The 72,089-nt window shown below is 41.5% G+C and overlaps 2 protein-coding genes and 1 long non-coding RNA gene across 3 annotated transcripts; 1 reads left to right on the top strand and 2 right to left on the bottom strand.

Annotated features, from left to right (window-relative positions):
- Positions 1 to 18,807: 18,807 nt before the first annotated feature.
- On the bottom strand, positions 18,808 to 19,515 carry LOC119733896. The gene has a single exon (XM_038207260.1). The coding sequence runs from the start codon at positions 19,513 to 19,515 to the stop codon at positions 18,808 to 18,810; it is 708 nt and encodes a 235-aa protein (XP_038063188.1).
- An 11,968-nt stretch (positions 19,516 to 31,483) lies between these two features.
- LOC119733897 lies at positions 31,484 to 34,381 on the top strand. Its single transcript, XM_038207261.1, has 4 exons — positions 31,484 to 31,934; positions 33,059 to 33,178; positions 33,443 to 33,569; positions 34,108 to 34,381. The coding sequence occupies exons 1-4, from the start codon at positions 31,601 to 31,603 to the stop codon at positions 34,379 to 34,381; spliced, it is 855 nt and encodes a 284-aa protein (XP_038063189.1). The 5' UTR covers positions 31,484 to 31,600.
- Positions 34,382 to 38,789: 4,408 nt separating this feature from the next.
- On the bottom strand, positions 38,790 to 40,085 carry LOC119734058. The gene is made up of 2 exons (XR_005272021.1): positions 39,857 to 40,085; positions 38,790 to 38,898 (listed from the first exon to the last, which is right to left on the bottom strand). It is a non-coding gene; the product is annotated as an uncharacterized LOC119734058 (long non-coding RNA).
- Between the last annotated feature and the right edge of the window lie 32,004 nt (positions 40,086 to 72,089).

Here is a 72,089-nt window from a genome sequence, read left to right on the forward strand (position 1 = left end):
TCCGATGAAAGCCGCATCGCATCAAGCAGTTACCCAACTCGATGGCAATACAACAACCGTTCATGTACATGGCGTAGCCTCATCCAGCAGCGACAGAATGAACAGTGCCGTGCAGGCGTTGTTCTCCAACTGTAACTTCAGTGGAAAAGTAGTGGTCAAAATTCCACTATCATCATGACTGACTCGCCTGCAGTCTCCACTAAAACTGTACACATGAGTGCTTAACTAAATGAACAAACAGGCATTTGCAAGAGCATTTCACTCAGGCCCCTACTTTGACAGAAATCAACGTAAACACTGTACTATACAACGCATCGTCGTTTATGTGACGCACGTGTGTTCCGCTATTTATTTTCCAGAGGAAATTTATTTATTAATAGGTATATTTTGCTGCTTGAGAAATGCAATAAAAGGAACACCATAATGAAAATGTTATGTACATTCTATGTTCCAGAAAAGTAAATTAATATTTTCAAGTATGTACATGTAACTATTTTCAGATTGCATTGGAAAATTTCGAACGAAATGTCATTACACTGAAATTGTTCATAAACTTAAAAATAACGATTCAAAGTAAACATTATTAGGAAAGAATTCCATATACGTTCCCCACTTGACACCCTGTGTACAAAGCCTATGAGACTGGTCTGAAAAATTCTAAGAGTTTCCAACTAAATGCTTCGATATTTTTCCTGCTGAATTTCACTTTTTAGGACATGTTATGAATCTCTGATGGTTGATAAGTCATTGCATGGAAAACTAGTGGCGTACGTATATGGAATTCTTTCCGTTGAGACAACTCGACTTTAAACAACTCGACCATTGAGGCAACTTTACTTTGATACAAAGTACACGTGGCGCGGGTAAAAAGTCACATAATTCGTGGGCGCACATGCCGGTGTAGCGTGAATATCCGACTCCATGAAATGTGGACTCATTGGTAGTACTGCGCACGCCTGAGTACGATACTACGCTATTTTTAGGATCGTTTCCGGAGAGTGACCTGTCACGTGGGAGGGATCAACCAATAATAGGGAAATAGGGGTCCGATTTTCATGTGACACCGGGACAAAAATGTTGTTACCGTGCACGGTACAGCGCGGTCACGTCAACCTGCCAAAAAAGTGGGCGCACAGGCCCGGCAAAAGCGACGTCACCGTGCGCGGTTTCTGCAGCAAAAGGCGATATGAAAGTTGAGCCCCAGTTTTCAATCATTCTTTTTCTATCCCAGGCCCTATGCATCGCCCGACAAAAAAAAAATGCCAGTGGACTTGTCACAACGAGCGACTTGTCTTCAACGGTCGAGTCTCAACAGTCGAGCTGTCCCGAGTCGAGTTGTCTCAACGGTGGAGTTGTCTGACCCCCGCAACGTTAATACTAGGGACTCAAATATCATCATCACGTATACAATTTACAAAGCAACATAGTGTAACGGGCGCGAAATTACTAAATGACTAGAGACTAGACAAGAATTCTGACTGGAGAAATTGTGTTGTTCTTCAAATAATAATAACGGTTTTATTGTCTTCCAATACTGTTGGCACACACCGTGCCCGATGGCGAATTTTTTTATTTACACAATAGTACAGGGTGACCATTTTACAGGCGACTTGAATCAAGGTTATAGTAACCTTTTACCTACGCGCACGCGCGTATACTCTCTCCGAGTGTGTGAAAGTATTTAATTTATGAATTGCAAAGGTTGGTCGAGCACCAACAGTCCGAAATCCGCACCAAGTTTGAAAAATTGTAGCCTCCACACAAGCCTGGTTATAAAAACCATGCTCCATAGGAAAGCGCACAGAGTACCCCAGATAGTTGTGTAATAAAAAATATCGCTGTCCGATGCGTATAATCTAATGGCTATGTGGATAACGATGAGACGAAGCGCAAATGTCAACCTCGTGCACCGTGGGTACGATCTTGCAGCGCCATGTTGTTTCCCATCATGCCTTGCTTGGGCGATCGTAACCCCTGGAATTGTGTAATTTAAATATACCAAAATACGGTACATTATAATTAGGGCTGCAGTTTATCCGTTTTACGTGCCGACGCCATCTTTAAAATGTTAAAAGTTGTGATTTTGAAGAATCAATCCTTTCAAACATAACGTTTGGACGTTGTGTTAATTAGCAAAGATTTGTATTACATGTACGTACCCCTTTCGTGCCTTTACAACCTGCGATACAGGGGGTTTTTTTAGCGAAAAACGCGGCTGCCATAATCCATATCGTACAGGCATCGCGACTTTTGAATCATAATTATTTTTTCGTACGTGACGTTACTGCAAAGCTAAGCACGCTCGCGCGTTATGGGCGCGCCCGGCGTGCAATCTTCGAAATGCCGGCGCAGTACGCTGTGAATAGCCATTCAGCGTCATTTACGTCATCATCACAGCCAGGGATTAGTGTAAGGAACGAGCACGCGCCCCTGGAGACGAGGCTGCGCCAATGTGCATTGCAATCGAACGTTGAGTACGACGCGCTCCTTCTTCTGGGTGAACTTTTCACCGGGCCAGAACCAGTCACGATCTGAACACCGAGCCCCGACTTGGCTCGTCTTTTATAGCGTTTGGGCGCGTACATAGCGCAAGGAGCTAGCGCATCATAACAAAATGTCTCCTGCAACTCTCTGATTGGTCATAAACCACTGCGCCAAATATTATTCTTATTCATAATAATCATAGCGTCTTGACCTAGAAAGCTTCGATGAATTAAACTTGTACAAGTCATTTCATTTAACAGTTATTCTACCATTAGTTTATCATAGTCCCTATTATCAATACACAGTCAACTGTATTGGCATCAATTCTTCTCATTAAAATACGAGTTGTTAACTTTAAACTTATCTTTTTATCTTCCGTAAGTCCTATCAATTAAGTTTATGAAAGGAACCTGTATTTTATCAGAGTGAAGAATAAAGTGTGCTTACTGGAAATTAATCATGACTTGCATTTTCGTCACATTCTCCCTAACTTAAGACACAAATGCGCCCTGGCATTTAACTACGAATGAACCAATTTAAAGTTAACGAAAATGCACGTGTATTCAAACAACCTATGACTTGACTGCACCAGGCAGTCTTACAATGTTCTCAATAAAAGAATCATATTTGGTATCTTATGTCAAACTCACGGCTTAAAAAGTCCTGTCACTTTAAATTAGAATTGCCCGCCACACTGAACGTAATTTATGCACCAACAGTCGTCCTCAGCAATGTCCAAAATTATTTCAATACAATAAGTAGGCCGCAACAACATATCCGCAATAATACACATGTAAAGAAAACTAGAAATGGTCCGCAACTCTGAATATCCTCAACATTAATAAATAAAACCAGAAATAGTCCGCAACAAATATCCTCAACAATAATCAATAAAACTAGAAATGGTCAGCAACAAATATCCTCAACAATAGCAAATATAACTAGAAATCGAGTCCGCAACAAATATCCTCAACAAAACGCTAACATAATCTAAATAACTTAATCTGTACATTTGGAAAAAAAACATTCTGATGTTTAAATCGGAAGCACAGTTTTCAAACATCATCTAGTTTCCGTAGTCTGTACATACAACGAGCATGACGGTCATTATTGAATCCATTTACATTTATACACACCGTTCAGAACGATTAACTAATTTCGCACAAATATTTATCTTTGTCCGTCATGCATCAAAGATACATGTCTTCTACAAAACGAACTGTTCTTGTGTCTACCATACTGAACAGACACAGTTTCCGTCTGATGTTACTTTTTCAACTTCAAACAAAACGGCAACATTTCTTACCGCAGTTCTTCACCAGAGCTCGAGCCGTATACACTACACTGGTACACAGACCAAGCTATAGGGCGCCGCCATTATGTTATTTGCGCCTCGACTTTTGAGGGCGCTACACACATTATTAAAGAAACATGCGCTTCAGACGCATCGCGTCCAAAAGCAGCAGGCTATTAAAATTTAAACTCCCCGAATTTGTATTTCAAGACCCATTCTTCACTGTGTTCATTTTTGCACCAACTCGTATCTTACCAAATTTTCTCTAATGATCACTCGGGAACCTCTAAGATTGGCTGATGAACTCTATGTTGTCTAACCCTGGTGCGCTGGATAGCCAGGCTAGATAGCCTCATCGATGAACACTTGATGATCTTGTGCGGAATAACTCGATTGACTGAAATATTTGAGGCTAGCTTCATGATGATGGTGACGACATGTCGATCCGCGCAGCTGCATTATTAGACTGGTAGACCCGGCATTGTATTTTCACCCCAAGCGACAATGTGTGGTGGCTAACTTCAGATTGATCCTCAGTCTATAAAACCCAAAGGGTTCGGCAATGCAGGTATACCCCCTGCTACACCTGGCTTGGGCAGTAGAGGGAGCTTAACCCCTCACTGGTGTTAAACTAAGGCTGCATCCGAATCAACTGTCTAGAGCTAGGTCTAGGTCCGCGCCCATTGAAAATACGCGAGGACGCGCTGACAATAGACGTAGCCGTAGCTCTGGAAGCCCGTTTCGGACACGGCCTAATAACACCCCCTCACCTAAGAAGTATAACTCTCCTGAGTTATAGGGAGCTTTACAGACTACCGGATGACGTTGTCCACGCGTGTGGGCCTCTATTGGTATGTGAAGACAGGTTATATTCAGTGTACTTTACCTCGTATCTCCGGCCATCCGGAAAAATGGCTGTCTCTGTCACTTGTCTCACTGTGACTCCGAAGTCGATTTCGTGCAGCTTGTCATGCCGAGACTTTGTTGTTCTAGTGGTCAACGCCTGCTGCATAATCCATGCCACTTCACCTCCAGCCGTGGTCTTGGGTTCTTCCCGTCTCGCTGCGCGAAAATACCGAGGATCTGAGTTTGAAGGATTGGAATCAGTCATCACGGGAGATGTCGGCGCTTCAGTTGACGGTGCCCCTGCTGGTACTGGTGTGACCTTTGACGTCCTGTCTTCTTCCTTTATTCCATTCAATTTTCGGCAGTCGCCTGTTCAAAATCATCCACCAGCCATTTCCTTATAGAGGGGGTGAGGCTGAGGGGCTCGTAGGTTGACGACAGTGCACTCTTAAAAATACGTGGTTAAAAGTAACCACATCGTGGTCATTTTTAACCACGTTCCCGTCGTCAAATATGCACCGACGACATCCGTGGTCAAAACGACCACACGTGACGTAGTCAACGAAAACAACCACGTATAGTTGTCATAATTTGACCACAATCGTGGTTAATACATAACCCCAATCCCGTGGTCATTTTTACCCCTTTCCGTTGTAAATTCCGAATAACACCATAGCCGTGGTCAAAACTTTTGACCTCGTTACGTGGTCATTGTCACTCAAAATTCACCCCATTCCTGTGGTCAAAATAAGGAGAAAAAAAATCGGAATACGCCACACAAACACACTCAAACCTCACTGGAAGCCTGTTCTGGAGCATTAAATTTAAATTTTATTTTCCTGTCATAAACATGTACACAACTCTTGAAATATTAATTAAAACGATGTTTTACATTACCCTGAAAGTCAATTAATGCATGTAAAGCTATTGATGATAAAAAAAATATAAAGTAATATTGACACAAAGGTAATAGGTACGGTCAGAATGATCTCATTATAGAAACACCTCGCCCCTGCAAAAAGGGGGATAAATAAAATAAACTTAACACCAACAAACGACCCTGCAACCCCCTAAAAAAACAAACAAACACCCCAACAAACACCCCAACAAGCACCCCAACAAAACAAACAAACAAACCAACAAACACCCCAACACCCCAACAAACAACCAACCAATCAGCCCTGCAACCCAACATCTCAAAAAACAAACAAACATAAGTCTAGTTTTGTCATTGTTTTTGTTTCTTAGAATAAGAAGTAAGGTACAATTAAGGTGACTCAGTAAGAAACAAAGCATGTAATTAATACTCTCATAGCAGTTGTAGCATAAATAAAAAAAAATTGATTTCAGTTTAAAAATTCATGAAGTCTCATCATTGCAGAAACAAGTATCAACTTGTTAAAGGGAATGTACAACATTTGATCTTGCTCCAATTTTGAGTAGTAAGTGGATTTGGGGGATTAGAATGTTACAGCAAATATTGTCAAACTGACTTGTTTCACGTTTTGGGCTTAAAGATGCTGTAAAAAAAAAAACAAGAAAAACATCACATTCTTCTAGTCTGGTTCTCTGACCCCACTTAAGATAAAACGGAGCAGTTTGTCAACTTTGGGGAATTGTAAGGTCAGAGAATCAGTCCGGCAGATTAAGCTTGAAAAGAAAATGCAGAAAAACTAATTATGAAAATGAAGAGCACTTTTTGAAAAAAAAAAAAAGTTTCTCCAACGCTAGTCGGCCGACCATGAAGCGTTGGAAAAATACCAGATTTCTTGAAAATGTCAGCACACCAGAAGCCAAGATTTTATAGGGTGCTTTAGAATGTCATTCCCTAACAATCCAGCAAGATATTTCGTGATCATTTGATCATTTTGTCATGATGTTTGGAAATGTTTGTATCTTCCCTTTAAGACTTCGTATGAATTAATAATTTTAACACATAACATTCTAAGAGATCATACATGCATAATTATGTATACCTATACAGTTAAAAAAAAATCAACAGCTATTTTCGTTTTGAACGAGGGCTTCAAAGCCCAAAGTTTTCAAGAAATAAACATGTATTATTAAAGCCACACGTTGAAAATTTGTCACACATGAATACATGTTTTGGAGAAACCGCAACACTTGTAGCCTTCAACGTTCATGTAAATAACATTGCATATTCAATCACAAATTGGATTCCATTAGATAACAACACTATTTTAGACAAATACAAATACAATAATAAAGAGAATAAATATGTTGGGAGGTGTAAGACACTACATGTATGTTTAAGACCAGTCTGTATGATGATAAATACTCTAATCTTCGCCTCGGGTAATTATCAGCATTCCAGACTCCAACTGGTCTTTAACATAGTCAGTTGTTCAATACCGACCAAGCACATATTTATTCCTATTCATAAATAATTTTTAGGTCCAAAAGTCAAAACAAGTCAAAAATTAATTATTTTGGAAACACCTTAAACCTTCTTGTAAGGAGATTGGCGTGCACACAGCATTTACTTCACGATGTGGCGCAGATAGAACACAGTGGTGCAGGAATAAGGCCCCCCCCCCCCCCAAAAGTTCTGCTTCCGGTTTCCCTACTTACCCTATTCGACAGCCCCTACCCTAATTTTGTTATTGGAAAAATTAGAGAGAAAAAAACACCCAAAACCATCAATTTCTACCTTTAACCCTTGACTACACACAAACGCCTCCATATGATCGTACACACACACAAAAATGCAAAAAAAATAAATTCCCTACCTACCTACCCTATTTTCAAATGCCATGTAATCAGAAGCAGAATTTTTGTTTTGGCCTTATGTGTTTTAAACCAATCCGTAATTTTAGCAACTATTTAAAACCACCAACATGATGGCCTCTTGACCAATAGGAATGGGAATACATGCATGTGCATATTTATGAATCATAGAAACTATCTGTTCACTACTAGTATTAACCCTTATGCAAATGTGAAGAGTTATTTGTCTCAAAACTACCACATGAACAGAGGGAATACATCGAACTAGAAAATGTTAAGTTATCTTGACATTCACTTTTTCAAAAATTAAACCAAAAACTTTCAACGCAGGTAATTTATGTTTTAAAATCAAATCTGAGCTTATTTTAAGGGTTAAAAAGTCAATAAACACCCTTGTTTAACCTTACGTACAATACTTCTTACAAATTACCAGATTCACAAGAATTCAGATTAATCACACAAAATGAATGTTATATTTGAAAGTTCAATAAGGCCAAAAATAAAAGTCTCCGGTTTAATGGTCTGCGCGTGCGCATATGGCCATATGTGCATCAGCAAAATTAAAATAAATTGTTTTTCAATGTAAGATGATGTCTCAAAACCCCCAAACTCACTGGCTAGACTGGCATCCTGCTGCTGCACAACTTTAACATGTTTTAGATAGGGTTACGATTGAGTATAAGCTTTATGTGGCCTCTTTGGGATCCAATATATTTTGCACTACATATTAAGTTGGCTCAATTTGCAGACGGTGTTGTAATTTTGTATTTGTGCGTCTTGAAGCCTGACTGAGGGAGCGATGGTCGTGTATCTGGAACCTATAAAAACGCTTTATAATTAGCGCAATATGTATGGGAGCAGACTAATAACCAGCCTGGCAGCACATAAACGAGGTAGATTTCACGGTATGGTCTGAAATTGCCATTTTCTCTGAGTTTTGTCTTGACTATCCAAATTTCCACAAAAAAATGTTTGTGTCCATTGAGATTGTAAGTTGGTGCAGAATTCTTACTCAAGTTCCACCCGCGAAGGATTTTTTTTTTTTTTAGAGTTTTAAGGGGATCGAAGCGACATCAGCCGACTTTTGAAGAATTTTTTTTTTAGAGAGCATGGTGCAAGGTACGTCACGAAGTATCCTTAATCGAACTTACTTCATGTAACCTAACAACCAGAACCATGATTTTTGCCACTTAAATTATATGGGAATAATCTACTTTTCAACTTAAAATTACCCCCCCCCTCCAATAAAAAACACCAACATCCAACCTAACTGACCAGAGTGACCTAGCTGACGGACCTGACTAAACATTGAGTGTGTAGATGTGTTTGTGTTTTTAAGGGGTAAGATTAATTTAACGTTTTTACTTTTCCTCTCGTTTAATTTCTTTAAAGTGGCTCGATCACCGACAAACACTTCACATGTCACACCCGTACAACAGCAGTGTAGCATATGAAGGACAGAAACATAATAGAAATCGAAACGGTAAATAATTATTGAATGCTTTCATGCTCTCAGTTGAATTCAGCTTCCCGAGGTGATCCCCAAACAATTCCATTTTGAGAGACGACAGCTAGAGATGTAACAACTCAAGTCAATGACTCGACTCGAGTATCGAGTACTGCCGAGTACTTAGGTTGTCGAGCACGAGTACGAGTGTAACTCCGAGTACAAGAACGGGTCTCCGAGTACGAGTATTTGTACATACAAATTAAGTACGAGTACGAATATGAGTACGAGTACACATGCAATGAACTCACATTTCCGAATACGACCATACAGCAAATGGTTCATTGTGCGTAATTGGCCCAGGACCAGACAGACCCACTCACGCCTAGCTGTTAAATGTGTTTGTCCGGACTTGCACGGAGAAAAATCAGGAAATCTCGGTTACTCCACAACCCAATCAACCATTTCAAACTGAAAGTATCGATAAAATAAGGCCATGGTAAGTGAAGCTGTAATTTTTTTTCCCGGCTTCATACCGGAAACCGGAGGCTTTTGTCCGTCTAATTATTATTACAATAACTACAAAACCATGAGGTCAATTTTGAAAAATGCAGATACAGGGCGAGTCAAAAAAAGCGGAACCCAAACCCCCAAAATTATATTTCATATTTTAAAAATATACAAAGTGTATGTAGCACCAAAAATAATAATGACTGGAAAGCCAATTTCATTAGCTACTTTTGGAAGAAAAAATTACTGAAATTGGTCATTCAGTTCAAAAAATATCACAATTTTAACACAATGACCCTAAAACCTGTCTCGTCCAAAAAATGCGATTTCACTATTGTCTTCAAATATCACCAGCAATGAAATCTTACTTTATACGTTCACAATTTGCGACAAAGTCCTCTAGAAGGCCCATCTTTTAAAAAAGTAGATTGTATAAATCATTTTGTTAATCAAAAAACTGTGTGCTACAGTTGGTGACATTTGTTGAAACAAGTATTGTGTGTCATTTTCTTTGTTGTTCCAAACAGTCAAAACACACAATAAATTTTTTTTTTGGACGAGACAGGTTTTACGGTCATTGCGTTTAAATGGTGATATTCTTTGAACGAATTGAGCAATTTCTGTAATTTTTTTCATATAAAAGTAGCTTTTGAAATAGGCTTTCCAGTCATTGTGTTTTTTGGTGTAACATATTTTTTTAAATATGAAATACATTTTTGGGGGTTTGGGTTCCGGTTTTTTTTACTCACCCTGTACTTAGGAGCCTGGGCCTCAACCCCTTTGAGTTTCATTCAATTTCAGTCCCGCATAACTACACAATAATTGTCAAATTGATCACAACAATATTTTTGGAAAATGTGAACATTTCTTTATTTTTCTTCCACACCAGTACTGTGTTTAGTAAGCTGTGTAAAATTCTTCATGTTAAGAAAAGGGCTGCAGTTGGGATTGGAATCATTTGCCTGGCTATCGTCATCATGCCAAGACATCAGTTAAATGCTCAAGGGCAAATGATTTCAACCCAAACCTTATCTGCCTTTGTTTTCACATCATACAGGATTTCACACAGCTTACTTAAACACAATACTGAAATTGATTAAGTCATGGAACTTGGTCACAGTGTCCACAAATGTTGTTGTGCTCAATTGACAATTGTGCAGTGATGAGTGACTGAAATTAAATGAAACTCATAGAGGTTGAGGCAAAAGCGTAGGAGTATCTGCACAACCAAAATATTTATAATTGACCTCATGGTTTTGTAGCTATTTTAAAAACAGTCAGACAGTTACTTTTTGGTGGACACAATGTAGTGTTCAACTGTTCATGACTCAAATTGACTAAAGCTAAACATATTAGACTCGACTCGACACACTGTTACACGACTCAACTCGACCTTTTTGGTTCAGGACTTGACTTGAGTTATATGACACCTCTTTCAAATGACTATGCTCGACTCGAGTCACAAAAATCAGTGACTTAATGGTTACAACTCTGAGATACGAAGTCCAGGGAAAATAGAATGGTCACGCAGGGATCACAGAGGGTAGCATTCTTTTACAAAGCCACAATAAAAAGCAGTTAATACTTAAAACACCTCGAATAGATTCCGCACATATAGGTGCTATGCAGATGATTAATTGCTATGAGGTAAGTTCATTGGTTGCCAATGAAATAGTAATTAACAAGGTTAACCAGGAAAGTTGCCAATGCGTGATTTGTTGAATGCCAACTTACACAAAGGGTATTGTAATGCTTTTTATGGAAAGGGGACCGAGAGTAACACGACAATGGGGACTTATAAAAGGCGACTTAGAAATAAAAAATTGAATGGAAATGCATTACGGATAATCGGGACTTTAGTCAGACGGTCGACTTGAGAGATTTGACGAGTTGTACGAAGTTGGTAATTTAGCCGGAGTTTACTGTTGATTCTCTGCTGGCTGTTATGTTATGCAAAAAGGCTCTGAGACTCCTTACTGCAGGTGATGTTGCATCCCTTCCCTTCCTTCATCCAATATACTACCTTTTGAAGAAATTCCCAAGTGGTACTACACTGCTTGGGGTATTCCATATCGAATACATACATCATTTTGAAGCATGAGTCGACCGCTTTGAGTAGAGATTTCGTTGAAATGGCCCTCCCTCAAATATGACAAAGGTCTGTGTTGGTTGAGCACGGTCGCCAAGAAGAAGAACAAATGGCTGAGGTCTATCTCCGGACTTGACCAAATTTGTCAAGTACGCTGGCAAATTGGTCCCAACCTACATGCACAAAAAGGACGTAAGTAAGTAAAACCAGGCCATATTTTTTAACAGTCCATGACACGCAGTTGAGGGAGGATGGGGTGGGTTTTTTCAGAGTAACTAAAGTCAGAGGGGCTAGTTAAGCTTCCTTCACCCCCCAAAATTACTTCCCAACCCCCTTTTTCCCTCGTCTTTCTGTTGTTGTTGGTTTTTTTTTTCTCGCTCTCTCTCGTTATTTTTTTAGAGAACATCTCAAAAGTCTGAACATAATTTCAGCAAGACCATTTCCTGTACCAACCGGGAGCACCCGCTGTAGGAACAGTTTGTGAACAACACGTGATCCCGAATGGTATCAGTGCATGGTCAATATGCGAGCACGTTGTCTCAGGAGAAGCCTATTCCCATTGGGAACATGCAGGGAACACAGCATGTTCCCTAAAGGAGTGCTCCAATGGGAACAGGAACGTTCAGACTTTTGAGACGCTCCATTACCTTGCATAAAGCCTGAACCAATGTCATAAAGTGGACAGATTTGCTTACAGGTTGTTGGTCAATGAAGGCAGCAAGTGCATCCGAGTGTGTGGCAGTCGCATACTTCTGCACTCTTAGAGTAGGCAAAAAAAAAAATGCCAGGCACTGTAAAACGATCTGTGGGTCATCTAAAAATAATTGAATAAACAAAGTATGAACAAATAAACCATGTACGAATGTATAGTAGTAGTAGGCCTCCATCCATCTCGAAAGGCGATGGACTTATAAATGGGGGACGTTGTTAGGCTTGGGTAGTTGACAGTTACGGCTGTGGCTTGCTGCAAGGTCTATATAACCCGGCAGTGGCAAATGGTAAAGTTGTTGATGCTTTGAAATGGATTCATCCTGGCCATTTCTACACCTGGTGAATCATGGTGGACTACGTCCGAGCTGATATTTCCTACAGACCCACGTAACATCGCTGTCTTCTTCTGCTGGCTTGCCTGCTGGTCCACAGTTTTCTCCTTCCACTTTGTCATCTGGTGGATGTGCCCCTGTGTCTCGTGGACACGACCACGTAACATCGCTGTCTTCATTAGCCGGTTTGCCTGCTGGTCCACAGTTTTCTCCTTCCACTTTGTCATCTGGTGGATGTGCCCCTGTGTCTGCTGGACACGGCCACGTAATATCGCTGTATTCTTCAGCTGGCTTGCCTGCTTGTCCACAGTTTCTCCTTCCACTTTGTCATCTGGTGGATGTGCCCCTGTGTCTGGTGGACACGACCACGTAACATCGCTGTCTTCCTCAGCCGGTTTGCCTGCTGGTCCACAGTTTTCTCCTTCCACTTTGTCATCTGGTGGATGTGCCCCTGTGTCTGGTGGACACGGCCACGTAACATCGCCGTCTTCTTCAGCTGGTTTGCCTGCTGGTCCACAGTTTTCTCCTTCCACTTTGTCATCTGGTGGATGTGCCCCTGTGTCTGGTGGACACGGCCACGTAACATCGCTGTCTTCCTCAGCCGGTTTGCCTGCTGGTCCACAGTTTTCTCCTTCCACTTTGTCATCTGGTGGATGTGCCCCTGTGTCTGGTGGACACGGCCACGTAACATCGCTGTCTTCTTCTGCTGGCTTGCCTGCTGGTCCACAATTTTCTCCTTCCACTTTGTCATCTGGTGGATGTGCCCCTGTGTCTGGTGGACACGACAACGTAACATCGCTGTCTTCTTCAGCTGGCTTGCCTGCTGGTCCACAGTTTTCTCCTTCCACTTTGTCATCTGGTGGATGTGCCCCTGTGTCTGGTGGACACGGCCACGTAACATCGCTGTCTTCCTCAGCCGGTTTGCCTGCTGGTCCACAGTTTTTTCCTTCCACTTTGTCATCTGGTGGATGTGCCCCTGTGTCTGGTGGACACGGCCACGTAACATGGCTGTCTTCTTCTGCTGGCTTGCCTGCTGGTCCACAGTTTTCTCCTTCCACTTTGTCATCTGGTGGATGTGCCCCTGTGTCTGGTGGACACGACCACGTAAGGCGGACAGGCTAAATACCCCCTGTTCACTTACCGGGAGCCGTTTTCAATTGAGCCCCTCTTTTATCGGCTCCCGCTTGAAAAGAAAGCGGGTGACCTGTTTCTACAAACCGTCCCACGGTTGGCACTCCCGGCTCCCGCTACAAATAACCATGATTTTTACAAACATGAATCCTAAGGTTTCATACCCATCAGTGGCGGCTTCTACTCACCGACCGCAAAGACCTGGTATATTGCTAATCCTCTGATCTTTTGTCTGCCCTAAACATACAAGCCCCACTGCAAACCGTCACCATGCACGGCTGTACCGTGTGCGTTCATGCGTGGACCGTCTCCCGCTTTGGCTTGAAGGGTCCCACACTTCCTCAATAACAATACCGTCCCACGGTAAATGAACCAGGGGTATTTAGCCCGCCCGCCTAACATCGCTGTCTTCTTCAGCTGGTTTGGCTGCTGGTCCACAGTTTTCTCCTTCCAATTTGTCATCTGGTGGATGTGCCCCTGTGTCACCTGGACAGGACCACATAACATCACTCTCTTTATCAGCCAGCCTGTCTGGTTTACAATGTTCTCCACCTGGATTCAAAATTGTTGTTGAGCCCAGTGACTTTCTAGTTGATAGTGAGGGAAGGCCACTTATTTCAGATGGAGTCAAGAGAAATAGTAGTAAAAATGCAGCAGTTAAGCACAACAGAAACAGAGGGAAAGCTTACACAACTGAAAAATTAAACAAATGTGTACCTACCAAGCTTGGTAACTTAGGAGAGAGTAACTGCTGGCATTGCCGAAAAAGGGGCCTGGATTGCCTTAGCATTACTATTGAACATCGTCAACAGATCAGAGAAGCCTATTACAACATGGGTGATTTGCAAAAACAACGTGAATGGCTCACAAGATATGTATCTGTCAACAAAGATGGGGAACAAAATAAGTATTTGTATTATCTGCCGAAGCTACATGTACATGAGGATGCTCAACAATGGCAAGTGTGTCGGAAATTATTTACCAGTACCCTTGGTATTTCGTTTTGTGTAGTCCGCACCCTTTTTGACAAGAGAGACAAGTTTGGTGTACTTGAAGGGGAGTGTCGTGGTGGTAGACAGCAGTTTGCGAGGGACAGGTCACTCAGGGAGCAGGTGAAAGCCCATATTGATCAATTTCCAAGGATGGAGTCCCATTATTGTAGGGCTAAGTCCAAGTGCCAGTATCTCTCTCCTGATCTCAACTTCACGATCATGTATAATATGTACAAAAAAACTCATCCTAATGGGGCATCCATGTCTTTCTATAAGAAGGTGTTTAAATCATTCAACCTTAAGTTCCACCATGCTAAGAAAGATGTGTGTGGTTTGTGCAACACCTTTCATAGATCAAGCGATGAACGCAAGAAGGAACTACAAGACAAGTTTGATAGTCATGTGCTGGAGAAAAAGAAATCCCGTTCATTGAAAAGTGCTGCAAAAGCGAAAGCTTTCACGAAACTTTCAGCGAAAGTTTTCTTGCTTCGCCTTACCTTGTTATTTACATGTACCACAAGTGCTCCACAAGCAACCAAGTATAGGACCACTGTAAACACTTTTTTAATTGTTCTGTTGAAACGGTACTTTAGATAATGATACCATTACTAGGAAACATGAGAAGTTTTCTTGCTTCGCCTTACCTTGTTATTTTCATGTATTTAAGAGTTTTTAATATGATGACTAGCTCGGCTTGTGAACAGACAACCAACCCACAAGTGTCCCACAAGCAACCAAGTAAAGGACCACTGTAAACACTTTTTAAATGATCTGTTGAAACGGTACTTTATGATACCATTACTAGGAAACATAAGAAGTTTTCTTGCTTCACCTTACCTTGTTATTTACATGTACTTAAGAGTTATAGTATGATGACTAGCTCGGCTTGTGAACAGACAACCAACCCACAAGTGTTCCACAAGCAACCAAGTATAGGACCACTGTAAACACTTTTTAAATGATCCGTTGAAACGGTACTTTATATAATGATACCATTACTAGGAAACATGAGAGGTTTTCTTGCTTCGCCTTACCTTGTTATTTACATGTACTTAAGAGTTTTAATATGATGACTAGCTCTGCTTGTGAACAGACAACCAACCCACAAGTGTCCCACAAGCAACCAAGTAAAGGACCACTGTAAACACTTTTTAAATGATCTGTTGAAAAGGTACTTTATGAAACCATTACTAGGAAACATAAGAAGTTTTCTTGCTTCACCTTACCTTGTTATTTACATGTACTTAAGAGTTATAGTATGATGACTAGCTCGGCTTGTGAACAGACAACCAACCCACAAGTGTCCCACAAGCAACCAAGTATAGGATCACTGTAAACACTTTTTAAAGGATCCGTTGAAACGGTACTTTATATAATGATACCATTACTAGGAAACATGAGAGGTTTTCTTGCTTCGCCTTACCTTGTTATTTACATGTACTTAAGAGTTTTAGTATGATGACTAGCTCGGCTTGTGAACAGACAACCAACCCACAAGTGTTCCACAAGCAACCAAGAATAGGACCACTGTAAACACTTTTTAAATGATCTGTTGAAACGGTACTTTATATAATGATACCATTACTAGGAAACATGAGAAGTTTTCTTGCTTCACCTTGTTATTTACATGTACTTATGAGTTTTAATATGATGACTAGCTCGGCTTGTGAACAGACAACCAACCCACAAGTGTTCCACAAGCAACCAAGAATAGGACCACTGTAAACACTTTTTAAATGATCTGTTGAAACGGTACTTTATATAATGATACCATTACTAGGAAACATGAGAAGTTTTCTTGCTTCGCCTTACCTTGTTATTTACATGTACTTAAGAGTTTTAGTATGATGACTAGCTCGGCTTGTAAACAGACAACCCAGCTTATAGTCATGCTCCACAAGCAACTAAGTATAGGACCAAGTAAACACTTTTAAAGTCATCTGTTGAAACTGTACTTTATGATACAAATACTAGTAAACAGAAGTTGCTTAAACTTACCTTGTAATATACACGTCTTATTAGCATGATGACTGGTTAAGCTTGTTACCATGCAGGCAGACCTAAATTTATCTGCTTACCCTGATAATAATATCATTGTTCCAAAAAGGCAACCACCACACATTGAAAGTTTTTTCAAGATTGGTTGACTGTACTTAAACAAAATAATACAAGAATTTAACTTCATACGTTGTTTTTCTTCAACTTGCCTTGTAATGTACTTAAGAATGTTAGAACGACGACTTGCTCAGCCTGTGAACAGACATTCCTCTTGATGATCACTATAATCGTGTCCAACGGGCATCCATGTCACTAAACTTGGTTATATCATGCCCTGTTAAAACGTTTATTGGAACTTTGATATTTTATTGAGAAACGGGCTCAAGACAATTTCTTTTGGTATTGTAGCGGACTTTACCAGGCGGCGTCTGCCGCTGACTAAATAATGGGCTTCGGCCTCCACGATGAGCGGTAACCGCAGAGGCCTGAGGGGCGGACTCGTTTGGGGGAAGTCTACCTCCAGGCGCCTAGGTCTGCACACCACGCACACACGCTCACCACACAAGGGTAGACACGTCAACGATTATGCACCACACCAGGCTTATATACTTGAACTGGTTGATTTATTCAAAGTAATACACAGGTTCCTATATAGGCGCTAATTACAGGGTTGATTCGTACACCAATGATGATTATCTCTTGGGGACTTTATAATTAAGAATCACAAACAATCACCAATAGGGTAACTACAATAGACATCGGGACCGATAAGCCTAAGACGCAGCTACTCACCCCGCAACTAGGGTTCACGGGGTACAGCCTAATCCCGCCAATCCAACAGCCAGCGAGCAACGGCAGAGCGTACTTGCTTTCGTCCGCACGGAGCAAGAGCAAGCAGCGGAAAGACGCCCGCGATGCACGTGCAGCGCGCTTATATACACTGCACGCAGAGCACCAGCGACGCGCACTGTCGCACGGAATGCAGCCCGCGCACCAGCGCTCAGCAGCTACGGAAGCCCAGTGCGCGAAGCAATATTTCGTTACACAGCCGCACCTCAAGGCTGGTCAGTCCCCTTGACCATTCAGCTTAGCAAAACTTTAAAAGAAATATTGCGCCTTAAGTAAGGTGTCCTAAAGTCTCTTAGGTGTTTGTTTAAACAAGAACAATACTGACCTAATTTCAAAAAGTCTTTAAACTTCAGAAAACTACGTAAGGCTTTCTTATACAAAAATAAAAGTTTACAAATCTCTTTCATAAAACTTTAGTTAAATAACATTAAGACCCTATCCTCAAGAGCCTATACAGGTTTAACTTTAAACCTAAGGTCTTTTACAAAAACTCCTTCATAAAACTTTAGTCAAACAACATTAAGACCTTATCCTTATAAGAGCCTTTACAGGTTTGACTTTAAACCTGAGATCTTTTATTAGAAACATTGACGCCTAACGCTAAAATACCTAGAAGGTCGAACTCGGCAACACTAACAAAGTCCTTCAAGGTGTTAACATCAAACTTAAAAGTTTAAACGTCCCTGTACAGCTATGGTTTTCTGTTCACTGCAACTCCCGCCTGGAAACTGCAGTCGAAGACCCACTTTGTCTTGTCCTTCGTTACTCTCTCTCCATCCACGTAGACTTCCCGTACGTCAGTCTCTGCCACCCGCCGAACATTGCCGATCATGGCGTCAACTAGGTCGTTATCCTTGTATGGTGCTCCTGCTTGGTCACCCTCCGTCCTCACCAGCCTGCACAGGTGTCTACTCTGACCAGGTGGTGCGGTGCCCGGCTCTTTCCCCTTGGACTCCACTTGCTCAGCATAGGGCCGTAAGTAAACAACATCGAATTCTCGAGACGTTTCACCTTTGATTACCTTGTCGTCGCCCTTGTATAGGTAGGTCTCCTTTACCTCCCTCCAGCGGACCATTTGTCCAGGCAGCAGCTTGTTGATCTGGAAGGGTGTGGATGGCATGCGCAGGCCCTCCGTCTCTGCGGCGCCTTCCACGGGATTTTCTCCCAGACCACGAATCAACCTCATCATGCTTAACGGTTTTCCTCCTGGCCTGACAGGTCGCCATTCTCGCTGTGGGCTCCCGGACCCCTCATTCTCCCACATACTCGGTGATGCAGACACCATTATCTCCGGTACACTCTCATCCTCACCATCCGCTGCAGTTGTGGGTATCTCGACCTCTGTGGCCGCTTGCGGCACGTCCGTGCCCAGCAAATCACCTCCTGAGGTTTTTTTCTGCTGCTACAGATACCACCACCTGTGTAGGTGACTCAGCTTTCTCCTTTGCTTTCTCAGAGCTGGAGAGCTCCATCGCCTCGTCGTCGGGGGCACGAGAGATCGTGGAAGGAGCCTTCACCCTGCGCGCCCTTGTGGCCGGTCGCTCCTCCTCAACCTGGCGTTCATTTGGTGCTCTTGACACTGTTGCTGGGGCACTTTCACCTCGAAGGCGCTTCTTTGATGGCTTGTCTCCGGCATCAGTCGCTCGGCTACGCTTTCTCTCGTTATTACCGGCTTCCGGGTGGTCACTGCCCCGTCCAGAAGAGCCTGACTTTGTCTCTGCCCCGCGTCTGGCTTCATTATCCCTCTCGGCTGTGGTAGGGTGGTTCTCATGAGAGCGGTGGCCCGACTCTTCGATTTTAGAGCGCCTAGCACGCTCTCTGGATTCGTACGTCTCAGCTCTAATCTGGCTTACTTCTCCCTGTGCCGATGGGTGACAGTCGCGATAGTGGGCCCGTAGGTTATCCCGTCTGTTGTTTCTGTGCTCACATTGCCCACACCAATAATACTCTTGTGGGCCATGCTCCACCTTGATGTGTCGCTCCAAACTGCGCTTGTGCAGAAACACATCATGGCAGGTGGGGCACTCCACTGTCGCTGCTTCATCAAGGTCCCTCGGTGTCTTCTTCGGCGGTGATTTTCTCATGATGATGACTCTGTCGACAAATTACAGAATGAAATTACGGTTAGTCCTCACTGCTATCTTAAACCTTTAGGGTGTCTACTTTTCACAACTCATTCACTCTCTTCTCACACATCCACGCCTCAGAGGAGGTGATTCCCTGGGTTAACCCTACGTAGGTCCCTCTTTCTATGTGTGATGTTACAAGTAACGTTGTGGTTTACGGCGATGCCTAAGTGGATTTCTTCTCCCGGCTACAGGTTCAAGAGTCTCTCTTTGGCTTTCTTCTTGCACTTCTAGGGTTTCTGGTATTTCTTTTCCTGGTTCACTAAGCTTCCTAGCTTCTTCCGCTTCTACTTCCTCATATACAGTCTCTTCTAACGCCTCAGCGTTTTCCACTCCTACTATCTCTGATTCTCCTTCTTGTCTCTGTGGTTGACGAGGTGTTCCATGTGGTTCTGTCCCATCCCAAGGCACGAGTGGGCGACCTTCATAGGGCTTTAGTCGGTCGAAATGAACAACTTTCTTCTTGCCCCGTCGGTTCCTCTGAATTCTGAAAGTGACCTCCGATAGCTTCTTCAAAATAAGGTAAGGTCCCTCCCACCTCCGTTGCAACTTAGGTGACAGGCCTTTTTTCTTACTCGGGTTGTGTAACCAAACAAACTGCCCGGTCCTTAGCGTCGTTGAACTTGTCTTGTGGTCGTAGTATTTCTTCTGCCGCCTTGCACTGTTTTTTAGGTGCTCCCTGGCCTTTTCGTGCGCAAATCGCATTCCTTCCCTTAAGTCGTAAGCATAATCGCTTCTGACATCTCCCTCATCCTTGTCTGAGGAAACCCTAGTGGTCAAGTCTAGCGGCAAGAGCACCTCTCGGCCTAACATTAGCATGTTAGGTGTTTCCCCCGTGGATTCGTGTGGTGTTGCCCGGTAGGCGAACGTTGCAAGTGCCACCTTCTCATCCCAATCGCGTTGACGTCGATGGGGTTCTATCATCACAGCAACCATACTGAGCAAGGACCGGTTGAAGCGCTCTATCATCCCATCCGATTTTGGGTTGTATGGTGTCGTACGCGTCTTTTTAATCCCCAGAACCTTGCACATCTCTCCAAACACCTGGGATTCAAAGTTCCTTCCCTGGTCTGAATGTAGCTCGACGGGGACTCCGAACCTACACACAAATTCCATAACTAACTTCTGAGCCACAGTCACTGCTCTCTCGTCAGGCACTGGATACGCTTCTATCCATTTGCTAAAGTAGTCGCCAACGACTAACACATATTTGTTGCCACGTTCAGTTTCTGGAAGAGGTCCAAGGATGTCCAGTGCCACACGCTGCATTGGGGCACCAACTACATACTGTTGCAGTGGGGCTCTTCGACGTTTAGTAGGCGACTTCTTTGAGGCGCAGGTGTCGCACTGCCTGACAAAGGACCTAACATCGGCATTCATCCCAGACCAAAAAAATCTTTGGCGCACCTTTGCCAGTGTTTTCTTCTGACCAAGGTGTCCTCCTGTCAGTCCCCCATGAAGTTCGTCCACTACCTCCTGTCGATGTGGTTTTGGCACAATAACCTGGTATCTTATCTGCCCGCCATCATCCGACTCCCACCTCTTACACAAGAGTCCTTTTCTAATTTCTATCTGGTCCCACCGCAGCCAATACGACTTCACTGAAGGCGAACTTGATGTAATCTCTGACCACTCTGGTCTAGGTGTGGCAGCAGCCTTCGCCCTCAGGATCCAACCAAGTGTTTGATCGTCCTCCTGTTCCCGTCTCCATGATTCGTGTGCTACTGTTGGTTCTATTGTCACAATTCGTACTGTAGGTTCTTCCACGGGTTTCGTCTCGTCTCCTCTTTGGTTCACGTCGCCTGGATAGGTCTTTGCTGTTATATCTCTGTCATCCATACCACACTGTGGACACGGCCGGCGCGAGAGACCATCCGCGTTTCCATGGGAACGTCCTGCCCTGTGAACTATGGTGATATCGTACTCGCTGAGTACCTGTAGCCAACGAGCTATTTGGCCCAGTGGATCACGGAAGTTGAGTATCCACCGAAGTGCCCCGTGGTCAGTTCTTATGGTGATTTTCTGTCCGTAGATGTAAGGCCTATACTGCTTCAAAAAGACCACAACTGCCAATAGCTCTTTGCGTGTAACGCAATAGTTCTTCTCTGGTTTACTCAGGGTCCTGCTTCCATAGGCAATGACTCTTTCCTGTCCATCCACCAACTGAGAAAGAACAGCACCTATGCCTACGTTGCTGGCGTCTGTATCAAGGATGTAATCTTCTTCAGGGTTAGGGTAAGCCAATATAGGTGCCGCTTGGAGCAGTCCCTTGAGCCGTTGAAACGATGTTTCACAATCGTCGTCCCACTTAAACTGCCTTCCTTTCTCCGTCAAGCGATGCAGGGGTCGGGCTATGTCGGCGAAACCCTTCACGAAACGCCTATAATATGACGCCAATCCTATGAAACTTTGCACCTCGGTTACAGTTGTTGGAGTCGGCCAGTCGCGTACTACCCGTATCTTCTCTGGATCCGTAGCAACGCCCTCGCTTGATACGACATGCCCTAGGTACAACACCTGCTGCTTGAACAACTCACACTTTTTTGGCTTAAGTTTCAAACCCGCGCCTCGAAGGCGTTGAAAGACTACCTCAAGGCGTCTTAGCTCTTCTTCTACAGTCTTGGCAAAGATGATTATGTCATCGAGATACACTAGGAGCATGTCCCATTGGAGGCCTGCCAAAACCCGCTCCATTAACCTCTCAAATGTGGAGGGGGCATTGCAGAGGCCGAATGGCATGACCCGCCAGCAGTACAGACCACCGCGGACCACGAATGCTGATTTCTTCTTGGCCTCGTCGTCCAGCTCTACCTGCCAATACCCTGCAGCGAGATCCAACGTGGAAAACCACTTGGCACCTGCCAAGGTGTCTAGTGTATCATCGATACGCGGTATTGGGTATGCGTCCTTTATTGTCAATGAGTTCAGGCGGCGATAGTCAATACAGAATCTCTTTGTCCCGTCTTTCTTGTTTACAAGCACCACGTTGGATGCCCATGGACTGTCTGATTGTTCTATCTGTCCACCAGCAAGCAACTTCTGCACTTGACGTGTTATCTCCTCTTGTTCTTTTGGCGAATATCTTCTCGGTCTTTGCTTCACAGGCGCCGCATCGCCCGTTTCAATGTGATGCTTGACACAGTCTGTCCTACCAATGTCCTCATCGCCTCTGGAGAACACATCTTGGTTATTCTGCAATAACTTAGCAATGTCGTTGTGGTATTTTTGGTCCACTCCCTGCTTGCATCTGCTAAATAAATCTGCAAGGTGATCAGGAACGTCTTGTGATCCAGCCGCTTGAAAATGTGCGCCTTGTGTCTCCTCTATCTCGCCCACCTCTACAGGCGTAAGGTAGCCAGCCATAGTCCCTCTACGGACTACGCATTCACGCCTACCCGGGTTAAACACACGGATCGGCAGAACACCCTGTTCTGCAGTCACCACTGTCCGTGCTACAAGCATTCCCCTGTCGGAAATATCATTCCGGTCAGCCGGCTCAATTACTCCAATGCCGTTAACCTGCACCTTGCCAGTTACGTGCCCTTGTAAAATTGCTTCGTGTCCAGCAGGCACCCTTGTAGTCCGTCCAATGACGATTCTTGCACAAAAAGCTGACCCCATTCCATCACTACACTGCACCCGCTCGCCATTGACGGATAGTTCTAGTGTTCTGAAGTTAAGTGTTCCGCACGTCGGTAGCAAAAAATCCATGCCCAAGGTGCCATCCATCGTCGGACAGGCTCCAAATGTTGCATATACAGCGTGCGTCGTCTTTCCTACCTGCACCTCCATCCAGGCGCTGCCCAGTGTCGCTATAACTGAACCATCAGCATTCTTAATGTGCGTTCCATCTGCTTGAAGGTGGGGTCTTCGTTCGGGTGAGATTTTGTAGTACAATGCGGATGAAAGGAATGTGTCCGTGGCTCCGGTGTCTATTAGCAGTTTCGCATACTGCCCCCGTATCACTGCAGGAACATACATGCCTCCCTTTGCGCTCGCCTTTGGCAATATTTTGTTTTTGTCTGCGCGCTCGCCTGTTACTGGTCGTGCGTCTTGATGTTTTGGCCCTCGTCTCCAGGCAGCTTTCCCTCGGGCCTCTGGGTCGGCTGCAGCCCGTTTCCCGACTTCTTCCCCTCTTCCGCAGTGGCTCTGCAATTTCGTGCGAAGTGCCCGTTTCTACCACACCTGTAGCACACTATGTCCGCCATAAATCGCCGTCTATGATAGGTGTTACTGTCTTCGTCTTGTTTCTCCTTCCGTAGTCCGTCCGTAGATGTTGCCTTGGCAAGCTGGTTTGTCACCCAAGCTCTTGTTTCGACTTGCGCCTCTTGTATGGCCTGAGTTGTTCTCCGGTAAATATCATGGGCAATCCCCTCCAGTCCATGCTGCAGCGTGTCTGTCTCCCCACCGAGAACTCGAGCGTGTTTCTGTCTATGACCACTCCGTTGTTCCTCTATTTTCAAGAAACTCTCCGTCGCCATGGCCGCTCTGATTGCCTCATCGAGCGTATTCGGCCTCGCCCGAAAAATCCCCTCCCGTATGGCTTGGTCCTCAATTGCATCGGAAAAATGGCCTCTCGCTAGGCGGTCTTTCCCCTCATCTGCAATCTCTGGATAGGCTAGTGTAGCCAGCTCCCTTATCGCCTGACCAAGTTCCCTTAAGGTTTCTCTCGGGCCTTGCCGCCTACAACGAAGTTCCATAAGATGATTTTCGGACAACTGCCCCGGACCAAATCTCCTTTCTAGTCTGTCCTTTATGTCTTTATACGTCATTTCTTCACCAGCTGGTCCGTTACTCAGCACCTTCACGGATGTCCCCTGCAGACTGGCAGCTAAGAAAACTTTCGCCTGTTTGTCATCCCATTGGTTAGCAAGTTTACAAGCTTCAAAGTGGTGCAAAAAATCTCTCCATGAGGTTTTCCCGTTGTATCTATCCGGCACAATATTTGGGCGGCGAATTGTCGTAGTCGTATGGCTCTCATCTTTCCCCTGATTTCCCTCGTGTCTCCCTTCACGCTTCAAATCTTTTCTAACTGAAGGCTTCTCTAATTGGTCGGTCGTTCTTTCTGTTAGCTGCAAGGAAGAACTCCTCTCCATCGACGAACCAATGTTCATGATGTCTTCACCGCCTACTCCGTCGACATCAATTACTGCGCCCATCGCTGTAGATGATGAAACTGGTGAATTAACTGGCGCCATCATCACCAATGAAGGTACACGACGACCTGTTCTCGGCTTAGGTGTCGGCCTGCTCCTTGGCACTGGTGTAGGTGATGAACTGCTCCCCGTGTCTCCATAGTTCGCCAGCGTCGAGGCCCTTCCGGTATAATCATCATTATACCTCCCTCTCGAAGGTGGTGATTCAAACTCCATCGTCCCTTCCGGTACTCGTGGCCTCTTGACATCTATTTCACCTAACTGCACTCGTAGTTGGTCTAACTCTGAGTGGAGCTGCGTATACAACTTCTCCAACTGCCGTCTCTCTTCAAGGGACCGTTGGCTAATCTCCAACCCCTCAGCCCGCCGCCTCTCATCCAGCGACGCCGTCTGTGGTCCTTCCGCCCTCTGCTGCTGCTGCTGTTGTTCCATAACTCGCTAGTGTCTAATGTAGGTCCTTAACAGGCGATTGATTTAATTTGTCCTATGCAGGTGAAGTAATATTGTGTGTCCTATACAGGTGAAAATGATTGTGTCCTATGCAGGTGAAGTAAAATGTGTCCTATGCAGGTGAAGTAAACTCAACGCCTATCCCACTTCTGACACCAATTTGTAGCGGACTTTACCAGGCGGCGTCTGCCGCTGACTAAATAATGGGCTTCGGCCTCCACGACGAGCGGTAACCGCAGAGGCCTGAGGGGCGGACTCGTTTGGGGGAAGTCTACCTCCAGGCGCCTAGGTCTGCACACCACGCACACACGCTCACCACACAAGGGTAGACACGTCAACGATTATGCACCACACCAGGCTTATATACTTGAACTGGTTGATTTATTCAAAGTAATACACAGGTTCCTATATAGGCGCTAATTACAGGGTTGATTCGTACACCAATGATGATTATCTCTTGGGGACTTTATAATTAAGAATCACAAACAATCACCAATAGGGTAACTACAATAGACATCGGGACCGATAAGCCTAAGACGCAGCTACTCACCCCGCAACTAGGGTTCACGGGGTACAGCCTAATCCCGCCAATCCAACAGCCAGCGAGCAACGGCAGAGCGTACTTGCTTTCGTCCGCACGGAGCAAGAGCAAGCAGCGGAAAGACGCCCGCGATGCACGTGCAGCGCGCTTATATACACTGCACGCAGAGCACCAGCGACGCGCACTGTCGCACGGAATGCAGCCCGCGCACCAGCGCTCAGCAGCTACGGAAGCCCAGTGCGCGAAGCAATATTTCGTTACAGTATTTTGGTAGTGTTTCATTATCCATAATATGCCGTGAATCTTCAGTGCTTGTATAATATTGTTTTAAAATTGTAAATATAATGTTCATAGTCGAAAACCTATTGTTTACAAGACCCACTGTAATAACGGAACACGTTCATCTCGGGCCTGAATGAAATCCATCTTGCACAGCTTTATGTGTTACTTCATTATACGAGATAATATGAAATCTTTACGCAATAAGAAACATTGGATGTTTAATAAAATCTTTGAAATATTGATAGTTAATGGAATTTTATAACAATGAATTTAAAATAAAATCTTTAAGAATTGAGTTTTTAATTTTTTTTTTTTAATACTGAATGTTTCTTGGGATTCCAAAGAGTTTGAAGAATGAATTTTGATTGTATTTATTAAACACAAACATGTTAACAAAGAACAATAATGACAGCAGAGCTTTCCCGAATTCAATCGTTCGGCTGTGAGGATAGGATGTTTAATAAAATCTATAAAAATTGATTGTTTAACACTAAATTTTAAAAGAAATCTGTAAAAATTTAGGTTTTTAATGAAATTTGTTTTTGTAGTGAATGATTAATGAAATTCCAAATGAATTGACGAATGAATTGTTATCGTTTTAACAGAAACATGTTAATAAACAAGGATTTTGACGCCATTAGAGCTTTCCGATTGAAACTTTCGACTGATGTGTTCACTCTTTATGAGGTGTTCGTTTAAATGTTATAATGATTATTGTGTCTCATAATTTAGCCAGTGTTTTCAAGAGAGTCTATGACCATCGTGACCCATTTCATCCATGTACTCATCAAATTATTCCTGGGGGGGGGGAATGAGAAAACCCGATTTGGAATCTTTACATGGGGCCTACTGAAACAAGTTTCGTTAAGGTCCGATTTAAATAATATAGGAATTTGTCATCAGATACCTTGAAGTGACACTAGGCGCGCACTGTACGTATTTCCTACGGATTTCGTTTTCACGAAGTAACACTGAAGTTCTGTGCGCGCGCACTGTACGCAATTCGTGCCGATTTCGTTTTCACGAAGTAACACTGAAGTCTAGTATACGTGCACTGTACGGATTTCGAGCTGATTTCGTTTTCACGAAGTAACACTCTTCTTAAATCTTTAATATCTTCTGAATTAAAGATTTCTTTAAAACAAAATTAACACTTTCACATTTTATTTGCGGGAAAATGTGCTGTCAAACATGTAAATGCATTTATCTCCAAATCAACATTTTTCGATGCGCGTACATGAGTGTTACTTCGTGGTGTCGGTGACGAATTTATTACATTTCGATACTATTTTAAAATTATTCAGCTAAGGGAATTCCGGTTGTCTTGAAGAAACAAAGGTACTAAATTGAGTTTTTAGTAATATTATAATTTATACTTGAAGGAACAAAAGTACTAAATGGATTTTTTAGAAATATTATAATCTATACAATATTTAACAAATAACCAAACAAGTTTAGGAATGTTAAAAATTGTATTCACTTTGGAGGTTAGCAGATATGGTTTGAGTATATCATGAGCCTATAATTTTTACAGTTTTTACACATAAAACTTGAAGGCTGAGTTTCAAAAAAAATTATACAAGACTGTTTACAATTATAATGTCTAATGAGGTTATCGACTGTTTTTAATCGATACAAATCAATCGTTTATAACTATTTATATTAAAATTCGGTGTAATTTTTGATTTAATACAAAAGAAGGTTGTATGTGTTGAAGGGCGTGTGGTAAATTATAGGAAAAGTGTGAAAACAATAACCGATATAAATGACTTAAAAAACTTTATCTGGGTAGAGGTAACACCGTACCATGTTTCACGTAGTGAGCTGCTACCCGTAATTTAGTTGAAAGTTGTTATTTTAATGAGTGAACGCAATCTTTTTCATAGTGAATTACATTCCGGTATAGGAATGGCTGTCGGAGGATATTTTTTTGCTTTTATAGAACGAATGACGCACCCACCAACCAGTGGCTGCTGTAAGATATTTTTTAGAAGGAATTACGCGCCCACAAACCATTGGCTCTTGAAGGATATTTTTTAGAAGGAATTACGCGCCCACAAACCTGTGGCTCTTGAAGGATATTTTTTAGAAGGAATTACGCGTCCACAAACCTGTGGCTCTTGAAGGATATTTTTAAGAAGGAATTACGCGTCCACAAAACCTGTGGCTATTGAAGGATATTTTTAGAAGGAATTACGCGCCCACAAACCTGTGGCTCTTGAAGGATATTTTTTAGAAGGAATTACGCACCCACAAACCTGTGGCTCTTGAAGGATATTTTTAAGAAGGAAGTGGGTGTTTACATAAATGTGGAGGCCAGTGTGTGACATTAGGGTCAAATTTTCAAAATAACCAAATTAAATTCAGCTTCACATGGTTTTGCAGTCTAGGGTCTATATTTTGTCAAAAACAAAACCATTTTTCTGTAACATGACCCTTTTTAGAGTAGCAACATGATGAACTGGCATATGGGACACAAATTTCACCTGTAACAGTGACACCAAATTGTTAATTTCTTTTAGAGCTCTCACCACTGTTACAGAGTGACAATCCTACAACTAACTAGTAATAATAGTAATAAATGGTATCAGACCATTTAAACCTTTCTTTCTATTTAGTGATAAGCTTGATGGTTTCTACATCAGATACTTGTTTCTGAAACTGGAAGTTTAAATATCAGAGTTTGTTATAATAATCATTTCACCTGTAACGCTGACACCAAAACCAAAAACACTTTTATCACTTTTCTTCACTGTAGTTCTACTTTAACATGTCCTATGCCAAAGTTTTCATTGTATTAAAAAACAGTCATTATTTTAGCTAAAAACTCAATCATCAATCAAACAGGTGCTTTTGCTTCGTTGTTTCAGCTGAAAATAGGTATTTCACCTGTAACGGAGTCAGTGTTAACACCAAACCTTTATTGCCTCTTATTTCAAATTCTAAGAGAAGGATTAAAAATGTAATGACATCTATATTCCAAGCCAACATCCAGGATATATTTTTAGTTAAACTTGTTGACAAATACAGTTTGACAAATTCAGAGTGCAGCTGCAAAGTATCACACTGTAACGTTTTTTGATGACACAAAATTGATCTGCCAATATTTAAAATTGGTATATTTCTTGTACTTCTTTGAATTTCACTTTTGGTCTTCTTTAGTCTCTTTATTTAATAAAAGACTTCAATAATCACTTAAAATTTAGAATAGTTGACAGTTTCTACAAATATTATAATCAATGGTAAAGTTCACTCTGTAACAGGATTTGCTGACACCAAATGGTATTTTTAGCGGGCATGTCAAAATGATACAAAGTTGCCGATGCACGAACGTTGTGTTTATTATTAACTTTGGGGTTATCATCAATCATTTAGAATTAAAAAGGACCAAATTTATCAATTGAAAGAATGAAAACTGTGCACCATTGGACAAGCTGTAAAAATGTCACGCAATTTTACCTAAAAATTTCATAATTCTGGCTAATTTTTGATCAAAATTATACAAATGCATTGTGGTGATTTAATTTTTTTTTTTATTTCAGTGGGTACATAGTGATATGGGCAATAAAGTTAAAACACAAATATTAGCAAGCTGGTTATTTTAACATGGAAATGCCCCGCTATTAACCTGACAACCTTGCTGGCATGGCCAGGACCGCAATTGGTTTGTGCACAAAAAAAATTGTGTACAATGAATGGCGGTCGATTAACAGGCACAGAGAGCGATCGCTGTCAACTACTCGTTTTTGCCGGCTGCGCTGGCTGTTGGTGCATGACGTCACGCGGAAGCGTAACACCCGATGACTGTTTCATGCACTAATATAAGGTTTACCACTCGCATCACAGCTTTGGTACTGGAACCGCAACCAATAGGAACAGGGATGGAAAGCAGTGAGACACTATGTAGACACATCTTCTGGTCTTTTTAAGGATGGGGACAAGATTCTTGGTGAGCATCCCATGATGACCCCTCCATGCCTGGTATCATCCCTTGATGAAGAATTCCCAGACAAAGAAGCAGCATTTGGTGAAAGTGGCCCTGGCCATGGAGTACCTCCATGCCATGGCCCACCACAAGAAAAGAAGAAAAGTTATCAGCTGATTGATTTGATCAGTGAACAAAATGGAAGGCTGATGGACCAGGAAACAAACTATACTCTTTACTCAACTCAAAACCAGTCCTTCTTGTTCTTGTTTGGAAGGCTTCTTACTGCCAAACTATCATAGAAATAAGTAAATATTCATAATTATTTGATAATTTAACTTCTACTTTCATTGGTTCATTGATATTTCAGTTTATAACAGTAAGACAATGAGCACACTATGCACGAATGTTTTAATAAGCAGAATTTGGGGTTCTTTGAAGAGTGTGTTCCGACAGTGACATCACGGCAACAGCACCCTCAGTTGTCTGGAAAAGCATTAAACATTTTAAAGGTTAAAAAAAGTGCGCCTCGAAAAACAGTTTTACTAAAAAGGGATACGTCTCATACTTTTTTATACATTTCAGAGGAATTTGTGTTTGCCAATATGCTCCAGTGTAATATTAGTTTCTTGGACCCTTTGTTTTTAATTTCAAGCAATAGATCTGTTGCAATGCAGCCATCTTTGAGGTGCATAATTTGGTTCTACGGTGATCTGCATGGGTAAAAAACCCTCGAGATGGCTGCTGAAGGAAAAGGATCTTTTAAGAGCAGACCATCAAAACTTGGCACTCAAGGACATCAAGAATGGCTAAAGTTTTAATAACTGCCACTATAGTTAGCAAAGTAAAAAAATTTATCTGGACATTAATACACATCTTTAATTACTATGTAATATTGCTCAGCTGGAATAATTTTATTGATTTTATATAATAATATTATTACTTTAAATATTTGTTTTCTTGTTTAATACAACATTAAAGAAAACTGTTGACATTGAATGTTTTTTGGCAGTTACTGACCTCTTGATACCAGCCCATCCCTCCTTCTTTGAAGATTTGAAAATGTTCAGATTTTTCCCCACTTTGTGTTCATTCCAGACTCAAAACCTGCATACGCCGATATTCGGCCCAAGAAGCCCAACAGTCTTTTATTTCAAGGATGTGTCCGAGCAATTTCTCTGGTGATTTCCTGCTCAATATCAAGCCTCAAAAAGTTGCCATAACATTTGTTCTTTTGCGTTATTTTTTTTGTATTTATATAATTCTTTGAGTTTATACATCCTTTCGGCCCATCAATGAGCCAACAACACAAATATAACTAAGGGACTAGAGAATGTACGGGACGGACGCGTCGACGAACTTGAAAGGCCCACTAATTATACAACCTGCAGGTGCGCCGCCTGGCGCTGGCTGGCCGGCCTGGCTACAAATTGGTTTAAATGAACGATTGAGGGCGCGGCGCGGCCGCAGCCGCGTCCGAATGATCCATGGGCCTTATAACAGATAGCTCGATTTTGCCACTGCGCATGCGCGCGCAAAGGACAGTGGGAAAAATTGTTGGTAAGGAAACTTTTTCGTCACGTCGCGTCGTACCCGTACCCGTACGTACAAAGAGCGCCTAGTTTGAAAGTGTAACCATAATTATCATTTTATTTTTATCGTTTTAAGAAGTTGAGTAATTTGTTCAGCATGAACCTTGAAGTCACTGATGAAGAACTTTGGGGATGTGTCAGGCAGTTCGACGTGAAAACATTGCAGGAATTTCTGTCAAAAGTGGACGTTCCGAAAAGCGGTTCTAAAGACTGTCTGCAAAAGCGGCTGTTCTATGCATTGAAGCTGGGACTCCCCATAGTGCCCACGGCCAGTAACGAAGAACTGAGCAGACGTGAAAGCCGGGAGAGAAAGCTTCGCTTTGGAGAACAATTTAAGTTGCCTCACCCCCTCACTCTCGATGGCTGGGAAGGTACATCCGCAAATCTTCCACCAATTACAGAAGAAAAAGTAAACCATTATTTCCGGACACGTAAGTCACTCATAATGTATGTATGATGTAACGTTTACAGTCTTCAAAGACAAAGAAAATTATTTAGTCTGACCTGGTCTAGTCTGACGGTGACACTTAGTGATTTTAGAGATTTATCACCTGATTACCATGATTACATTTCTGGGACTCAGTGTGAAAAATAGTTTGGAATGATTTTTTTTTTTTAATTTGCTTACTATTAAAATGTTTAATATAATAATTTGGGTAAAAAGTGCATCAAGTTCCAAAGAGTAACTGTGTTAGCCTTTGACAATTGTCATGTATATTTTGCAACAAACATGTACAGTATAGTAATGGTACATCATGTACATGTACCATCTTATACTGTAGTAGTATTCCAAGTAACTTGGACCCAAATATCACCTTTTTAATATTTGGACATGGTCGGGTGATAAGCTAGTAGGGTTCAAGTGAAAGCCCTACGGATCGCGGTACAAAATGTCTGCACATCGACCCCCCTGACCTCCCACACTTATCCCCCCCCCCCCCAAAAAAAAAAATGTCACGGAAAACGGCCATATTAAAAAGGTGATATTTGGGTCCAAGTTAATCGGACTACTTGTAGTAGTAGCCGCCTAGTGCACTGGACTCTCTCCATAATCCTTGGCCCTAAACACATGTGTACACAATCACAGGGGAAAATTTTGAACAATATATTTCTTCTTCCGGAACTATGAGCCCTGATATTCCACATACACTTTCACCATATACCATGCCATGCCTTGTATGTGCTCTTTCTCAAAAAGGGTAATGTCCTCATTTCTACTTTTCGTGAAATTTGGCTCCAAAGTTGGAGAGAAATTTTGAGTTAAGAGAAAAGTAGAAATCAGGATATTGCACTTTTTGTTAGAAATCACCTGGCATGGGTAAGTGAGAGTGTATGTGAAATTTCACGGCGCATAGTTTAAGGGAAAAAACTAGTTTTCAAAATTTCCCCCTGTGATTTTTTTCACATGTTTATAGGGCTACTGATATGGAGGGAGTCCAGTAGCGTGGCCCTAAACTAAGGCTACTTTACACATGTGTATACATATAGACCATCACAACCATGTACATGTATTAAGAAAGCTATCTAATTTGCAAAACCTAATTCCTCTAATCAGGAAACAAAGAACTTGAGATAAGTACAGATGGCAGCAAATCTCTCGGTCAAGGAAGGAGCATGGCAGTTTCCAGGGGCAGGGTGCACACAGTTGAACACCACCACATTAGTGATATTGTAGGTGAGACAAATATCAAAATGAATGGGAGATTGCAACCACATTTCTTTTGGGGGCTGTTCTACATGTACACTGTATTTATCACATGTTTCTCTTGACCATTGACTGAGTACATATGAATGGTGTGGTAGAAAAATTTACATGTACATGTGCATGTATACAATGTACAGTGTACTAATTCTTGAAGTGTGATATGTTTACAAAGTGTCTAAATCTGCAAATGACAAATGAGGGAATTAACAAGTCATTTATTTATTTTTTCAACAGGGCTCAGCTACATTCGAGGACTGGTTGTACCACAAACAAGAGTTCATGAGCAGCCATACATGGTGTGGATCCTTGTATTTAAAAAAACAGGTGTTATACATCAGGCAGATTGTCATTGCATTGCAGGGTGAGATTCATGACCGTACATCACAAATGGGCCATATGAAGTTGCAAACTGTAATTTTTTATAAAAAAAGACAAGTTCACACTTCACACAAATGCAAAGCCATGCGAATGTCACAAACTCCGCAAATGTTCTTCATTTGTGAAATCTGCCATTACACTTAAGGTAATAAATAAGTTTTGCTCACAAATTGGAATGAAGTATTAACAAGCCTAAAACTTGAAATCACTGAAACTGGGCATTGACGTTGAATTTCCCATTCAAAAGGGAGCTGCTGTATTTGTTCTTAAATTCTGAGTGTGCTTCTGCTGTAGGGTGTCACACTCAAGTTAATTTTTTGGGGGTTTGAGGGGAGGGCTGATTAGTTTACCATTTACCAACAGATGGTGATTGAGAAAGAAAAATTATCATTCTGAACCAAATTGGTCTGTTATTGTGTAATTTGTGTAGTTTGGGAAGGCTGAAGTGCAACAATCTGTTTTCTGTTGTTTATTGTTTTTTATGTTCTTCTTTTTTATCTCCCTTCTCTTAACAAATTTAGGCTCAGCGGTATGTGTAAACACGTTGCAGCACTATTGTCATTTGTGACACAACAAGTGGAATGTGGTTCCAGTGAGTCATGCACAAGCCAGCTTCAACAGTGGCACAGGCCAAGCAGCAGCAATCTTAACCAGAAATTAAAGACATCGGCATTCCTGAAAGACATTAAAACACCCAAAGTGTCATCTTCAATGTGTGACAATAGGAAGGGTCGAAGGGACATGTTTGATCCCCGCGCTGTGGTAAACAAGAAAGTAAGAAAGATGCGATTATGATTTAGATAGTTTGGCTGACATATCAAATGGTAAGGCTGCAGTGCTCTTATATGCAGCACATCAAAGGCATGTTCACCCAACATTGACATCAAAGCCGGATATCAATCATCTAAATTCCACATTAGATGTAGATATATCATCATCTTCACCAATTAGGGTTTCATCTGTTGTAGATGCCTTTAGAGAAGTGAAGAAAAGTGCAGGTACTGATGCAGCCACATACACAGCTATGACAAAAGAGATGGCCTGTAGTGGTCGCAGTAGAGAGTGGTTGGCTGAATCAACATGTCAACAGGCAGAATCACATATGTGGCACAAACACAGAGTTGGGCGCATAACTGCCTCTAACATGGGGGCTGTTACGAAACACGTGGATGAATCTGGGAACCTTACTGGCTCCACACATAGCATCATTGCTACTGTGATGTCCTACTATAAGGACTTTGTATCAACAGCCACCACCTATGGTAAAAAACATGAAGCTGTAGCAAAATCTAAATATCTGATGAAGATGCGCAGAACACATAGACATTTCAACTTGGAAAAGATTGGACTTTGCATATCCAGTAGTCACCCATTTATTGCAGCCAGTCCAGATGGTTATGTAAACTGCAAGTGTTGTGGAGCAGGACTTGTGGAAGTGAAGTGTCCCTTTAAAGACATATCACTAACTGTAACACAATATGCATCCAAAGGGAAAACCTGCCTCACAGTTGACGAAGACAAAGTAAGCCTGAGAACAACCCACAATTACTATGCCCAGGTCCAGTGTCAGTTGTTCTGCACAGATAGGAAATACTGTGACTTTGTGTTGATGACTGAAGCAAAAGAAGGTAGTATGTTGATACAACGTGTTTACAGAAATGATGAAATAATCAATCAAATGAAACACAAGGCATCAAGTTTCTGGGCCAATACAGTCCTGTCTGAGCTTGAAACTGGAGCTGTAGAAAAGAAAATTGCACTGAAATATAAGGAAATGCAAACTGAACCTTAAAGCAAGTATTGTATATTGTTGTTCAAATTTCCTTGACCCAAAACTCCACCTCCATTTTTTTAAATCTTAAATTCATCGACAGGGCTTTTGATTGTATTCTGCACAGTGGACAAACTGATGGGGGATTCTGTTTAGAAATGGATACTTCACCACTGGCTTTTTGAGTGAACAAAAAATAACATGTTCAACCCTTATATACATGTTCATGTAAAATGATTCAGTCCTATCAAACTGGGGGAAAATATATAACTTTTGAGAGGAAGTAGACAGATTTTCCAGAACAAGTTGTTTTTATAACAAACACTTGTAAAATAAAGGTGCAAAATAAGGAAAATGTTTTTCTGTATGAAACATTCACAGTTTATTGCAGTTCAATGTATATATATTGTCATTTGAATCTTCACAAATTAATTATGGGGTATGGTTTCCAAGGTGTAGTGCAGCACTGCACAGGGATGCTGGAAGGTATATACATGTAAAACTTTTTCAAACAGAACTAATATAATGACAGATATGTCTCCAAAGGGACTAATCCATTGGATTTCTTATTCTACAGTTGTATATGTATTTAATAATTTATTAATTAAAATAAACTAAAGGGCATTAATTGCACATATATATATTTTTTATATATATATACATGTATATACATCTACTCACCGGGTTCATTATTCATTAAACTAAAATTTACCATATTTATTGCAAATTCAAGTTTGTTAAATATTTTAAATCCTCTGGTAAACATTGTATAATCAGTTTGTATGAGAACAACTATTAAGAAAAAAGCATCAATAATGCCATTGGTAAAAACTTCATTTACAATGTATGCCACAGTTGCTATCTCACTGAGAGGGTCAGGAATTACCAGTGAAACGGTTCATGTAAATAAATGTATTAAATTATACAGACGCAGAACAAACTCTCATATTGAATGATAACTCTCATTGTGCATACTTTTTTTGAGTACTTCATTCAAATGAAAACTGATAACCTCTGGTTAAAAAGTCAGGCCTGGTTCATTTTAATATCTGTTTTTTTTTAATTATCATCGCAATCATCATCTTAGTTTTGTTTGATCAAAATGAACAAACATCCCCCAACAAAAACATAAGCTGTGTAGTTTTTGCACACTGATGCACAGCTGTATTAAACAACATTCACATCATCATAAACATTAACTATTGGGTGAACATTTTATTAAAATGTAGCATTTTTTGTTCACCACTAACTCTTTCCAACAACAGAACTTTTAAGGTTGGTAAGAGCACAACATACCCTAGCTGCAGGACCTATCAAATCCACTGGTATTTCACTTGACAAGTACTTGTAGTCACGTAACCTACCAATGACGCGCTCAATGTGAATTCGAGCATGTGCAATTTGCTTGCTCAATCTATTCTTTTCCTCAGTGAAAGGCTGGCCTTTATGTACAAAAGGTGGATGGATAAGTTCAACACCATACTCCAACAACTCCCCTTTGATAAGGAAACCTTTGTCAACCATACACTTATCACCAGGGGAGAATTTTTGGGGAAGGTTGCATGCAATGACAATCTCCTTGTCCGACATGTTTCCACCTGCTGGGGGTGATATGAAGGAGATAGATCCTCCTGGTGTACAAGCAAGGCAGAATTTGGTGGTGGCCCGATTCTTATACGATGAAAATACTTGTGTATTTGCCTCTACATGCGATGGTTTCTGGGTTGGGATTTCAAAACAATCTAATATTGCTCTAATGCCTGGCCATCTCTTAAAACAATCTGGATAGCAAAGTTTGATTTCCTCCACTTCAGGCCAGTAAATCAATCCAGACAGTTCATGGCTCAACAACGGAATCCATGTGGATAATATGGAGGAGACTGTGGGCTGCTTAACATTAAAAAGGTATGCCAGGTACTCCTCCATCATGTTAAGTCTTAACTTCATTAAAGTTATCAGGAGTTCATTTTCTTTAGACACCACTCGACTTGGTCCAGGCTTTTTCTGGTTGGTTTCTATATATTTTTTGGCCTTTTCTGATCCATTACCATGCCAATATTTCATATTTTCTGATGCCTTGTCAACTTCTTTATAAATCCACTTGAAGTACTGATATGACGGCAACCCGGTATGAAGCTGAATAAGTTCATCAGAATGCTTTATTGACTCGATTGACACTTTTGGTCCTTTCATGATCTGCTGTGTGCACTTCAATGCACTTTCAGGTTCAGTGATTTTTTCACTTAGCTGGATATTTTGTGTTTCCCTAAGAGTTGAATCTCCATGGAAGTAATTTTCATAAAGTACTTCTTCTTTACATTCCACTGCTGTTAATCTTTGTTTTTTATTGTTGTGCTTCCTCCAAGCTACACCCTCTTTTCTATTACACTGGTGTCCACAATGAACCATCTCTGTGGACTGTTTGAATGTTTCAGGTTTGGCATATGAATGGAAGGCAGGTATTGAATAAGGATTACAGTCTTTCCTTTTATTAGCGCAGACAGAGTCAACTTTAATGGGCTGAAACTGAGCCGATAACCAACCGGTCCCTTCACACAAGGCTCCATATCTATAAATATGGAGGGCCTCTAAACATTTTCCTCCCGGCACAATTGGTGCAACTTGCTGTAATAACTGTCTAGCCTCAGTACTAGACATGGACAGCAATTTTTGGAAAATACAGTCACTGTTCTTTCCAGGTTGTACTCCCAGCTGCTCAGCAAGTCTAGTTGTTGTCTGTGGGTCCAGATACTTACACACATGCACCAATGCATGACAAATCAGTCCATTTTCTACTGCTGCAACTTCCTTAGCTGCCTGTTTTCTTGACAATGTCCAGTCCGGATAGGAACGCATGTACAGTGTAGGAACAGAACTCCCTGTTAATGGCTTACCATTCCTGTGATGTGAAATGTTAAAAGTATTTTATTAGGGAAGAAAGGTGAAAAAGTCACAGAGCTTAATTACATTACTAGAGATCTAACTCCTAACAAAGAGCAAACGCTGCTGATAGCATCCATGTTTGCGCACAAATCTATAAGCTCAAAATATGCACAAATTCATAACCTGAGTCAAGTATTAAAACAACACTCATTCTTGCAACTATTCTGGATTTTTACAGACACTACGGTGGGAGATGCATGCAGAACAGCCATGCTATGACATTTCAGATAATCAAAATTGTTCTTCCATGCACAAACATGTCATATGCAAATCATCAGAAAATATACAAATACAAGAATATGATAACTTACAATTGACCTATCGCAATAGAATCATGAGAATATACAGTTTGTGAACATTGTCGCATCACATGAACTAAGTATGATGCAAAATGAATGAAACCGAAACTAACAAAGAATACCGCACAGTTTTCAACAAGTATTAAAAAGGAAGGACTTACTTGAAGTGATTACTGCAAATTCTTGTGTACTGTGACACCCTGTAATCCGTCTTGTCAAGCTTCTTTTCCCATTTAGTGTAGTCCTCTGCATGTGCCTTATGGAACTGTAGTTCAATTACATGTGGCATAACAATCAACCTGAAGAATTATATAAGGGATAAAATGATGGAGCAAGTGTAACCTTGTTGTTAATAACCATGGACCAAGCCAAAAAGAGTATGACACAAGGCGTATGATGGATTATAAAACCTCATCAGCAGAACCTGTATCTTCATTGGCTGAGAGCAAGTCACATAGCATTCAATACTTCAGCTATCTTGATGTGCACAGCCAAAAGTACTATATCCATACCAACCGGTATTGTGTGCAATTTTACGAGTTGTGCGTTGAGCGTATTATTCCCAAACTCTAGCACTATAGTCTACAGAGCTGGGTTAAAACATTTAGTGAAGGGGAAGCTTGGAAAAGTGCAAGTAAATGTTCAGCTAATTTCCTATTCAAATAGTATGTAGTACATGTTAATTGTATATTAAATTAATTACTTATCGCTTAAAACCAAATAGAATCTGTGGATGAGGTGTTATAAAACAAATATTGACTGCTCTAACTCGTGAACAAAAATAGCCTCCCTCGGTGATCCATGGATCACTTTCTTTTCTATTTAAAAAGAGAATGCTTCATGTATCACTTCAGTAGGCTAGTTTTACTACACCGTTCGAATCAGTTAATATTTGTAGACTATTCATGTAAAGGGCAGTGGCGTGACTACGGGGGAGGGGGGGGGGGCCAAATTATACAGACTGTATAAAATAGATATATTCAGTGCCCCCCTTGAAAAATGTGTGCACCCCCGGGTGCCCCCTCGGAAGTATGACCCTAGTTACGCCGCTGGTAAAGGGCACTCTTTATCAGGGCAAAATCCTGTTATAAAGAGAAAATGCAAAATCTGAGATCCCGAGTCTCATTAAATTATTTTATTTTGCAGCGTTTTTTTATGAAGGTCCTGTTTGTAATTTCGCTGTTTAAGTTTGCTACATGAATAATGAGAGTTCACTTTATAGGGTTTAGTAAGTTGGTCAAAATCAACAATCCTTACCTATCCCTGTATTTTGAATTGTTCACACAGGATGCTGCTGCACAATGCATGATTGATATCACAATCTCACTTGGAGAGAAAAAGCTGATTACTGAGGAAAACTTGATGTGCACACTATTCAGTTGAGGTCATGAAGTGCCGTGCATGTTACACTAGCTGCAGATGGTTGAGAATAAAGGTGCAGACTGTACAGGACATGTCGACAAGCAGCACATCAGGAGACCCAATAAAAGCCTACCGGAAAACAAAAGAACATGATAAAGTTACCCCCAAAATTTAAAGCTGCATGCATATTAAAATTTCAAAATTCTTAACACTTTTCCTTAAATTGACCATCTATATTGCTATCTGTGGACCACGTATTGTTGATGTACCCTAACGTGGCGCACTTTGATTTTGTGCCTCCGGTGCCTTGCTAGAGCAACATTTTTACCTCAAATTTCACAATAAGTGAAATTTCATCAAGCTCTAAACATTCCTGTTCATAAATCTTGAGTTTACGTACCCGCTACAAAGTTCCAATGAAATTCTATTTGGGCATGATTTTCCGATTTTTTTTTGAAGTGCACAATGAACTCTTTTAAAATGCACCCAAAAATAAGAAAATAATTTCTCCACAAACTTGTAGCTGGGTATGTAAGTGTAGGTTATAATGATTTATCAGAATTTATCAATTTTAAAGAAATTCTTAAATGTTAATGTGGGATTTTCTGAGATTTGTTCAAGTGCGCCACGTTAGGGAACACTCAGCTGAATTTGTGCCCAATTTCCGGACGCCACCGTTTTGAATTTCGGACTTAATTTCATGACACTGAAATTGTTCACAAATTTTAAACAGCATGTATTATTAAGGTACTAGTACCAGTATTTGACTGAAGCAATTTCAAGTTTTACAACAAAAAGGTTTGGCAACACTGCATGAGGAAAGTCGAGTGAAACGTCGAAGTGCGCCACGTTAGGGAACACGACTATCTGACTATACAAGTAGTATAGGCCTATGTTGCACAAAATAGTTCTAAAGGACAAGGCAGGATACGGGTTATCATTATGTACACATGTGTACAAAAAGTTGGAAAATTACAATGAACTTCTCGGGAAGAATGTTATCCTGTTGATGTTTTCCCCATTATTGGCCAACGTATAGCAATCCCAAGGCTTAATTAATAATAACAAGTTAGTACCTTAACTATGGCTCGTGGCTTGTGACGCGAGCTAGCTTCGCAGCCGGCCGAACAGCTGTACTGTGCGTATTTTTCATTACCAACTCGATTACCCATAGTGCTTTGTAAAGTGACAATTTTTGCTATCTGTTATAAGGTCCATTGGCTGCGTCCGTTTAGCCGCGTCCACAGCCGCAGACGCAGCCAGCAGCCGCAGCCGAAACATTCGGACGCAGCCTAATCTAGTGCAGGATTCCTCTCTGTAATAAAGAAATTTTCTTTAAATAATCTATTAGGGTAACCGCACCTTTTAAGTCGGAGTCCAAAAAGTTGGAGTATGTGATTATATTCATTATTATCGGCACTATGTGTCTTGTACCGATGACATTCTCCTTTGATGATGCCTCGGAAGACACAGGGGTTGTGATTAGATTTGTAATTAACATATGTGAACTTATAAAAGGATTTTTGGAAGACACGGTAGTGTATTCTATTATTCATTAGAGTAAAGTGGTTAATAGACAGGGTAAGATCAAGAAAATTCATAGTTTTGTTGTTCACAGAGAAGTTGACAGGAATTGATTTCGGGTAGATGCCTGCTAGCGTTTTGACTATGTCTTGATATGAGGAAGTGGGGTCGTTGCGGAAAACAATTAAACCGTCATCGATGTATCTAACGAAGAGCAGTACATTGGGGGATCTGTGTGCAGACCAGAACAGAAATTCTCTATAAGCTAATACAAGGTTGGCGAGTTGTGCAGAATGGTAGCTCCCCATTTGAACTCCTTTAGTTTGCTTGAAGAGGTGATTACCGATAGAAAAATGGCTAAAATCGCTGGTGAAGTTATGTAGTTTAGAAAAATAGGAATAGTTAGTATTCGTAAGGGTATTCACAGGCAGCGCTTGTCTTGAAAAGAGTTTCCTGGATATCGTGAGGTGTGATGTTTGTGTACAGGCTCTCAAAATCAAAAGAAATAAATGAGATATCATCGTGGTAAGAGACTTCCAAAGAACTAAGTGACTCTATTAATTGTTGGTGATGATTGGCCAAGGAATATCCTTTTCGAAAAATTTGTCTTCAAATCTGGACAGTAAAATGTTCAGGTAGAAGCCTATTGTTTTGGATACAGGGGAGGTAATCCAGCTGTGCGCAGTTATTATTGGCCTGCCTTTAAGTAATTTCTCATTGTCGGGAGAAGGAGGTTCTTTTAACTTGTGAACTTTTGGCAGCAGATCCATTGATGGTATTTTGGGTTGACCTGAAGAGATGAATTTGTTTATTTTCTGAAGATCTGCTTTTGCACTCGGAGGGGCTTGGTTCTTGAAGATTAAATTTAATCAATTTTTTGGCGGTTTGAGATTGACGTTTGATCGATCTTGCCTACATGATTATACGTGTCTGATTTTATTTGGCGTTTATACTCTTGGATGTACCAGTTTGTACACTGTTGAAGCAAAGACCCATATTCTTGTCGGATATCCTGATGATAATATTTTTGTCATTAGCTAATTTCTTAATTTCATTTATTTCATTGGTCGTTGTGCTGTGGAGTGAACCAGCGTTGTCTTTTTTGAGGACATTCTCAGGACTGGCGTGGATTTCTTCAAGAACGGAAAGGGAGTAATCAAATGTGTTTCTATATACATCAAGATTTATGATTACTTGATTGAATTTGGGGGGATTATATTTCCGTTTAAGCTTAAACCTGTCGTTATGCTAAGAAGGCAGGTGATAATTCCGATTTTTCTCCAGTAGCATAAGTTTCTTTACGGAAAGCATTACTGATTTATGCAACTCTTTCTTCAGGTCAATCTCGTCTTCATTTGGATCAGTGGGTAAGAATGAGGGACCCTAGTTGATCAAGGTTTGTAGATTGTCGTTGACTTTCTTCCCGGTAAAAAAAGCGGGGGTTATCATCTTTAGCTTCTGAGTGGGCTAGTTTATCCATGGTTCTCTGTCGTTGGGTCTTGAGTTTTTTCATTACACATTCTTTGTTCAAACTACTTTTATATCGAACAAATTGACATAGAATGTTAGACCTTTAACAAGCCTAACAGATGCAGATGGGTGTCTGTCGCTATAAATTGTACGTGTACGTACATAGGCCGACGTGCATTTGATTTGCGTGATGTATCGATACATATTAAAGTATGTATCTTGCAATCGACAAAAGCATGACCAATCTTTGATCTTTGTCATCTCAGTAATGAGTACATGTATTTCCATATGGGCCATTAATCGATACATCTCGCAAATTAAATTACGGAATTTTAAACACAACCAGCATTTTATGGTTCTGTCCACGGATCACAAAAAGGTGTGCATTCTTTTAGCAAAACAATTGTTTTCGTTTTGCTGATAGAACACTGATCTTTTTTTTGATCCGTGGACAGAACGTTAAAACGCTGGTTGTGTTTAAAATTACGTAACTTGAAAAAGACATATGTGATTTGAATGGTTCTTGTGCTAAAAGAAAGCTTATGAATTGGGCTTTTGTATCTTAAATTTTGAAAATGCTACAATGGTCCCAAAATTTGGGTTTCGAATTTTTTCTACTCACCCTGTAGATGGCCTGTGGTTGATCCTCCGGGTTATACTTCTCCAATATGTTCCAGTTCATCGAAGTATTTGCTGACTGTTTCTCGAGACGTAGCTTTTGCACGCGTAATTTCTAGTGATCTCGGTTTTTGAATGTTACAATTGATAATGTAGTTACCAACGGATAACGTATCGCTAACCTATAATGTATCACAAATCGACCGATATTGTATCACTAACCGATATTGAAGCAAAAATTGACTGATAGTGTAGTAAAATTTGTATCCGATAATGTATCACGTGTCAACGGATAATGTAACTACAAAATTACTGTATCCGATAATGTATCACAACGAAACAGATACGGTATTAACCGATTATGTTTCAAAAATCAACCGAAAATGTATCAGTATGGGGAAAAAACGTACACAGATGTTTGTTGTATGTCCTTTATATCCCGCCCCACTTTTTGACGGGGTAGGGAAGGTCAGGGCTATTGGATTAGCCCCTCCTCCCCCTCATTATTTTATATATAGAGGGCAAAAAACAGATTTTGAGGTATTTTTCAAACATTCCAACCGCCGAAATGTATTTAATTTAGTACTGAGAAAGGGAGAAAAAGTACACAAAGCTTGAAATGCGCTGATACATCTGTATCATGAACAGCGCCCCCAGTGTCATGTGGTCTCCAGCAAGCCCCCCCCCCCCCCCTTTTGAATTTCACGGCCGGGATTTTTTTTTAGCTATCCCCCATCCCCCAGTCCCCGGCACAGATTTACGATACTGTTGCAGGGGCGGATCCTGGAATTTTCGCAGGGGGGGGGGGGGTGTTTCATCAGCAAAAAGATCTTAAAATGTACACAGATTTTATTTCTCCGGACACTTGGCCTCCGTAAAATCAAAAACTGAGGGGGGGGGGGGGGGGGACCATATTTCAATAGGGGGCGCTGTTCAAATTCGACGATTATTAACACTGGATTACAGAATAGTGTACAAATACCCCCTATCTAAGCTGCCTCCGTCCGTATTTTGAACAGGCGGACATTATACCAGTATAATTTTAAAAATATTTTTTTTTGGGGGGGGGGGGGATGTCACAGCAGGGGGGTCGCCTTAATTTTTTAGGAATTGGAATTATTTTTTTGTGGGGGGGGGGGGGGGTGACCCCCGCGCCTGTGTTGGCCTCAAGGGTGCGGCAGGCTCGTGACGTTTGGACTGTAAACTGTATATGGGTTCAACAAAACGAAGTCAGTGGGTGGACAAATAACAAATGACGTCACATGTGAACGGTGCCCCCCCCCTTAAAACAATTGTACGGTAAAGTAATATAGTGTACATGATTGTAGGATTTTATCAGCGCTCCCCGTTGAAAATATGGCACGAGCCCCCTCCCCCTCATCCCCCCCCCCCCACCCCCCAGCAGGCATTTTTGGTTGGATTAACGTCCAAGCGACGTTTGATTCTGACCAATTGTGACTTTGGATTTTGGTCATTTTATAATTGATTATGAAAGTCACTTAGACCTCGAAATCTGACAAAATAATAACGTCTGTTTATGGTCGAGTTGTGACGTCTCTCTTACTGGTTTGATTGACGTTAAACTGACGTCAGATTTCATGGACAGATTTTGGTCATTTTATGATTGATTTTGTAAGTTATTTAGACGTTGAAATCTGACCAAATTGTTATACGTCTGTTTATGGTCGAGTTGTGATGTCAATCCTACTGGTTTGATTGACGATAATTTGACGTCAGATTTCATGGTCCGATTTTGGTTATTTTATAATTGATTTTGAAAGCTTTTTAGACGTTAAAAACATGACCAAAATCTAACATCCGTTATATCCGTATATGGTCAAATCATGACGTCAGTCTGACCATGATTACCTGTTTAAATGGATGTCGACAGGACGTCAGACTCTTGGTTAAATTTAGGTCAATTAATGGTTGAAAGTGTAATTTATTTAGACGTCTTAAATACAGACATGAGCTCTAATCTCTTTTTTTGAATATGTGTGCAGGTAGAACACATCAGGCCGTCCATCTTGATGTTTTTTCTGATGATTGTTGCCATGTATAGTAGGGCTTAGGTATGTTTCTTCTCCATCAATTGCAAAGAACAGAGATGAGCTGGAAAATTAAAAGATGAATGAAATTGTGAATTTTCTTGAATACTGTAGCGATTATCATGTGGCGCTGTCCGTCCGGAGAGTAGGGCCGGGCACGCATGCGCAGATTAGCAGCGCAAAAATATGTAATAAGTTTGGTAACGCGCGCGCGCGAAAAAAGGTTGGAGCGGAATGGTTGTGCGCTGCGGAACTTCCAAACAGCTACCCTGCTTGAACTAAGGTGAATCATTGTTCAAATAATCAGCAATTATTGTTATAATGTGATTGACCTATCAATGATTTGTTGAGGATTAAAAGTTAAAAACTGAGGCACTGTCTCCTGGTCACATTTCGTTCGTCCACGTCAACGTGTTGTTTAGTCCGTCATTGTGTTACAGTACTCTGTCGGCAAACACCTAGGAATATCACATTCGTCACTTAGAACCCATTGGTCAAACGCTACAATACCAACACATTCAAAAATAATGGCGACTCGTGAATAATGAAAACAAAATACATTCTTTATGTTAGCCAATTTAAGTGCAGCTGCAATTTTATTTTCAGAGATCCGAATAAAGTAATACAATTATTTTTATGAAGAAGACATGTCGAAGCACATTTTAAGTATACTTGGCAGTTCCATGCGATTCCAAAAAAATGAACAAAACTTAAAAATTAGAAGAATATTAAATCTTCAAAATTGCAAGCATCACAAGGTCCTCATTTGAGTTAGTGCGGTAGTGAGATTTGAAATATTTAAGTTATCAATTAACAGTGTAGGAAATTTGTCTCATGTTGAGATGTGTTAAATGACAGCAGTTTTAGGCATAAATGCAGCTTAGGCATGATGATGGAAAGCAGACAGAACATGCATGACTGCTGATCAGCTTAGATTGTCTAGATTTCAATGGTTAAATAAGGGGCACCGTAAGTGTAACTTTGAATTTGAAATAAGAATTGACAATAACATCTAACAATAATCTTACAAATAAGTCGGCCTACAGAAGGGAACCCATTGTACATATCACTGTCAGGATAACATTTCAAGACTACTCGATCCCATCCTTAAAAGAAATTTAAAATCCCTAACTCGGAAACATTGCATTACAAACTTACCGTTTTCAGACCGGTACATTGCAAAAGCCGACCATGTAGGCCTGCATACTAATCTTGATAATTGCAGTTAAATCGAATCTTGTGCTTGTTCCATACATCCTGATGTCGTATCATGACTTGAAGTTAAGATTAGCAGGAACACAATATCTTGTCAACAAGTGGCACATACTGTAGGACGATATATTGTTGCAAAGTGCCCACAAAACTTCCCAATTTTGACCCACCACGTCTTTTCCCGAAGCTGTTTCAAAGTTGCTAGACTCATGTAGCATTGGAATGCATGCAAGAGGTCACACACAGGGCGTACATAATGCTTACGCATGCGCGGCGCGCGCGCGATGTTTTGGTCATTTGGCGCGCGGGGCAGGAATTTTGGCTCGAAGCCAAGACGTTTGGACGTTATAGTTTGGGGAAAACCATTACATAAAAACGACGTTAACTATTTCAACCATCCACTGACCAGAACTTAACGTCGTTATTTGAATCATGGACACGACGTTAGAAAACGGACGTAAGATCATGGTAAAAAACAAAACCTATTTATGACGTCAAATATTTTAACCAGCAGCCCACCACAATTCAACTTTGCTTATGGAGTCGTTGAAAAAACGTCTAAAACGGACGTTATATTTTGGAGAAAACCATGACATTAAAACGATGTTACATATTTTAACCATCCACTGACAAGAACTCAACGTCGTTATTTGAATTGTGGAAACGACGTTTGAAAACGGGCGTAATATCTTGGATGCAAACATGACCTCATAACGACGTCAAATATTGTACCCAGCAGCCGACCATAATTCAACGTCACTTTTTGAGTAGTTGAAAAAAAAACGTTAAAAACGGACGTTGCATTTTGGTCAAAGCATTTGTTGAAACGACGTAAAAAAAAGCGAACGTCATATCTTGGTTGAAAACATGACATAATTGTGACGTCTTGAAGGGAACCATAATAATGACAATAATACAACGTTGTCTTTCAGGCCGTTGTAAAGACGTTGACAAAACAACGTCATATCATGGTTGAAACTACGTTACGTATTATTTGTGACCAAATTCCTACTACATTGTGACGTTGTTGTTATGTCAAATTCCGACGTCAAATTGTCGACACTTAAGCAACGTCTGGCAGACGTTATGACAACGCTTTCTTTGGTTTACCAAAACAACGATATTTTTCGGTTAGGAATGGTTGATCCGACGCTGCAAACATAATACACCCGTTTTACAACGTCAGTCTGACGTTTGGTGCCTGCTTGGCTCCACCCCCCCCCCCCCCACACACACACACACGTACGTCGGAAATTGTCATTTGGAGATAAAGGCCAAAATGGGATCGCTTCATCACATCTCTTCATCACATCTCTTGGTGTTCCGACTTCCATAATTTTTGAACTAAACATGGTATCAGCATGCAGTTTTCACATCAGCAATGCTGTGATTGAGCCATTTTTAAATCTGTAAGAAAAAAAAATCGACTGGGGTTGACAAGCGACTCATGTTGCTTGATCGCATCTAGATTATCTTCCCTTTAAGGACGATTGCCGCCTAAATCCCAAAGAATTGTTAAACTTGTTACATTGTATCTTTTGTGACAGCTCAAGTTACACGATCATTTCAGATGGTGGTTTCGCTATACACATGCCTCGCCACTCGTATGTGTTGTGTTATTAGACCTGAGTTTACGAATCAAAATGGAACTGTCAGGCATGTGTTCCCAAGGTGTCGTGTTTGCCATATTTGCTGTCACTTTGGCAATAATGAACTACGATGGACACGGAAAACGACCACTCTCTGATCTTCAGTAAACCACCATAAAACAACTGATAGAAGGGAACTATGAAGTACTCATCGGCCAATTTCGCCTTGGAATTAACACTGAATGAAACATTGATAGTGTTCTTGGATTGCAAAGCTTACCAGTTTTGAACAAATGTATGAAGTTTCCCTGATAAAGCCCTCATGACAGTCCCCGTGACAGGTGTTGCACATACTCCTAGGTTTTTTGTCATTTACAACTTTCAAGTCAAAACCCACACCATGGTAGTGATTTGACCTTGTGACTCCATAGGGACTCTCCCTCACTGACCATTACACCAGTCCACCTTTTCTTTTATTCTTGATTTACCGCCCAACCGACTTTGTGCAGTCTATTTTGAAAGATTTTTTTTTGTCAGTAACTTTTCAATGAAAATGGTTAAAGAGTTATGACATTACCAAAAAAAAAGCTCCAAAACTTTTACAATGCGTGATGTATCGGCATATATATTTCCAGTTTGCATAAAAATGGTCAAATTGGAAGAGCGCCCCCATTTGGAAGAAAAGAACCAGCCCCCCCCCCCCTCAGTTTTTGGTTTTACCATGGAGCTATGGGCCCCTTCAACGGCCAAAAACGGAGAGTTGGAGGAGGACCTAGACCGGTGCCCGGTCCATCCACTGCGCATTTTGAATGATGCAAGGTTATTGGGGGAGGGAATTGTCTGTGAGACCATCGCAAGTTAAATTGAACGTATGCGCGCGCCGACGTTGCCTGACGTTCATGCGAAGACGCTGCGGCTAATTGGCACATTCTGGAAGTGGTGTGGAGCTTTGCTCGCGAACTAGTACAGTACAGTACGCACATGCTGTGTTCCGTCCATGTCCCGTACGACCATGGTGCTGTCAAAGTGGTAAAACGCGCCCTCCTGTATTGGAGCACAGAGCCCATACGGAGGTCAAGTGTCCGAAGAAAAGAACTTGTCCACATTTCGGCACGGAGGTGCAAGTGCGGTTACCCCCCCCCCCCCCAACCGGCATCAAAAGCTAGGTACACCACTGGCCTAGGCCCACTTGGAAGTAGAGCGTCTCCAAACCAGAGCAACTCCCTCTCAATTTCAAATTTTTTTTTTTTAATGATACACAGCACCCTGCTCGCGAGCAGTTTTGACCAATCAGCAATGCACAAATATGGTTTCTGTTACAGTGCAACCGAGAAACCTAGAATATTTTAACGCGTTCCGTGTGTTTATTGTGCCGTGCGAGTTGTATGTTTTTTTATGAGATACCAAAGGTATACGGTTACACCCCGCATCGAATGGATCCGTCTTAAAGTGTTTAACCAATAACGTATTATTCAATTCCCGCGTACACTTTCCGCAGCCACTTACAACCTAGGCGTAATCGAGTCGCAAAAAAACCTATCCCATCTTACGTAAGAACGTTTTTTACATAGACCATGGTAATTGTTATAGAAAGCGCATCTTAATCGTTGAACAAAACCGCACCAATTAGTAAAACAGATCGTATTGTATTGAACCAAACGCAGCGTTAAGGACTTTTTTCCATGTTGTGAAGTGAGTGAATTTTGTTAAGAGAGAGAAGACATTTTAGATCTGTTGGAGAGACGATCTAGAGTAAAGGTGGGAGAGAGAGTGATCGTGTTTGCCAGACCGGATTTAGCTTGCCCTGCACCTGGAATCTGATGACAGCAGATTTAGCTTTTGGATCAGTTTGATCCTGCGGGAAAACGGAAAGTTCAGTTCCGTTTCCCAGAATTTGGCAAATCCAGGCCAAATTCTAGCGTCATAGCGTCCCGGTCATCTTGACATCTCATAGCAACTGTCCAGCTTCCCAGGTATTCGCCTACCTAAATTACCGTAAGTGTTGATCTATGGAGTTTTGTATAAATCTTTATTACTGGAGTGATCTTTAAGATTGATGGAGACTAAGTTGATTTTGAAATGGAGATTGGATTGATCTTTAAAAGTTATTAGTTACCAGCATGATTTTGAAACGACCAAGAGAAGTCAAAGATCGTAGAAATGTAGAGTTTTTGATCATTAACAACAAATCTTGAATTTGACGTTAAGAATGACTTTGAGCATGAGAATTTTGATTGAAGAGTTTGATAACAGAAAAGTCAGCTGTTATGATTGAAAATCTCGAAGTAAGGATTTTAGTATACATTATTAAGATATTTCTTGAGGATTTGGAAAGCAAACCAGATCATGTAGAGATGATAGGGATGTTTAAATTGTTGTATTATACGAGAAAACTCGAAAGGTTTTGGATCTTATATTTATTTTAGATGGCCTCTTTATTTGGTATTGAGTGATCCGTCGGCAGAAACGCCGACTGGAGAGGAGATCTACCATTGACTAGCAACCTATAGACAAGGCGTTGAAGCATGGTACTGATGTAGCGTGTATGCAGACCAGTCCTGGAACCGAGTGGGCAACTTAAGGCTTCAACATCGGTTTGGAGCGTATTTAAAATAAGCTTTATTGAATCTGTGAAGCACAAGAATTAAGTACAACTGGTGAAGTTTGGAAAACTTAACGTACCACAGAAAGCAAGTTCTTAATATAATTGAGATTAGTTTGTGAACGAATAAGAATACACCGGAGAGAAACCAAGCATTTAACCATTTGATAATTGTTGGAAATAATAATTTCGAGTTAAAGTGAACTGAAGTGAAGATGAGAGTTTTATCGACTTCAAGTTAAATTAGAGAAATTGAATTGTTAGATTTTTGCTGTATATATGTAAAGAAGAAGTTGTGAAGTTTTGGTGTTTTTTTTTTAAATATAATTGAAGAAAGTTAGAAGTTGTTTTATTCCCGTCTTTTATTCCGTCTGTTGGTGTTTCCATAGGATCTGGGAATGCCATTCCTCTCATATATGAAGATATAATTTAGCCAAATTCTGGAGTGGTGACAGTTTCTTACACGTCCGCAAAAGACGAACACTTTACGGATGAAATCACAACTAGCACCCAAAAAGCTCGACTTTTTGGGGTCGCAAAATAATAATAATAATAATAACAGGTTCTTATATAGCGCTTTTAACTAAGATTAAAGCGCTGTACATTATTATTACCCCTAATCATTGGGCCAATTAAACATTCCATATACTATCTCAGCTCCCTGGGGAGCATACAGCTCGATGCAGCCTGTTAGGCGCAAGGAAGCTAATTCAATCACAATAGCCATCACTGCCCTCATAGGTACTCATTTACTCCTGGGTGGAGAGAAGCAATGAGTGACAAAGTGCCTTGCTCAAGGACACACGCACCGTGATCCCGCCAGGACTCGAACTCACGACCTGCAGCGTTACCCACAGACCACGAATCAGTGCCCTTAACCACGAGGCCACAGCACTCCACAGCAAAAGATGACTCTAGTGTCGTTTTCAAACGCATAATACGGGAATACACAAAAATGCCAAATTTTTAAAGAACAGTTTGCGTGGATCTTTATATCCTACTTTTAAATGTTCTTTCCAATTAACATCATTTTGTTCAAAGCACGTTTAGTAGCCTGATTGAGCTGTTCCAGGACGCAGGGTCCCTGTAACCAAATCTATATACAGGCTAAGAACAAAAATAGAATATTCAGTTGTGGTACAAAAAGATATCTACCTATGTTTCTTATGATAAAAGGAATTTGGTGCATACAGAGCTTTAATTTAATGGGGAAGCTGGCGATAAACGGACTGGTACTCGGGATGAGAAATAACTGGAGTGGATCCTGAACACAGCTTGATGAGATCTTGATATTTCCCTTCTGACAATTTGGGCTTGGTTGAATGATACAAACTGTACGAACTGCGTCGATCTTGATGACTGAAAATTTATCATCTCTGTGGGAAAACTTGGAGCCTATTTGTTTTTCCCTCTGTATTTGGACCTGCATGAATTTCGTCCAGTCAACTTTCTCTCCCTCTTCAGAGAAGCGGACCCGGAGGATGCCGATCTTCTGGCTATGTGTCTTACAATGTGTCAACAATATCAGATGATTGCACCTTCACAACATGATATGCACTTGGTGTTTTACGAGCCATTGTACATACAGACACCAGTTGAGAAGGTAAGAACAAGTCACCAGCGTGACGCATGGCTCTTTCTATGCAGCTATGCATAGAGTCACCCTCTGATTGCCCATGATTGGTCTCAAAGGAGTGAATGGTGACAGTACGGACAGACCTGAATTGACGAACAAACTCCATGACCATAGCTGGGATGACAGAATTCTTGTTCTGGCCTACGCAACCATCAGAAAACAAGTCGACTACTTCCACACCCCTGTCATCTTGAATTTGAAGGTAGTGGTGCAAATGTGAAGCTATTTCAGATGACCCACGTCCTGTTTCTTCTTCATGCGACAGGAAACAGAACCCTTCCCTACTTCCGAGATTGAACACTGTGAAATTGTAACAAGCAAGTCGACGTTTATAGAAAATCTCAGACCGGTTTGACTGCAGCAAGTAAATGACTTGCTGAAGATCAAATACATAAGCTGGGCTTTTCTTACTCGACAAAGCCTTCTTCTTCGCAGCCTTCTTCTGTTCACGAAATGCTTGTTTCTCCGTGATGTGCTGCTGATAAGACCTGCTGAAGTTTTTCTTTCTTTGCCTCAGTTCCAAAAGAATATTCTTGACAAAGACCACATGTATCCTTCTTTGGATGATGGAACTTTAGGTTTAGGAAATGGAACACCTTCCTGTAGAGATGCTCCATTTGGATGTTCAGCAATGTACATTTTACATTGTCTGTTGATTGAGGTCAGGAGACAGGTACTGACACCTGTTATTGGCTCTGCAAAAATGTGACTCCATACGAGGAAACATGTCTATGTGAGCTTTCACCTTTTGTAGCACAATCTGTCTTTGTCCGGCTGCTGTCTTCCCCCTCTTTTCTCAAGTTGAAGAACACCACAAGCATCACTCTTCTGTAGGACAGTCCTGATCTGCTTGTCGGATATGTTCAGAGTTGCTAGAAACATCTTGCGGCATACCTTCCACTTCATAGAGCTAAGAGAACTAGCGTTTGGTAAAAAGTACTCAACACATTTGTTATTCTGAGACTTGGACTTTATAGATGACTCTCGCGGTGAAACGCTCTCCTTCTGTAATTTCATGACACTGTAAGCCTCGAAAAATGCATGTTTTGCAGGAAGTGGCACCTATATGGAGTCTTCTAGCTGACATTTCTTTGTCGGAATTTTCGCTTACATAGCTTTCCCCCTTATTCCGCTTCTCCTTGACCATGAAATTCTTCGAGCGATGTTTTCTCTTTTGTTTAGGCTGGAAATCTTCTGCAACTCCATCCACTTGAAAATCACTGGGAGAGCATCGCATCCAAAGATCACTGGAAGAAAATACAGGAATCGGTGAACTTGCCGGTGTCATTTGGGACTTTTCAGATTCCCCCTGTACTGAGAAGTAAGGACAAAGATGCCGATTCTGGAAAAGTACAGGCATCATAATCCATCACCCCAGGGGCAAATACAGGAGTTAAACCATTCATTGAATCAAATTCATCATAGCCATCTAAAGGGGTCGAAGGCGCAACCACTGAATGACGGGGTCCGCTCATAAGTCCGACGCCTCATAGGTCCGACGCCTCATAAGTCCGACAAAATCGCATCCCCTAACCAAATAAAGGCCCATAAGTCCGACGCTTCATAGGTCCGACGCCTCATAAGTCCGACGCCTCATAGGTCCGACGCCTCATAGCTCCGACGCCTCGTAAGTCCGACAAATTAATTGCCTCGTTTTTCCGTTGTCGGACTTTTGAGGCGTCGGACTTATGAGGCGTCGGACCTATGAGGCGGAATAAATAAATGTTATGCCTCACAAGTCCGACGCCTCATAAGTCCGAAATTTCGGACTTATGAGGTGTCGGACCTATGAGGCGTCGGACTTATGATACGGCCCCCTGAATGACAGCTTGGCATAGAAGTAAAGCTATTATTTGCCAACGCAGGTACCTGGCAAACATAACCCTCTCCCACGGCAGCAGTGACAGATGAAGAAAACGGGACAGAAGACATGACTGGTCTCTGAAAATCACCTCCCTCTCCAGCAGTTACAGATGGAAAAACTGGAACAGAAGACACATCTGGTCTCTGGAAAACACCACCCTCTCCAGCAGTTACAGATGGAGAAACAGGGACAGAAGACATGACTGGTCTCTAGAAAACACCACCCTCTCCAGCAGTTACAGATGGAGAAACAGGGACAGAAGACATGAATGGTCTCTGGAAAACACCACCCTCTCCAACAGTTACAGATGGAGATACAGGGACAGAAGACACATCTGGTCTCTGGAAACTCCCTCTCCAACAGTTACAGATGGAGATACAGGGACAGAAGACACATCTGGTCTGTGGAAAACACCACCCTCTGCAGCACTAACAGATCGAAAAACTGGATTAGAAGACACATCTGGTCTCTGGAAAACACCACCCTACGCAGCAGTTACAAATGGAGAAACAGGGACAGAAGACATGACTGGTCTCTGGAAAACACCACCCTCTCTAGCAGTTACAGATGGAAAAAAGGAGTCAGAAGACACATCTGGTCTCTGGAAAACACCTCCCTCTCCAGCAGTTACAGATGGAGTAACAGGGACAGACGACATGACTGGTCTCTGGAAAATACCTCCCTCTGCAGCAGTTACAGATGGAGAAACTGGAACAGAAGACACATCTGGTCTCTGGAAAACACCTCCCCCTCCAGCAGTTACAAATAGAGAAACAAGGACAGAAGACATCACTGGTCTCTGGATAACTTCACCCTTTGCAGCAGTTACAGATGGAGAAACGTGGACACAAGATTGTAATGCACCTGTGCTGTTTGGAATGAATAAGTAAGCATATACATTGTGGGAGGAGCATTTTTTGTTGGTTAAGTAATGGTTATAACATGGAAATGCTCAACATTTCGAGCATGCTGCCCAGATCTCTTGACTGCATGAGAAGTGTTGACATCGTTCCCAGTGTTCTTGATGTGTATTTGCATTCAAAACGAAACGAAACAAATAAACACAATTAACAAAAAAATAACACACAAACCTTTTTTTTATAAGGTCATTCAATCTTTAGTGATACTGGAATCACATTTTCAATTCAAACATTTATTTGATTTCCAAACTATGTCTTTTAAAAAGTTAGACTTTTGTTCACTTAATATGACATCACATCACAACAATCTTGGTAGTGTGAACATGATTGGCATTTTTCCTTTTTGTAAATTGCTTCAGACACAAACCAAAACAAACAAATTAACACAAGCTTGTTTGGGAGGGCTTCAACACCCTCAAAGTCTTTCCCATCATCTTGTTAAGGATCAAGTTCGAATGTCAGCTGACCTAGCGAGCTTAGTGATGAAATGATTCACACCGGTACGTCTGCAGACTGCTCGATCTTGTACAGTAACCTGGGTACGCGGGTTCAAAACCCACATAAGGTTCACAGCCAGCTGACATAACTATCATACAGTGGTTGTTAAAAATATAACATTCAAAAGAAAGCCAAATATAAAAACTACACACTTACCCTTTTGTGTGCTTCTGTTAGACAACTTTGCCAGTGGGATGTCATCTGAGTCAGAGTCTGATTCTGATTTGGAGTCAGACTCCGAATCTATGACATGCCCCAGCAAGTCACCATCCTTCCAAGCCATAGTCACTGCTGTGCCTATCTGAAGATCTCCTATGTACGTCAGGTTTTCTGCAGCGACCACATTCTAGGTGTTGTCTTTTCCCCACAATATCAGGACATCTTTGCCAGGCTTCAGAATGAAATCATACAAAGTAATTAAAGAACTTTTTCAAATTTAAATACATTTTGAACTTTATAAACAAAGTCCACAACATCTTCAAGTTGAAACTATCATAACAATCATGACTAAGAATACGTGTTAAATTAAAACAATTATTTTAATAAAAATAATGGATTTAAGAGTTTAAGAGCTTTTTGCGGTTGTAGACAACCACCTTTTTTTTTCTTCTCAAGAACGGTTGGCATTAGGTTTGTTTCCTTTCAACCAGATGTTTGAAATAGGATAAGTAACAATCCAATTTTCTGGGATATCAGGACGTCAGTGCCCCTTTAAGAAATCCATAAAATGAAAAATTGAATAAGAAACAGCTGTTGCATTGTTTTTTATTCTTTACATTTCATAACAGTGCAAATGTTTCAAATTTTCAAGATGATATGCTGTGTATAGGAAATAAACTCTAAATATAACCCCCCAAAATGTGAACCATTGTTTGGTTCTTTTGTGGCGCATTGTCTTGTTCCAAGCGGAGTCTTTGTTGGACCCTGATGCGGCACATTCACTGCACAAGCATGACTATGAAGCTATTAAACCAAAAAGAATAAATGGGGAAGAGAAACTAATGAGAAACATATGGCTGATAAATTAAACTTCGAAGAGCTTGACTCAACACCAACCTCAAACATCAGTATGAGTGTGTGTTTTGTTGTCAGCTTGATGTTTAATTATTCATTTACATTGTTAACTCTTCTTCATAAAATGTTTTTGCCTGCATGCTTCCTAATTATAGTAAGTGGATTTTTTTTATCATTCAAAAATGACCTTTTCAACCTAACACACTTCTCTCAAATTACACTTTTTTTGTAAAATTGATCTTGAAAAGTTTAATCCTTGGTGTTAACAAGTAAAAATTACAACTTTCACACAAGGTTTATGGTAACTGCTGCCTGTGCACTGTGCAACTCTTATTTTTTTGTGGGAAAGAATTCCACACTGGGCCGCCACTCATATTCCTTAATATGACCTGAAAAGTACCAAAAGTCGTAAATCTGATAAAGAAACACTATTAAAGGAGTGCAAAATTATTAAAAATACCTTAACTTTTTCTGCCATGGCCCATAGACTTTGTGCAGGTCTTCAGGGGTTGCCCTTAACTTTTTTTTTGACTGGCCAGCCGGACCAGTTGGCTAGAATTTTGACTGGTCCGCCAGGTTTTTGACTGGTCCGTCTTATACAGCGTGTACCCACCAGTTAATCAGTTTCACATAAGTTATAACAAGACTATAGTCATCAACACCCATGTCATCATGTCACCTGAGCAATAGAGGTCTATTTTCTTCCCCCATGATCTGAGGCCGCAAAAAAAAAATATGGTTCTGCCTCAGATTACATGCCTTTTAAAAATAGGGTCGGTCGGTCGGATTTTTTGGGGGGTTTTTTTGGGCCAGTTGGTGGCCAAGTATGGAATTCTGTCTTAATTGGTCAATCGTGGCAGATATCTTTTGAGTTTGGCTTTACGTAGGCCATTCGCACGTTCAAAGAGTGTTCATTCGTTTTGAACGTACGCAAGACGGGCATTTACGTTTCAGCCAATGAAAAGCTTTGCTTGCCACGTTCCACCCACAGTTACCGTCCACCGTGACCGTCCACAGCCTTACTTTTATTATTCAAATTGGTTGCTGCATGCAAGAGGATTCCAACTCGTTGAGCGGTACAAACATCTAAATAACAAAAGAGCATCTCTTACAAAGAAAGCTGTCTGACACAATGCCTGCTGAATCTCTCTATCGAAGCAATTTTGCAAGTACATGTACATTACAAGGGCCTACGTAGGGTACAGTCAGTATTCAGATTAACAATTCACTCGGAACGCAAGGAAATAATAAGGCTAAGGCAGGGTACGAGCGCTACTTAGCACAACAGTAAAAACGGTACATACTATTATAAATGCTTACGCAGGGTACAGTCAGTATTCAGATTAACAAGACATATACATTGTATGCCTGTAAAAGCTAAAGGCCACGTACCGTCGGGTACTGTCACTCTGAAAGCAAGACGAAAGTGAGGCACGAAATGGGGAACGTTCGACAAATGTGCCCGTGTGAAAAACAATGATGAGGAGAGGGCACCTGTTTTAAATGCATATCGCCATAAGTTTATAAACAAAGAAGAGGTTTATGGAGTAAATCATAAGTTTATGGAGTACATCACAAATGTTTAACGACGCTGAGAAAAAAAACTTTGGCTCATTACGCTTAAAATTAACCTTAACTGAATCTCCAATAAAAAGAAATATTTGTATGTACCGTATTTCTTTTCATATTCTTTTCATAACTAAAAACGAATAAAACTGCTGCAAACTGTTTAAAGAGTACAATGACCTAAAACTACAATCAACAAACTTAACTGACCCATGTTTCGGCAAGTCCTTCCAATTTTTATTTAAAATTATGTATTTATAATACATGTGATGTAATCGATAACAAGTCTTTTATTTTGTTAATTTCAGTTTTTATTTATCGGAGATTATACATAGAGCTTCAAAGAAACAGAGATTTGTTTGTGTTTACTTTTATTGACAGGAAAAAGGGTTGACAAACTTTGTCGAAAGATTTCAACATGAGTTTGTTGTCCGTGCACTATAGTATCCTATACACGTATACACGTACATGTACAACATTTCCAGTGCATTTCTTCATCACGTCATATGTCGCCTATAGATACAGCACTATACAACTCCACTTTATTGTTCCCGATCCTGCCACCTAGAATGTTCTTTTGTTATGTTGACATTTGTTCCGCTCAACGACTTGGCATCCTCTTGCATTGTTATCGTGATTAATAGAAACAGCTAACAATTCGAATAATAAAAGTAAGGCAGTGGACGGTCACGGTTGGCGGTAACTGTGGGTGTAGCGTGGCAAGCAAAGATTTTCATTGGCTGAGACGTAAGTGCCCGTCCTGCGTACGTTCAAAACGAATGAACACTACTAAAACCAACCAAAGCCACGAATTACACTGAAAGAAAAGGTGTTCGACTGGTGGCAGCACGACTGACTGGACGTCTCCTCACCCAGATGTCGTGTCTGGAGAACGATTTTGAGAATCTTACCGTCAGCTGGGAGCAAGCCAACGACGTGGATGGCTCACGTTATCATACCATCGATGAGTCTGTTTTCATCCTGACTCACTGGTGTCTTCACCAAGGAATTCTCTTGAATTTCTTGGTCGAATATGTGGAAAAGTCGTCAATCGGTAAGTCAGGTTACTGCCCTATCTTTTAGTGCTTTTACTCTATTCTTTTTTTTTAACACCTAACCCGCACTTTTTCTTTTTCTCTCTTCACAGCACCGAGGCTAAGCGCAATTGTCTGGCGTTCGTCGAAGAAAGCAATGCGGGCACGACGTGGATCGTTAACAGCCTAGCCGACTAAGCCGTCCACGTGGGGGAGATCAGCCAAGGCTCGGGTGGCTATGCCTTCATGTGGATGGAGTGCGTCGACAAGAGACTTATCATCCTCAACGAGCCCTACCTAGACCCCTGTGTCATCGAGAAAGCAAAGATCATTGTCGAGGGCCTGGACACCATGGTCCCGGTCAAACACCAAGCAGAGGCGTTCCTCTCCCGCACCCCGGTGATCGCTACTTCCAACCACCCCCTCTGGCGCTTTGCTCCCAGCGAGAAAGATGCCCTGGTAAAAAGATGCATTTTGTATAAAAATCTCAGAGCTTTCCCTCTTCTCGCTCAATACCCCAGGCGGTGTCATCCCCTCGTCTGGCGGCATCTCCGCGAGCTGATCAACAACGAAGCCGCATCGGAGCGCTCCAGTTCACGAGGAACCCCCGAAGCGTCAGCATCATGTTCAAATCTCTCGCCGCTAGACTTGATCAGACACCCGTTCAGCCCACCGCCCCGGTCCCCATCCCCTCCCCTCTCCGAGTGCAACATCTTGGACATCAGCCCGACCACCGAGACGACCACCGCCTGCAAAGTTGGCCGGCTTCCACAAGCGAAGTTCGACTTGACCCGCCAGAAGTAGGCCCTACCTAGACCCCTGTGTCATCGAGAAAGCAAAGATCATTGTCGAGGGCCTGGACACCATGGTCCCGGTCAAACACCAAGCAGAGGCGTTCCTCTCCCGCACCCCGGTGATCGCTACTTCCAACCACCCCCTCTGGCGCTTTGCTCCCAGCGAGAAAGATGCCCTGGTAAAAAGATGCATTTTGTATAAAAATCTCAGAGCTTTCCCTCTTCTCGCTCAATACCCCAGGCGGTGTCATCCCCTCGTCTGGCGGCATCTCCGCGAGCTGATCAACAACGAAGCCGCATCGGAGCGCTCCAGTTCACGAGGAACCCCCGAAGCGTCAGCATCATGTTCAAATCTCTCGCCGCTAGACTTGATCAGACACCCGTTCAGCCCACCGCCCCGGTCCCCATCCCCTCCCCTCTCCGAGTGCAACATCTTGGACATCAGCCCGACCACCGAGACGACCACCGCCTGCAAAGTTGGCCGGCTTCCACAAGCGAAGTTCGACTTGACCCGCCAGAAGTGGTCGAGCGACGAGTCCGACACGGCTTCGTCACACCCGTCGTCTCTGGCCGACGTTAAACCCGTGGTTTCTCGTCTTTTGACGGCACCTCAGTCTCCCACCAGTATCATCGACTTATGCTCATCTTCGGACTCATGTTCTTACACTGTCAAGACGCACTTGTTTTACTCTCTCTCGTACAATTGAATCTCGTACTTTATGAAACTTTCTGATGTGTACATTATATGTCTGCGGTGTTTGATAAACGTTGTGCTCCTCGTGGCGAAGGATCTCCGCCGTCTTAAAGCGCGATGGGGAAACGCCGTGCTCGATCTGCTGGCAGTGCTGCTGGTCCTCCTTCTGGAGTCTAGTCTTGATTGCTTCTCATGACTATACCATGTTGGATTCATTATTGCCGAGGTCGCCGGTGCGAGCTGACGTACTGCCGTACGCTCTCCACCCTCTGTGCTATTCAGGATGCCACCAGCGAAATATCCTTCGAACTACGACTTGGAGAGAGATCGCCTGAAACGTCTCAACTTCGAACCCCAGACCCAAGCGGCTCACATTCAGCTCAACCTCGCCGAGTCCCTACTCCCCTTCCCATTAAAGTCGATTATAAGCACGATTGTTCCGATCAACAGGTTGTTTCCCGTCTCGAGTGGGTCAGTCTCCTCACGCAAGAGTGGCAAGACCAGCACCGTGATGCCGAACGACAGGTTCTATAACTATTGTGGCCCGGCACCCACGATTTCAACCGAAAACCCATCAATCATCTCGACCGATTATGCCAAATACACGATCGCATGTTCGATGACCCCGATCACCCCTGTTTAAAATGTTCCACAGGCGACATACGGTTAAGCGCATGCGCAAGTTTTCGCCGGGGTCATGCAAAAATGAATATTCATTACTCAGTGACCTGTTGGTTTAATTCGCGGAAACCCCATTCATGACGCGAAATAGGTTGCTTTCAAGTGGAATTTTCTTCATAAAGATGAATTATCTGTAGCATCTGGAAAGTAAGATTTTAACAATGAAACTTAATTCTATTGAATGATGATATTTTCAAATGAGCAAACCCAGTAGCTTTTTAATAAATGGTGGGATTCCCTGTGCGTTTCATGACCGAAAAGACGAAAAACGGAAGGTCGATTTAGTTCAAGGCCATTACATAATGTATGTAAACACGGGGGCGAGTTTGTAAATTAAGTCACGCACGTACGTAGGCTAATTACTTTCTGTTTTAGCCTCTGAAGAAGAACTTGCTAAGTTCGCAACGTCAGGCCACATTAATTTTTAGATTCATTTTATTTTGGGTATATTTTATAATACGCTTAATAAATAAGGAATATATGACAATTATTTAACAGTCATGAAAGCCATGCCAATTTTTATTACACAAAATAGTAAAGAATTAAATTGATAAATACATAGGACTGTTCAAAATGTAGTTTGCTTGGTTTAACTTAAGTTAATAAAATGTGCACCAAAAATATAATCATGAGTTGACGTGACAATCTAAAATAGTAAATAATTTCCTTTCATAATTCAAGAGAGGTATTAAATTGTTGGTCAACTGGACTTTTTCATAGTCCCCCCCCCCATTTTTGTAAAGCCATGCAAGTAGTTACCGACAATTTATTTGTCCCTATTTTTTTCCAGTCCTCAAATCATGTGTGTCACAGCTAGCTATGGATGGACACGAAGAAAACTTACATAAATTATGCAGAGTCTGTGGTGATCGTGAACAGACATTTCAAAAAAGAAACACAAAGAAACCAGTCAAGAAGTGTTCCATGTACACTGATAAAATCAAGGCAAAGTATAATATCGACGTGTCATTTGATGAACCCCTTCGCCATCCTCCCTACATTTGCCACCTATGCTATTCGAATTTGTTTCTACCAATTCTCCGTCAAATGCCTAATGATTGGAGTGTACATCCTGAGAAAGGGCCCTGCAATGTGTGTTCCAAAGTGCTACAGGATAAACGTGGACGGCCAAGAAAAGCAAAATATGCAAGAGTGACGGAACTTGTTGACATAGAGAACAACAACAAAACTGAAGTAACAGCGAGATTTGAGATGTTGTCCCAATAAAACATCTCCTTTCCAAGTCATAATTTCACTTGTGATGATTCATCTTTTATTTGTAAGCTGTGCAATGCGCACCTATCTAGGCCAGTAGAAACTCCATGTGAACACATATTTTGTTTGCCATGTCTTCAGAAGGAATTTACTTCAGCTTCATCTTGTTCCATAGTATGCAAAACGTGCAAACAAAACATCAATCTCAAGGAAATAACCCCCCAAAACAATACTTTATGGATGTACTACAAGCAGCTAGGGTTGAATGTTCAACATGTAAACGGAGTAGTTGGATGAACAATACAAATGAGCATGACTGCTTCGACCCTAAATCTTCTCTTATGGCGGATGAGAAGGTCTACAAAGACATCCTTGAAAGTAATGTGGCCCCCTGGGAAAAGTAGGCCAGCAGTTGACTTCCCATCTCCTCAAGAAGTGCATGGATGACACAGGAGGAATAACAGTGTGACTTGCAACCAAAGGCGCAGTAAGTAATTTTAATAATCACTTAGGGGAACGTCTCACAAGTTGAAATGCTTGAAACGTACCACCAGGGAATTTCGCCTGTTCCAATTGGGAACATGCGTTATTCCCAATAAGAATACACATTGTTGTTAAAAGGAACGTTCCATACGGAACAGGAACGTTCCGACTTTGAGACGTTCCCTAAATTGAATATAATGAAAAATTAACTTACACAGTACAGACCATGTCACTGATGACATCACAACTTCGTCACAGTATTGACTATCACATACAAGGTCACTCATGTTTTTATGAAGTTGACATGGTCTATAATGCTCACATTTTGATTAGGGATTCAAATCAAACCAAGTTTTTGCAATTATTACAGGCTATGTATGTCAAGCGTGTTCCTCATGCACAAAAGCCAAGCACCGATTTTGACAAACGAACTATCCAGCGCAGAACCAAGCTTTTGAAGGACAACCTGAATGACATTGCTGAAGACCAATCCAACATTCAGCAGGGCCATCTCATACAATCCTCAAGATCTAGGAGATCCCTGCAGGATCAGGTTGGACGCCTTCAGATGAAGACACATATCTCAGCACAGCATGAGCTTGCACTGAAAGCAGATCTGGGTCTTTCTTGGGCAGGTCTTGGAGGGCTGAAAATGTAAGAAATATATTTCCAGTTATGAAATAAAAGAATAAAGAGAAAAACAACAAAGAAAGCAAACAAAGCAAAAAAGTTAATACATACATGGATATGTATGAGACTAATCACTTTTGACTGCAATTATTTCAGGTGGTTGCGACAATACAATGTAATAATGGAAAACGAGCAATCCAGCAGGGCAATTGGGAAGAAATCGGTCGGGCAAAATATGTTGGTTGCAGAGAGACTACCTTTTCTCTCCAGTGAAGGCAATTCCATGACCACCAAACCAGCACCATGTGTTTACATCTCAGACCTTCCAACATACATCATCAATTTGCTGGATGAATATGACAGGTAAAAAAAAGTACACCCTAAAAATAACTTAACTCTGGAGTATATAGAGTTTTTAACAATATTGCTGCAAGGTAAAATTTAATTAACTCACTTAACAATATCTGATTAAATTAAACCCCATCCCCTATTTTCCTGTAATTTCCTGTAGATCAGGAAAATTATACTGGCACAAGGAACAGCCACTTGATGAGGTGTGGCTTAAGATCGGAGGCGACAAGGGCGGAGGAAGCTTTAAGTTGATGTTGGAGCTGGCGAATACACAAAATCCAAACTCCAAGCTAAACACAATTGTCCTGTGTGCATTCCAGTCTACGGACTCGGCTGTGAATCTCCATATTGGCCTTGATCGTTACAAAGGACAGGTTGATATCATTTCGAAGATGTCATGGAGGTAAATATTTAGTCAACTTATTTTAAAACTTAAAAAAATAAAAAAATAAGTAATGATTTAAACTATATTCAATACCTATTATTTTTTTCATTGCACAGGGGTAAGAAACTTGTGGTGTACCTTTTTGGCGACTATGAGTTCCTGTGTAGGATGATGGGGATCTCCGGTGCAAGTGGTACGTTAAGCCACTATGACTGCAGTAGAAGCTTGACTGCTTTACCTAAAAAGTAAATATATACAGCTGTTATAACTAAAACTATTGGGTTTTTTTCACAGGTCGTCGCCCCTGCATTTGGTGCAACATAACCAGTGCAGATATGGCACTTGAGAAGGGAACTCGTCCACCTTGTGAAGGAAGGACAATCGAAGGTCTACACAGGGACCATGAACTGTTCTTAGCAGCTGGAGGCCAACTGAAAAAAGCTAAACACTTCAACAATGCGATCGACAAACCATTTTTTTCGATTCCCATCAGAGATGTATGTATCAATTCAATTAAATTAACAAAATTCAAGGATAAAACAATAATGGTGTAAAATTAAACAAAAACTTAAATACACTGGTTAACAATTTCTTTGTTTTATGTTGTTTCTTTGTTCCTTTTTCAGGTATGTCCACCAACCCTTCATATCAGTTTGGGTATATGGTTTTAAATGTACACGTTATTCGAAGAGGAGTGCAAACGCCTTGGGGAAGACATAGCAGAGGAACTAGCCTGCTCACCTGCACTTGCAAGTCACATCGGCGAAGGACCCTTTCCGCTTCATGTGGCCAAGTTAGCAGAGGTACACGCTGCTAAGGTTCGCGTAGGCGAGATCCGAGAGGAGATCGCTGAGGTCAATGAGCAGCTGGCAGTTATAGCCCTCCTCAATGACAACATTGATGTTGCAGCTGTGATGTCGGATGCTACAGCGCAAACGGAAGCTCTCAATAATGAACTACAAAGAGAGGTCATAGTATTTTAACATGTCATTACATGTAAATTTTTTAAAATAGAGTATTTTCTTAGGCTAAACATTTTGGCCAAATTCAGCTGGCATTGTTAAGTTTTACTCAAACATTATTCTTTTAAACAGGAGGCGACAGCAAATGCAGAAATTCGTCGACTTCCAGAGATTCACAATCCCCTCCTAAACAAACTGGATACTTCATTGCAAGACATGAAAGTCCGAAGACAGGCATATTATTCAAACACATTCGTGGCAAACCATGTACACAAATGCCTCAAGGTAATGAACATAAGAAGATATGAAATCTGAATAATTTTTTTACTCTGAAAGTAGCCAAAATTACCTCATACTCAATTACTCAACTGTACAATTTTGTTTCATTATTTTTAAACTCGGGAAGCGAACATCCACAAAATAACCCAGGCAGTTATCAATGAGGTTGAACAGCTGTGTGAAAAATTACATGAATGAAAATTACTGAGTAGCATGACTTGCACGGTACTATTTTTCTATTCTCTCACTTTTCACTTTCAGATAGAAAGATACAGCATTTCATGTCGTTCTTCCGTGCGCGATTCCCTGACAAGACAATCCCCCCAAGATGCACATGCTAGAAGATCACATCATTCTTTCATCCAGCACACTCGCCATGGACTTGGTCTTCTTGGGGAACAGGGAGGAGAATCTATGCATGCCATCTTCAATATTCTCGATCGGCGATTCAACGGCGCAAGAAATACCAAAAAGCATGATCCTGAACTGCAAAAAATGCTCTGCATCATGCGAGAGCACCAGATCAGTGTCAACCCATCCATCTCCAGTCTGTGTCCAAAGTCGAAGCCACGCAAGCGTTCTCATCCTCCAAGTTAAACGTCAAGTCATTGCAGTCATAAGACCTACAAAATAATTCACGGTCACAGTTATTTGATATTTACGGTAATATGTGCCATCTTGTTCAAGGGAAAGATTTGTTGACTTTGAACCCTCACTGCAGTCTGCGACTCGGCACTCAAACTTCTCGCACCTTCCAGATTAGTGCATGAAGTTCCAGCGCTTAGACACAGACGGCAAGGAGTGTTCAAAAATTAAATTTGTAAAACCATGATACAGTTTGCAAGGATTAACCTTGCTCTAGTCATGATACTTCATGTACATGTACTTGAAAATGTACTAAGTGAGACCTGTACTCACCGTACCTAGCATCTGTTAGCCTACGGCGATGAACACTGCCAGTGCTACATGCGTGTTTGTTTATTGTAATCGATGAATAATTTTATTTATTTAAATTGACCTAGGGCCTAGGCCTACTTCATCAACTCGTAAATGTAGGCCTACTTGATTTTTTATTACAAATTGCATCCATATAATATATAATCGATCCATCAATTAAACATGAAAACATCAAAGTGATAGAGCTATATAACGCTAATTCTGGCAACGTTTGCTCATTTTTGTGGACAAGTAGCAAAACTTGGCAGTATGAAATGGCGTACAGTCGTAATATAAACCACTTTTAAAATACCTGCCAACATTTACCGTAGGGATTTGCTCATTTACCATCAGCGTAGAATTAATCCCCATGAGTTTATCTTCACTGGTAATGCTGATATATCGTCCAAAAAAATCATGAAAGGTCTGCAATTATGCCTTGAATGATCGCCGAGGGTTATCTTCTAACCAAATCTGGATCGAACTTAAGGGATTTGTACCCGGATTCTGATGGATTTCGGCGATGAATTTCACGGTGCAAATGACACGCAATCCACCCGGGGCTCGCTGCCATGTTTAAATGTATTCTATTCAAATTTGGTTTGTGACCTCGATTGAATATTCATGACATTTTGTTTACACAAAAACAAGTCTTTTCAGTGTTGTCATCGATCGCTTTGTGCATTAATCGTGACCTTTGTCAAATACGCGATATGAATCAGCCGAAAGAGGGCGCTGTTTCACAGCGTGAAAGCAACGCACGCGTACAACCGTTTGTCGCGCGGACAACAGCGGTGCGATGTCTCTACCGAACATGCCAGTCTTCCTCTGGAACTTGTACGTGACATCCGGTATTTTCGCTTTTGCCATTAAAACTCGGTTCTAATCTAAGATCTGGTACGATAGCGTGTTTCCCGGTATTAGTGTCCGTGTTGTTCGTCACAACGCCGGTGCCAATTATCACTTTGAACCCACTCGGGCCGTCGTGAATGCTTCGTCCGTAGAGTCTCAAGATCCCTGGGATCGTGTTATCAGTGATATCTACCAGAAACCCGGCACAACCAACCCCACCCTTTTAGACGGGCAACAGGTGCGTCTTATGAATGATTGTATAAGCATACCCGTACTTCTGATTTAGTGGCTACCCTCGATACCCGTTGGAAACAGGTGGACAGTTCTAATCGTGTGTTTGAATCCCAGTTTACCGAGTATTACGGGGAGTATGAAATTAACAATAACCCCGCCGCCTCCCATACCCCTCAAGAGGTTGCCGAGGATGGTATTCCTTCCGGGTACTGGTTTTATTCACCTGTCGGTCGTAAATTGTGTAACAGAAAGCAGTATGTGTCATTTCACTCTATAACTTCAACCAGCCGATTCATTACGTGCGGGGTACCTCAGGGTTCCGTATTGGGTCCTTTACTATTTCTTCTTTATATTAATGAAATATGTAATACTTCAGACACTGTAACATTTTGTTTATTTGCAGATGAAACAAGTTTGTTGTATACTTACGATAATGTAGATGAAGCAATTAGTAACCTAAATGTGGAACTTAAAAAAATCAGTACATGGCTTCTCGCAAATAAATTATGTATTAATGTCGTCAAGTCAAGTCATATGATTTTTTGTGCCAATCAGTTTAAGTACACACAATCTGTTCCTCTGATTTTGAATAACTCAAGGCTTAATCAGGTTAAGATAACTAAATTTCTGGGTGTAACTATTGATGAAAATCTCACTTGGAAAAATCATATTGATGAAGTAGCAACAAAAATTTCAAAGAACATTGGAATAATGAACCGTTTGAAATATTACCTTCCGAGTAAGATTTTATTTAACATTGTATAATTCATTTGTTTTACCATACTTAAATTACTCAATCTTGACCTGGGGTAGTTCGCCATCTAAGTGTAACAAATTACTTACTTTACAGAAACGAGCAGTTCGTATAATTTCGAATGCTGGCTATCGTGATCATTCTGCTCCATTATTTGCTAAATTAAATATATTACAATGTAATGACTTATATTACCTTAATTTAGGAAAACTAATGTATAAATGTATGCATAATTTACTTCCGTCATGTTTTATTTCTTGTTTTTACCTTAGCATCTAACGTTCATGTATATAATACTCGAAGTAGTGCTAGGGGAAATTTAGTGTTTAGTGTTATTCACCGAGGCACTTTGTACTGGAAAAGTTTAGATGATTCTCTTAAATTGTTACCTTCACAATCTGTCTTTGTCAAAAATTTAAAAACTCATTTTCTCGAATCATATTCATAAATTGAAATTCCATTATTTTGTGTATTAATATTTAGGCCTTGTCTCACGCTTGTCCTGTCTGTCTCACGTATTGTTTTGTTTGTCCTTTGGTCGTATGTTTGTCCATAGGTAAGGGCACAAAAGCGTTCTGCTTAACCTTATACCTAAATGTTGTCATTTAATTTCACACTTTATAATTAATCACTGTGTACATATCTATCAAATATTATACTGGCGACTTTTTTCTAATGTATACATGTTTGTACATAATTGTAATGAATGACATCATTGAAATAAATGTTACTACTACTACCCCCCGTTGATATCGATGATCTTCCCCCCAACCTATTCCCGTGTTACCCCCCGATCCCGACTTTCCCTCTGATACCGATGAACCTGTACCCCTCATCCTGACCACGATGACGGTGAAACCCATCCTCAACCCGACAGAGAAGATTACTTCGGCGCAAATCATCGCGTCGTGCCGGCCGACACCGCCCAACCAAACTTGATTTTCCAGGCGAACGAACTCCTGTCCCGCGCGTCGATGAGTCTGCCCTTGGTAAAGAAGGACGTTACGAGTTATGTCCAGAATTACATGCACGAGCACACTACCAAGGCCCTGAATTCTACGACCCTGTCGACGATGGACAAGTGGGCCGTGGTCAATCTCCGCCGTGGGAACCAGAAGTACTGGAACCAGTCCGTGATGGAGCCGCTGACGCATACGTGGACCAATACGAACCCTGGATTTTTTGGCCGACTCAGATTCCCAAAGCTTTTCTGGACCGCGAGACAGCCCTTAAAGGCGTCGGTATCGACGAGGTGTCCCACAGAACATTTAACGAACTCAAGCCGTACGGTAATCATTCCGATTATCTTCCCAACCGAATATCTGGTTGTATCTTCCCAACCGATGTTGTACGTGAAGCCGCAAACTTCGGCCGGCGAGGCGATGAATTTGCAGATCTACGGGGGCAAGAACATGGCGAGTCTGACCGGTCCGGAGATGAAGGGATCGCCCGAGGTTTTGATCAAACTTCCGGTGTACTTGGACGCCAACGACAACCCCTCGTCTGCAAGGTTCAGGTGACTTACTTCTGCGAGATCGGTACCGTGCCCCACGGAACCAACATGGGCAGCTGGATGGCTCCGCAATACGGGTTCGAGCGGACCAAAGACCCCACGGATCGCAATGCCGCAAGATCGATGACGGGTACGGTTCCGACGGGACCGGAGCAGCTGGCGGGCCAGAACACCCACCAGACCGGGGAGCTCGGCAGCTTCAGCCTGGGGCAAGCTGTGTTCCCCCCGGATATCACTCCGAACTTCATGTGGTAGAAGACGACGTCGTCCCCGACGGTGGTGCCGGGGAATTTGACTATTTGTTATGTGTGATGGACCGTGTGTTACATGACATTTCTCATTTGCAGGGCGACGCTCATACTTTGCAGGCCAAAGTGGTTTGTTTGTTAGAAAAGGCACGACTCTCAAGAACTAGTGTTAAATTTGTTAGGCGATGTATAAATTGTAACCAACGCGTTTTACAACTTTAAAATTTAACAACCGCGTTGAGAAACCAACGCGCAATAAAAAGTGCGTTGTACACGTTTAATGTATGGCCGAGTTGGTAAACCAACGCATAAACTTTACAATTTTCATGCAGCGCCGCGTTGTCAAAACGCGTTGTTTATTAATTAAGGTTGAGTGTTGTAGACCGAGTGTTGAATAAAATGTTCCAGAGTGTGTTGACATACGTGTCCGTGTGCATTTGTGTGAGGGTCCTCTTTTGATGCGTAGCGCGTTGGCGCTGTGACCCCCTTGCGTGGCACAGGACGCGTTGACCTACTAATTGTATACATTGTATACTTTTTTTGACGTTATGTTTTCGTACGCCTATAAGGCTAAAAAAATTGTACATGTAGTAGTCAGTCCCATCGACTGATTGTGTACTACAACTCACCTTGTCCATGATCACAATAGCCCAGGTTGGACGACGTCTTTATTGCATTACGACTGACGTCCAGGGTATAAATTGTACCACCATAGAGGAAAAAATTATAACACATTTTTGTCATATTTTTACCTGACGGAGGAAGCAGAAATTTCGCTTACATATTCCTCGTGTCTAGAATTGTGCATGCTAAAAAAGGCAAATATATCCGCGGGCGGCGTGTTTACCGAAAATAAACCGCAAGTTCCACGCAGTACGCTTTCGTTGAAACATTTTCAGTACAAAATCTCCGCATGAAGACGTACAAGCGCGTGCCGTTTGCTGCCGTGGCGGCAGCGTGCTGGGTGTGCATGCACACGCGCGCATAATCTTCACACGGGGAGTTCGTACTGAAAATGTTTTTAACGAAAGCGTGGGATTGCGGTTTTTTTTTCGGTAAGCACAATATTTGACATATTTGACTTTTCTAAACCCAGCGCATGCACAATTCAGGACACAAGGAATATGCAAGCGAAATTTTAGCTTCCTCAGTCAGGTTAAAATATGAAAAAAAAATGTGTTATAATTTGTTTCGTTATGGCAGGAGAGATTCATCATAGGCCTACCCTGGACTCTGTTGCGTGTACACAACGGACACAATGACGGAGTCAAAAATACGCGCTAGTAAATAGGCCACGCCCACATTTGTAAAAATTAACAGTAAAAAAATTCACATAGCGATAATTTCTCCTAAATTTCTCCAAAATTATACAGAAGAATATCACACAAAATGGCTGATATCAATCTTCAATACATTCCTAACAGTAAATCTGCTCCAAAACTGTGAATAAATTATACAGAATCCCAAAACTGCTCACTTTCACAGGGTATGAATGAATATAAACAAACAATAAGTTCATTGA

This window comes from Patiria miniata, unplaced genomic scaffold (genome assembly GCF_015706575.1).
Source record: "Patiria miniata isolate m_02_andy unplaced genomic scaffold, ASM1570657v1 HiC_scaffold_26, whole genome shotgun sequence".
NCBI lineage: Eukaryota > Metazoa > Echinodermata > Asteroidea > Valvatida > Asterinidae > Patiria > Patiria miniata.

Excerpts from the sequence above, each read along its gene's own strand:
- LOC119733896 (XM_038207260.1), bottom strand. The coding sequence starts at position 19,515 with ATGAGAAAATCACCGCCGAAGAAGACACCGAGGGACCTTGATGAAGCA.
- LOC119733897 (XM_038207261.1), top strand. The coding sequence starts at position 31,601 with ATGAACCTTGAAGTCACTGATGAAGAACTTTGGGGATGTGTCAGGCAG. Across the intron at positions 31,935-33,058 it reads AAACCATTATTTCCGGACAC|GAAACAAAGAACTTGAGATA; the intron begins GTAAGTCACTCA and ends TCCTCTAATCAG. Across the intron at positions 33,179-33,442 it reads CCACATTAGTGATATTGTAG|GGCTCAGCTACATTCGAGGA; the intron begins GTGAGACAAATA and ends TTTTTTCAACAG.